The sequence below is a fragment of the Dama dama genome, chromosome 11 (genome assembly GCF_033118175.1).
Source record: "Dama dama isolate Ldn47 chromosome 11, ASM3311817v1, whole genome shotgun sequence".
Lineage (NCBI taxonomy): Eukaryota > Metazoa > Chordata > Mammalia > Artiodactyla > Cervidae > Dama > Dama dama.
Window position 1 is genome coordinate 78,142,213 of NC_083691.1, and position 71,554 is coordinate 78,213,766.

Genomic DNA, 71,554 nt, shown 5'->3' on the forward strand with positions numbered 1-71,554 from the left:
ATCCCAAAGAATGCTCAAACAACCACACAATTGCACTCATCTCACATGCTAGCAAAGTAATGCTCAAAATTCTTCAAGCCAGGTTTCAGCAATATGTGAACCGTGAACTTCCAGATGATCAAGCTGGTTTTAGAAAAGGCAGAGGAGCCAGAGATCAAATTACCAACATCTGCTGGATCATTGAAGAAGCAAGAGAGTTCCAGAAAAACATCTACTTCTGCTTTATTGACTATGCCAAAGCCTTTGACTATGTGGATCACAATAAACTATGGAACATTCTGAAAGAGATGGGAATACCAGACCACCTGACCTGCCTCTTGAGAAATCTGCATGCAGGTCAGGAAGCAATAGTTAGAACTGGACATGGAACAACAGACTGGCTCCAAATAGGAAGAGGAGTACATCAAGGCTGTATATTGTCACCCTGCTTATTTAACTTATAAGCAGAGTACATCATGAGACATGCTGGGCTGTATGAAGCACAAGCTAGAATCAAGATTGCTGGGAGAAATATCAATAACCTCAGATATGCAGATGACACCAACCTTATGGCAGAAAGTGAAGAACTAAAGAGCCTCCTGATGAAAGTGAAAGAGGAGAGTGAAAAAGTTGACTTAAAACTCAACATTCAGAAAATTAAGTTCATGGCATCCGGTCCCATCACTTCATGGCAAATAGATGGGAACTTCATGGCAAACAGTGGAAACAGTGGCTGACTTTATTTTTGGGGGCTCCAAAATCACTGCAGATGGTAATTACAGCCATGAAATTAAAAGACACTTGCTCCTTGAAAGAAAAGTTATAACCAACCTAGACAGCATATTAAAAAGCAGAGACATTACTTTGTCAACAAAGGTCTGTCTAGTCCAAGCTTTGGTTTTCCAGTAGTCATGTATGGATGTGAGAGTTGGACTATAAAGAAAGCTGAGCACAGAAGAATTGATGCTTTTGAACTGTGGTGTTGAAGACTCTTGAGAGTCCCTTGGACGGCAAGGAGATCCAACCAGTCCATCCTAAAGGAGATCAGACCTAGGTGTTCATTGGAAGAACTGATGTGGAAGCTGAAACTCCAATACTTTGGCCACCTGATGTGAAAAGCTGATTCATTTGAAAAGACCCTGATGCTGGGAAAGATTGAGGGCAGGAGGAGAAGAGGATGACAGAGGATGAGATGGTTGGATGACAACACCAGCTCAGCAGACATGAGTTTGAGTAAACTCTGGGAGCTGCTGATGGACAGGGAGGCCTAGCGTGCTGCAGTCCATGGGGTCGCAAAGAGTCGGATATGACTGAGTGACTGAACTGAACTGAACTGAAACTATGGTGGAGGTAATGAAGATAATGGTGACCTCCCTCAAAAGATCTCATGCATGTACTGCTACACTCAGTGTCCCCAGTCCTGCAGCAGGCCACCACCGCCCCATGCCTCTGCTGGAGACTCCTGGACACCCACAGAGAAGTCCAGGACAGTCTCCTGTGGGTTCACTGCTCTTTTCACAAGGTTCTGTCATGCCCTCCAAGAGTCTATTTCCCAGTACTGTGTAAGTTTTCATTCCAATCCTAAAGAAAGGCAATGCCAAAGAATGCTCAAACTACCACACAATTGCACTAATCTCACATGCTAGCAAAGTAATGCTCAAAATTCTTTAAGCCAGGCTTCAGCAATATGTGAACTGTGAACTTCCAGATGTTCAAGCTGGTTTTAGAAAAGGCAGAGGAGCAGAGGAGATCAAATACCAACATCCACTGGATCATTGAAAAAGCAAGAGAGTTCCAGAGAAGCATCTACTTCTGTTTTATTGACTATGCCAAAGCCTTTGACTGTGTGGATCACAATAAACTGGGGAAAATTCTGAAAGAGATGGGAATACCAGACCACCTGATCTGCCTCTTGAGAAATCTGCATGCAGGTCAGGAAGCAATAGTTAGAACTGGACATGGAACAACAGACTGGCTCCAAATAGGAAGAGGAGTACATCAAGGCTGTATATTGTCACCCTGCTTATTTAACTTATAAGCAGAGTACATCATGAGACATGCTGGGCTGGATGAAGCACAAGCTAGAATCAAGATTGCCGGGAGAAATATCAGTAAACTCAGATATGCAGATGACACCAACCTTATGGCAGAAAGTGAAGAACTAAAGAGCCTCCTGATGAAAGTGAAAGAGGAGAGTGAAAAAGTTGGCTGAAAACTCAACATTCAGAAAACTAAGATCATGGCATCCGGTCCCATCACTTCATGGCAAATAGACGGGTAAACAGTGGAAACAGTGACAGACTTTATTTTTTGGGGCTCCAAAATCACTGCAGATGGTAATTGCAGCCATGAAATTAAAAGACACTTACTCCTTGGAAGGAAAGTTATGACCAACCTAGACAGCATATTAAAAAGCAGAGACATTACTTTGCCAACAAAGGTCCGTCTAGTCAAGGCTATGGTTTTTCCAGTGGTCATGTATGGATGTGAGAATTGGGCTACAAGAAAGCTGAGCGCCGAAGAATTGATGCTTTTGAACTGTGGTGTTGGAGAAGACTCTTGAGAGTCCCTTGGACTGCAAGAAGATCCAGCCAGTCCATCCTAAAGGATATAGTCCTGAATATTCATTGGAAGGACTGATGTTGAAGCTGAAACTCTGAAACTTTGGCCACCTGAGCAAAGAACTGACTCATTTGAAAAGACGCTGATGCTGGGAAACACTGAAGGCAGGAGGAGACGGGGTCAACAGAGGATGAGATGGTTGGATGGCATCACCGACTCAATGGACATGAGTTTGAGTAAACTCCGGGAGTTTGTGATGGGCAGGGAGGCCTGGCGTGCTGCAGTCCATGGGGTTGCAGTGAGTCGGACATGACTGAGTGACTGAACTGAACTGAACTGAATGGGCCTAATATCAGTTCCTCCCTTACATGCTGTCGCCAGGGTTGAGTGAAATGTATGCAGAGCACAGAACACAGTTCCTGGGGTAGAGCTAGCACCCAGGAAATGCTGGTGATTGTGGTTGCTGTTATCACCGCCATCATCACTATCTGGGGTAACATCTTTCCAGGTTCCAGTTTCAACGTAATCTATTACTTCAGCCTGATTAAAAAAAAATAAAACACTTTCAAGGTTGAGTTGTTTGTGTTTTAGCTTCTTCAGGAGGTGTGGTTGGGAAAGCCTTGGACTCCAGCACCATCTTGGATATCTCTGGTTCAGGATGATGACCCAGATGGGGATGAAACTGTGGGGCATGTGTGTTCTGGGTGTTTGCTAAGTGGGAACTTTTCCCAGCCTCTATGCCTGTGAGGCTTTCTCACTGTGACTGATCCTCTGGGTTTATCAGCCTCACTCTTTCCATCTTTCTTTCTCCCACCTTCTGTTCTTCCTTCCTTTTCTCCTTTCTCTTTCTCTCTCACTTTTCTCTCTCTCTTTATTCCTTTCATTTTTTTTTTTTTTTTGGCTGCACCTCAAGGCATGTGGGATCTTAATTAACCCTACCAGGGATCATACCCACACCCCCTGCATTGGAAACATGGAGTCTTAACCACTCGACTGCCAGGAAAGTCCCCTTTCTTTTGTTTTTACATTTCAGATTTTTTTTAATTCAAATAACATTGGTTTATAAGGTTATGTAAATTTTACTGTATACAACATTGTTTTCCTACTTCTATATACCATACAGTGTGCTTACAACCAAAAATATAATTTCCATCTGTCACTGTTCATCTGAACTGAGCCCCTTTACCTATTTTGCTCTCCCCACCCCTCACACCTTCCCCTCTGATAATTGTTACTCTGTTCTCTGCATCTAAGTGTTATTTTGATTGTTTATTCATTTTTGTTTTGTTAATTTGTTTTTAGAGTCCACACAGGAGTGAAATCATATGATATCTGTCTTTCTCCATCTGACTCATTTAGCATAATTCCCTCATGCTCCATTCATGTTGGCACAAATGGCAAGTTTCATCTATTTTTATGTCAGAGTAGTATTCCATTGTGCATGGGTGTGTGTGTGTATAGATAAAACATCTATATCAGTTAATCTGTTGATGGTACCTCACTGTTTCTTTTATTTTTAAAAATATTTAATTTATTTGTTTATGGTTGGGCTCGGTCCTCATTGCACAATTCGGCTTCTTATTGTGGTGGCTTCTCCTGTTGTGGCTCAAGGGCTCTAGAGTGTGGGCTTCAGTAGTTGTAGTATGTGGGCCCAACGGTTGTGGTTCCTGGGCTCTAGAGCACAAGCTCAGTAGTTGTGGCACACAAGCTTAGTTGCTCCAAAGTATGTGGGATCTTCCTGGACCAGGGATTGAACCTGTGTCTCCCGCAGTGGCAGGCAGAGTCTTTAGAACCGAGCCACCAGGGAAGCCCCGCTGGTGCCTCACCGTTCCTTAAGTGAACGCATCTGTGTACCTGTCCATGCTTTGACTTTTGCTGCCATGTGTTTTTTTTGTGGGTACCTGGTCATTGGGTCCTTTCCCATGGTGTCCTGGTAGGTTTATTTGCGGGAGCTGTGGTTGAGTGAGGAGCTCCGAGGCTGAGGTAAATGGGGGGATAGGCTACTTCCTAAGGAGGACTGGGCTTGGAAATGTCCTTTTCATGCAGGCAGAGGTTAAAGATTCTCCAAAAGTATTACTAAGTCTAACCCTGAGCATGGCGGGAGCTTAGAATTCCTCCCTGGACCAATTCTCTCCTCTTACTGACCCGAGGGCGGGGGTGTCCTGAGACTAGCCGGTGAGTGGGAGTGGCTGAGGGGTGGGCTGCTAGGGCAGTGGGCCGCAGTTGGGCATCTCCCTGGCCCCACTCCTTTCGTCCTATGGTCTTGGAAAGGACCCTGGATGGAGGCAGGAGTCTCAGCTGAGAACCTGGGATCGGGCATAGCCTTTAGCCAGACCTGGGTAGGGACCTTTCTGGGAACAGGCTTCTAGAGGAACAGGTTCCTCAATAAACAAAGAATCTTTTAAAGTATTAGTATATCCCAAATATTACATGGGACATACTTACAGTAAAAATGATTCGCTATTGGTCTGAAGTTCAGATTTAACCAGGTATGTTGTATTTCCATTTGTTGGCTGTGACAACTCTATTTCAGGGCCAGGAGGCTGGGGGCTGGGGAGAAGTAGGGGTGGGGGTGGGAGGGGCATTAGTCATATTCCACCCAAAGACAGCTGCCTCAGGTCCACCTAAGCCAGCTTGTATCTGTTGAGTATTTCCTGGGGCCAGCCTCATGCTGGGAGGAGTGGGAGTGACATGCTCTGGGTCCCACGGTTCTGCTTAGATTCACATGCTCATCTCGGTGGGCCTGCATGCAGGAGTGGGTTACTGCAGGGGGTCTGGAAACCAGATTGATCAATGGGAGCTCTCCTGCAGATGTGGCCACTGTTTTCCAAAAGTCAAGAGATACCATTGTGATGGATAAAATGCACATTTGTTTAAAGACAAGGATTAAAAAATAAATAAATAAAGACAAGGATTACATAACAGCTTTTGGCTCTTAAAACTTTCTCTCAAGAAAATACCAAAAATGTAATTACTAGGGTAGAGGAACACTTTTGGGGTTTTCTTTTTTTGGGGGGGGGTTTCATACTGGGAAAAAAATCTAAGAACTATTAGGACTGAGAACTCTAAGACATGACTTTTCATGGACCATGGACACAGTGGACATTTGCTGAAGCCTACAGACTTTTTCTTGGTGTTTTCAAACATATACAATCAAATCCACAGGTCTACAAAAGAAACCAGTGGTGCAAAAATACAGAGATCAAACCATGAAGGAAATAGCTTTATGAAAGAGTAACAGGCTTCTTTACTGACACTTTGGTGGTGGTCATTTAAAAGTAGAGCTGGGTAGATATTTCAAAAGATGGGCAATAATTCCAATGTGATCTCAAAATGATTTCTACTGGTGACAATGTCACAAATACTATATCACAAACACGACGTCACAAATGTCTGCAAATACTACTGTAGATTGTTCCCTGCATTTACAGTAAAAGGAAATGGTAAATTTCAGTTTGAGGCTTGTGCAAATATATATATTTTTCTCACCCAAAGTCATGGATCCCTGAATTCTACTCACAAAACTTTTGGGGTAGGGTTCAATGGGCATTGGGATCTGGACATTCTGGAGACAAGGCCTGAGGGGAGGGCTTTAGGCAATGCTGATAACCCATTGAGAAGGAGGCCCTGGTTTATATATATATATATATATATATTAATTTAAGTGGTAGAAAAATTCACACAATACAAACACAAATGCAGGACTTCCCTGGTGGTCCAGTGGTTAAGCATCCAACTTTGAATGCAGGGGACATCCATCCCTGGTCAAAGAACTAAGATCCCACATGTTGCAGAGCAACTAAAAGAGAAACCCATCTTGCAACTACAGAAAAAAAAAATTCCATTAAAAAAATAATAAACATAAATGCAGACATGAAAGTACCTGGGCAACTTGATAAGTATATTGTCAGAGGAATTAAGACTTAAGATGAGGATGTTCAGAGTTCATAAATAATGCCCTCTTGCAGGATGTCAACTCTCACCCCAGTTTGACTGCTTGTTAAAGCCTCAGGCTGAGCTAATCAAGAATATCTGCATTCCAAATATTCGACATTGGAATTAATCTTGAGCTCGCTGTGGATCGGGGCCTTTTATTTTTGAATTTAATTTTTTTCCAGGCTTATTGAGATATAACTGACTCATAACATTGTGTGTAAGTTTAAGGTGAGCAACAGTGATTTGACAGATGCATACACTGTGAAATCATAATCATAATCATAATAAGATTACCCAACATCTATCAATCACCTCACATAACTATAATTTTTTTCTTGTGATAAAAACTTTTGAGATCTACTCTCTTAGCAACTTTCAAATATACAACACAGTCATGTTAACTGTAGTCACCCTGCTGTATAATGCATCCCAAGAATTTATTAATCTTATAACTGGAAGTTATAAAACTTATAACTGGAAGTTTTACTTTTTGACCACCTTCACTCATTTTCCCCATCCTCTACCTCTGCCTCTGGTGGCAAAAAAAAAAAAACACACCAATTTGTTCTTTTGTTTCTATGAGATCTGTTTTTTCAGATTCCACAACAAGTGAGATTATACTCCTTCTGACTTCTTTCACTAGGTCCTGGTTCTGAAAGGATTATGGGTACATTTGGAATGAGGGGGAGTGAGGCAGAGAGGGTGGGTAGGTCCAGTCTGGGTTTTCCCCTGGTGGGGTGGGAATACACAGTAGATAAGATACAGGGGGTAGGAAACCATAAGGAGGTTTCTGGAATTCTGTGTCTTTTGCCTCCTTTCTTAATTTCCCTTCCCCTCTTCTGAGCCCTCCTCCCACCCAGAACCAGGATCTAATTTTCTCTTCTTTTTTCGAAAAACAATTTAATCTCTGGGGATTTTTCTGTGGAGGGAAACTAGAGGCTAGTTGTTTCTGCCATTGTAAGAGAAATACATACATACATATATATATTTATCAAGAGTCTGAAAATAAAAAGTTCATTTGAGATTTCCCTGGTGGTCTAATGGTTAAGATTCTGCCTACCGATACAGGGGCCATGGGTTCCATCCCTGGTTTGGGAAGGTTCCTCTTGCCTTGGGGAAATTAAGCCTGTGTGCCACAACAACTAAGCCTTTGCCCTAGAGCTCACAAGCTGCACCTACTGAGCCCACATGCTGCGCCTGTTGAAGCCTGTGTGCCCTTGAGCCCATGCTCTGCAACAAGAGAAGCCACTGCAGTGAGAAGCCCATGTACCACAACTAGAGAGTAGCCCCCACTCGTTGCAACTAGAGGAAGCCCACACGTAGCAATGAAGACCCAGCACAGCCAAAATAATAGTAATAATAAAAACGAATCTTAAAAAAATTCCCTTTGGCATGTGAAGCTTCTTGCATCTCTGGCTACTGGTCACCTGTGCCCTACCTACAGTGAATTTAACCTGGGGCCACACCTGAGGGTTGGTGTCCCTCTGATACCCCCACCCCATTGGGACCTTTCCAAAACAACCACATGGAGACCCTGGGAAGGGACTAGCACCCTGGGACCCATGGTGGAGGCCAGGAATGCAGATTCCTGGGCCCTCTTCCAGGCTAATGCATTGGATCTCCTGGTTGCCCCTGGAGATTCTGCTGTAGGCCATCCTGTAGACAATACTACTCTGAGTAACCTTGGCTGGCTGGCCAACAGCCCTGCTTACTCTGCTCAGAGCTGAGGCCTCTCTTTCTGCAGCGCTTTGGAGTCTGGGCTTTGGGAGGGAAACTTCAAGCCCTTGAAAAGCGCCTCCTGTTCTTCTCAGTCATTCTGAAGTGGGGTCAGATGTGGTGGGATGGGTGGTGTTCAGTGTGTGACCATGTGCCAGGTGCAGAGGGGGTGCAGAGTGACACAAATGATGTGTCAAGGTCCCCTGCCGTGTGTTGTCTCAGCCCCTCCTCTAGTGGTGTAGGAATGATGCTCCCTGACCTCCCATCACTCCTGGAGACAAACAGAGAGTCCCACAGACACCCTGGGCCTTCCAACCTGGTGGGACAAGATGTCTCTGATACACCATGGGCCACCTGTGTCTGTGACCCTAGGAGTCAAAAAGCCTTTTCCACCAAACTTTCTATTCCTACTATGGTTCACTAGGCTGGAATTTCCCAAACTGTCTTCCCAGCATGTTGTGGAATATAATAAAATACAGTTGACCCTTGAACAACATGCAGGATTAATAGTACCAACACTCACACTGTTAAAAATATGTGTATAGCTTATAGCTGACCCTCTGTTTTGGTGGTTGTGCATCTTCAATTCAGTCAACTGCTGATTGTGTAGTACTGTAGCATTTACTCAGAAAAAAATCAGAGTGTAAGTGGACCCACACAGTTAAAACTCATGTTGTTCATGGGTCAACTATATACTCCCACAAATATGCAAAACTAGCAATATTTTCCTTTAAAATTATTTTGAAAAAATATATGTATGGAAAGTGACAAATATGTGCATACACTTATTATTCTATGATAATCTGCTTTTACAAAATGAGATGCTTTATCCAAAGATGGCAAGAATTCACATTGGGGCTTGTGTTTGCATGAATGGTGTTAAGATGCTGTGGCGCAGTACTACTCAGAAATGCTGTGCTGGACTGTCAGATCCTTGAGGACAAGAGTCAGGACTGGTGTCCCTCATATGTTGGCTGCCTGTTACATTGGAGACTGTGTGACCTAAGGAATCATGCACATTCTGGTATTCATGCCCCTGTATAGTCCTCTCCCACAGGTGGGTTTGAGCATGTGACTGGCTCTGGACAATGTGCCATCAGAAGCATGATTCAAGCATCGACCTGACAAGTGCTTGCTTCTCCTCTTGAAATGCTCTTGGGGAAGAAAGCCATAAGCTGTAAAAAAAAAAACATGACAGACTATAGACTGATGAGACAGCACTTGAAGATGAGAGATCATGAGGTACCAAATAGTTCAGTCGAGTCTTCTTGGACTTTCTAACCTAGCCCAAATGAATGAGTGGCACAGCTGATGTTGTCTGGAGCAGAAGAACCACCCAGCTGAGCTCTGCCCCAAATCCTGATCCACAAACTCATGAGAAAGAATAAACTGTTGCTGTTGCGAGCTAATAAGTTCTGGGATAGCTGGTTATATAGCAATAGATAACTGAGACATTTATAGTAGGTGTGTGAGAAATGAGTGGATGGCAAATCACAGTGCCAGCTTTAGGGTTGATCCTTTGCTTACAGTGGCCCTGATACTCATTAAGCTTTGATCACATATACTTTCTCATGTGATTCCATGTGATGGTTAAGTTTATGTATCAACTTGACTAAGCCATGGGGTGCCCAGATAATTGGTCAAATACTATTCTGGGTGTTTCTGCAAAGATATTTTTGAATGAGATTAGTATTTAAATTGGTAGACTAATAAAAGTAAATTGTCCTCCTTTGTGTGGGCCTCATCCAATCAGCCAAAGGCCTGACTAGAACAAAATGTTGACCCTCTCTTGAGTAAGAGAGAATTCTCCTGCCTGATAGCTTTCAAAGTGAGACGTTGATTGTTCCTGTTTCTATAGCCACCTGCCAGCCTTTGGACTTGAACTCGGACATTGGCTCTGCAGATGTTGGACTTCCAGCCACCATAACTGCATAAGTCAATTCCTTATAATAAATTTCCCTTTTAATTTTTGTTTATCCTATTCATTTTCTTTCTTTAGAGATCCTTAAATAATACAGATTTGGGTACCAAGCATAGGGTTGCTGCTGTTAACACATACTTAAAAACATGGAAGTGGCTTTTCTCTAAAAAAAAAGTGTTTATTTATTTAATTTTGGGCTGCATCAGGTCTTAGTTTTAGCACGAAGGATCTTTCATTGCAGTGCCTGTACTTCTCTCCAGTTGCGGCTTAGTTGCCCCATGGCATGCAGGATCTTAGCTCCCCAACCTGCGTCCCCTCCATTGGAAGGCAGATTCTTAACCACTGGACCACTAGGGGAGTTCCGGAAGTGGCTTTTGAACCGGGTAATGGGTAGAGGCTTGAAGAGTTTTGAGCTGGAAAAATCCTAGATTGCCCTGAAGGGACTATTGGTGGAAATATGAACATTAATGGTGATTCTGGTGAAGACTTAGAAAGAAAAGTCAAGAGCCACAGAGAAAGCTGTAGAGAATAGATACATCATCTGAAAGAGAATGCTGCTGGACTATGAATAATAAGGCTGCTTCTGATGGGATCTCAGGAGGAACGTGGAACTGGAAGCTGACAGCAAGGTGATCCTCATTACCAATGAGAAAGGAACTTGTCTCAGTTGTGTTGCAGTGTCTTGTGGAAGGTAGACATTGTGTGTGACAACCTTGGATATTTAGCAGAGAAAATTTCCAAGCAAAGTATCAAGAAGGTGGCCTGGCTTCTCCTTACTGCTAATAGTAAAATGTGAGAGGAGAGAGATGGTTAAGCAAAAGGAACCAGAATTCAAAGATTTAGAAAATTCTCAGCTTATCATATTTCAAAAAATAAGAAAGCAGCATTTTGGAGGGAAACACCAAGGGTGTGGATGGATGATCATTCTGTAATGAGATTATCCACGAATTGAATCAGCCATCTCAGCTGAGGCCAGGAATAGAGGTGGGATTATACCTGCAGAATCACTGCCAGCAGGGACTAAAGGGACAGAGAAAAGAGTGGAGGAAGGCTGTCAGATTTTTGGAATCTACAGAGCAGGACAATAGAATAGCCAACTTCAATACTGCTATCTTTCAAGAAAAGGGGAAAATGACCATGAAGATGATTCGTAGATTATCAGGGCTGCTGTTCCCACTGCAAGGCCCTTCAAAGGGTGGGGCCACTTCCTTGGTTTCAGAGGGCTAGAATGCCCTCAGCTAGTGCCTCGGGGGCAAGCCTGCCTAGCACAGCGGAGGGGGCAGGACCACTGCCTAGGGTCATGGGGTTATGCTCCAGTGGGCACAGAGGGTAAGACATTGAGCTAAAGAGGATCAGTCTGGAGACTTAAGATCAACTGGAATTTGCCTTGCTAATTTTGGACTGGCTTGGGACCTGTTACCCCTTTCTTTTTTAAAAATTTCTCCCTTTTGGGATAAGAATGTCTATTCTATACCTGTTTCACTATTGTGTGTGTGGTTTTTTTAAACCCAACTTATTTTAATTTTTTAAATGCAATTAAAAATTAAAAAAAAATTTTTTTTTTTGGTTGCCCTGGATAGTCTGTGGGATCTTAGTTCCCCGACCAGGGGTCAAACTCCTTCCCCCTGCATTGGAAGCTCAGAGTCTTAACCACTGGACCACTAGGGAATTCCCCCACCATTGTGTTTTGGAATTCATAACTTGTCTGGTTTCACAGATTCACAGCTGGAGAGAAATTTTACCTGAGGATGAATCATACCTCCAGCCTCACTCATATCTGATTTAGATGACATTTAGTGAGACTTTGGACTTGGAATTGATGCTGGAATGAGTTAAGGCTTTTGGGGCTGTTGGGATGGGAGTGAATGCATTTTGTATGTGAGAAGGATGTGAATTTGGGGGGCCAGAGGGCAGAATGTTATGGAACTGAATTTTTCCCCCAAAATTTACATGTTGAAACCCTAACCAGTGTGACTGTATTTGGAGATGGGGCCTTTAAAAAGGTAATTAATAATTAAGGTTCAATGAGGTGATAAGGGTTGGGCCTTAATCTAACAGTACTGATGTCTTTTAGGAAGAGACACCAGAGATCTCTACCCTCGTGTGCACAGAGAAAAGGCCAAGAAGTTGCATCTGCAAGCTGAGGAGAGAGGTCTCACCAGAAGCCAAACTGGCAGCACCCTGATCCTGGACTTCCAGCCTCCAGAACTATGAGAAGATAAACTTCTACTGTTTAAGCTACTAGTCTGTGATACCTCTGCTTAGGTAGCCTAAGCAGACAAATCAATTCCCCAGAACGATTGATGACTGAGGGGTTCATACGGACTTGGAGTTTAATTCTAGCATTTACTGATTCAATTACTCTGCCAATATTTAAGTCCTGCTATGAGTTAGACACTGTCAGACACTGGGTTTCAATAGTAAGCAACATGGTCACAGTTCCTGTCCTTGCAGAGCCCAAAGTCATGGGAGGGAGATGACCTTCATCAAGTAATTACTCAAATAGGCATAAGATAATAACAGAGATGACTGCTATAAAGGGACGTCCCCTAGACAAGAAGGTCAGGGAAACTTCTTGAAGAAGTGACACCAGAACTGAGATAGGAAAGTTGATTAAGAGTAAGCCAGGCCAAAAAGGGAAGGACGGGTATTCCTCACAGAAGGAGCAGCATGTGCTCCCACCAAGGAGGGAATTGGAGGGTATTCATGGTACCGATGTTCTAGAGGAGAGAGGAGGGGCAGGGAAGAGGTGGGTCTCTCACACTGGGCAAGTCCATGGCAAGACTTTCTCATACGAGCAGCAGGAAGCCACTGAACTTCCTAACCTCGGTGTTGACATGGTCAGATTGGCATTGACCAGCCCCAGGGCTGCTGTGTGGAGGTGGAGCTACGTGGAGGCCAACAGGGAGGCCATTGCAGGGTCCAGGAGAGAAGAGCAGGGGATTGGGCCAGGGTGGCGGCAGCAGAGGTGCAGGGAAAGGCTAGACTGGAGAGCTACTCAGTATAATAAGATAAAGTAACTGGGCTTTGGTGCTGAAGTGTGTGTAGGAGGTGAGGGTGAAGAAGGAGTTAGGCATAACCAGAGGTCCCCGAGTTGAGCTCTTGGGTGTGGGTTGGTGCCATTCAGTGGGAGAGAGATGGGGAAGACCAAATCAAGAGTGGGGCGGCCACTTACTGAGCGGGTGAACTTGCAGGCACTTCTAAAACTCTGTGTACCTCAATTCCCTATCTAAGCGCTTTGAGATGATGTTTGGAGAGTCCGGCTCAGAGAAGCTGCTCCTGCATGTCAACGCCCCCCACCCCCACCCCCCATCTTTCCCTCTGGGTGGTGGTGTGGGCAGATTCTATTGTTCCCATTTTAAAGATGAGGAAGCTGAGTCTCGGGAAGTCCCATACTGCTGTACTGCCAGAGCCAAGCTTAGACAGCGGTAGTCAGAAGCACCTCCCCTCTCTGCCACGCTGCCTTTTGTATCAGCTTGCAGATCCAGAGAGAAGCAATGATTCATTCATCAGCTGCTCAGTCATCCCCACAGGCTGAGTGTGGGGTGGGGAAGAGAGGACAAAGTTCAGGTGGGAAATGCAGTTGGGGGAGGGGACAGAGGCGTGTTGACCTGAGGGCAGGGCCCAAGTCCTTAAAAAGGCAGGAAGTTAAATACCGAGTAGCCAGCCAACTTCCCAAATGAAGGATCCTCACCAAGTTTATTTTTTATTCACATAAAGTCCAAGATGAGTGCCCTGATTGGAAGGCAGCCTTCCTCCCAGCAGAGGTTCTTTCCATCTTGCAGCTCTGCCATCTCCTAGATCATGAGGCCATGGCTATAGAGAAAAGAGAGGTGGAAGGGACACCTGTCTGCTTCTTAACATCCTCAGCCCAGAAGAGAGAGAGACTGCCTCTGCTCATGCTCCACCAGCTTGACGGCAGGGGAGCTGGAGCTGGAGTCGAGCTGGGTATCTGGGAAGAGGAGATGAGTTTGGTGACCAGATACCCAATCCTACTACAACAGGTCAGAATGACCACTTGCTTGATAGGGTGGGGGATGGGGAAGGGGAAGGATGCCCAAGACCTGCAAGAAATTTCCCCAGAATGGGAGAGGACCGGTCCTGGGGTCAGTGGGTTGGAGAAGCCGGGCTCGATTCCAGTACATTGGCTGATGTTTAGCAGGGAGGGTCCTTCTGGTACACTCTCATGGGCCAAGGCCAACGGGAAATCTACCCCAAGTTCCACAAGAGAAGAGGCTGTGAGGAATCAGTGAGCGATGCCTTCATGTATTGTACCTACTGAAGCATCTGTGGCCTGGCAGAAGAGGGGACATTGTTGTGACCTTTAATTGGGTGGTATCAGTGTAGGGAAAGCCTCCTGAGAAGGCACCTTTGAGGTAACACGTGAAGACACTTGACTCATGGGGACGCTTGTGGAAGGGCAAAGGGAACGGCAAGTGCAAAGGCCACGTGGTAGGAGCAAGCTCACTGCGTGCAGGACCCAAGTGTAATAATCCAGGCCAGAGAGCAGGGTGGTGGCAGTGTGCATGGAGGTTGGGGGCAGGGGAGAGGGGGAAAGTGGTTAGCTTCTGGATCCCTCCTTTTCTCACTTCCCTCCTTTCTCAGTGTTCCTAACGAGGACACGCTGACTTGGGTCCACTTCTGTGCCCTTCTCTGGACAGGAAGCCCCACGATGGCAAGGGCTGGGTGGAAGTCCTCTCTTCAGCCTCACACCTGGCACCACAGGGGAGGGCCCTGGCCGTCCTGATGAACACGTCTGTGGAGGGAAGGCACGTCCTCCTGAGTCATCAGTTTCCTGGGGCTGAGCCCGGGCCCTGCTTGTCAGCATATTGCTCACTGATCTGGAAAGCTTTCCTGTCGTCTAGACACTCCCATCCCCGTTCTAAAGAGACCTTCTAAAGGAGGTCAGTGTACACAAAGAGGTGGGCGCGGAGGAGCCAGGAGGGCGTCGCTGGGCCACCTAGTCGGAGGACAACTGCACAGGTTCTATTTCGTCCCGGAGGTGCCCACCTGCTGGGGTCAGCAAGCGACAGGAATCGCCTGTCCCCCGGGCGGGACGCCAGCCCAAACCAGCCTGGTCCTGCGCTGCAGAGCGGAGTGTTGGGCTTGCACTGCTCCTTCATTGCGGGCGGAGGGATCCCCAGCAGCCGCTGAGGCGCCTCTTGAGCTTGGTCTCAGGGTCCTTTGCCCACTTTCCCGTAGCACCCCTCGCACAACACCCCCCCGCTCCTGCTATTTACAGACACTTGGATGCGACTGCCGTTTGTAGCCCAGCCGGGCTCTGGACCCCCGAGAGGGCTTCTCAGAGCCCGTGGGCCTTCAGTTCCAAACAGGGCTGCCGGCTTCCGGCTTTCTCCGGAATCACATTCTGAGAGTCACGCGTTTCCTGTGCTCTGATGCCACAACTTAACTGCCTTTTCACTTTCCCCACAGTTTTTATCTCTCCTTCTACGTGAGGGGTGTGATGGCGCAGCGGTCACACGCGTGTGAACTCTGGAATCGGCCGGATTTGAGTGGGCACCATACCTTCTCCTCTCGGCTCACTGTGAGAGCAGCAAAGCCCTCTGAGCCTCAGTTTACTTCTCTGTAAACTGAGGACGATCAGAGCTTGGTTGTGAAGATTAAACTGACGTAGTGACAAAATGCTTAGACCCACAATGGATGCAGGTTATTATTACTTTTAGTAACAACCCAAAAGAGAGGCCAGGCTACGGGGCAGGCCAGCAATCCTGTCCCAAGTCCTGCTCTGAGCCCTGCTTTCTACTTCCTCCAGCCTCTCAGGCAAGTTCCACTTTAGGTCAGAGCGAAATGAGAAAGCTCTGAGTGTTCTGGGCCCTTGGGGGAGACTGAGAACAGCTGAATCCATGAATGATGCCTCTGAAGGTGCCAGGGACGCCTGGCCCCACCCTCACCCAGCGCCAGAGCACTGCCTGCCAGACCCTTGTCAGCGGTTACAACCTCCAACTGCCTCCCGCTGCCCCAGTTTTATCAAAAGCTCAGTTGAGAGAAATAAAGTTCATGGGGGTTATTTAAAGGCCACACATTCCATCCATTCTTCCAGATGAGACTTATCCCTGAAACGACTTGGGCTCTCATGGAGCCAAGCGCCTCTTGGACCATGTTATTTAACCACCACAAAATCTTTCTTATGTTCCTCCTTTATGGTGGGGCTTTCTGGAAAAAAGGCCAGAGGAGTCTGCTACTGCATTTATTTTGGGATGCTGTTGTCTCTAGTAGTCACTGCCTCAGCCAGTGCTGGCTATAAGACCTGGGAGCTGAATATATTTCAGGATCCAGTTTCTGGTGAAGCTCTGTATCCTCAGAGGAACTGGTGGGCTTCTGATTATGGGCAATCCACTCATGAAACTGGCCCCCATTCTCATTTCATTTGGACTACCAGGAATCTCAGAGCCAAATTTGGGGCTCAGCTTGAAGAATCTTAGAAGGTCTCTGGGCCTGCTGTGTAAGGAAGGTGATTTCTTTCCAGATGCTGATTGCTAAGAGATGAGATGATGGTAGCGATGATGATGATGATAATATTGTATGTATCTTGTCAATTGCTTTAGGGCTCTAGGGGGACCAGAGTGGGAATTTCCACCCTGGAAAACAGGGATGGATAATTGGCCAGGGTCGGTGGAGAAGGAGGAAGTGACAAGGAGGAGATAGTGCCAGCCGCGGTGTCCACGGGATGCATCTCTTTCTAGGCCACAGTGGAGGTGGTTAAGGGTCTAATTTAACTGAACCAGAGGGTGTGAAAAGAGGATTTTCCATGAATTTGTGAAGAGAACCACAGCCATTGCTCAACTTCAACTTCTCCCTGTGGCCCACCCCGCCCCCTGCCTTTCTGGGTATTTTTGTCATATTGTGAAACCCCGAAGCTTGCAGTGTCGCCTTTCTCTTCCTCTTCACTCCGCGGCCCAGGCACTCCCACCCACCTTTCCCTTTTTCCTTCTTGGCCCTTCTGCATTTTCCCCCATTCCACCACCCCCTGGGCTCAGGGGCGAGAGCTGGGCTGCCCACTGTGGCTGTGTGCCCATCTCTGGGTGACAGCAGAGGCCCTCTGGTCTAAAGCCCACAGCTTTGCCGGCTGGAGCAAACATAAGGGCGATGAGGAGTTCAGACCCCTCCAGGGAGCAGCAACAGAGTAGTGACCATTCATTGAACTTGTTACTGTCTGCCAAACACTGAGGAACCATTACCACCACCCTTTTATTGGATTCATTTTAATGAGTCGTATGCCTCAGCAGCTCATTGTCCCAGCCAGGCCCGTTCATCCATCGGTTTACCCATCTATCTAGTCCCAGGATTCTCAGTTTCAACACTGCTGACCATTTGTGGCCAGATTTGTCTTTGTTGTAGGGGCTGTTCTGGGCATTATAGGATGTGTAGCAGCATCCTTGGTCTCTACCTACTAAATGCCAAATAGCAACCCCCCTCCACCCCATGACTACCAAAAAAGTCTCCAGACATTGCCAATTAACCCCTGGTGAGAGGGGGCAAAATCATCCCTATTGCCCCAGTCCTCTCTGATAGAACCTCTCTGACATGTTAACAGGTATTTCTTTTGTGTATGATCTTGCAGCTCTGTTAACTGCCTGCTCATATCATTTGCCCAGTTTTCTATTCTGGTTCCCATTTTCTTCTTTTGATTTGCAAAGGGCGGTCCTTGTATATTTTAGATATTGGTCCCATGTTGATTTGGATCTGTGTTTTCTTCTCTTTTTCTGCTATCCATGTATTAATTCTCACCTTACAGGTGAGGACACAGGGGCACAGAGCTCATGACTCTAGTAAATGGCAGAGCCTGGGACACAAGTCCAGGTCTCTGTCCTCAGAGCCTAGGCACTGGACCTCTGGGGCACAGTGACATCCCTTCCTTCCAAATATGTCTTCACAGGAAAGCAGGTAAGACCAGGCACTGAGACCCAGGGAGGGAAGGGAGGTGGCTGGCTCAAGGTCACACAGCTAGCCAACAGCATCACTTGGGTCTCCCTGATATGGTGCCAAGCATATTGAGAGTTGGATTTAGCCTATGCTTTGCTCTAGGAATGGTCAAGTTTGATGGCCAGTGTGTGATGAGAGACCCCGCTGCTGAAGGGCAGAGGCAGTGGAAATCTAAGAGTGCTGGGCGGGGAGGGCTCTTTGCTAGCTCGGCCTAGAGGGCAGATGGACCAGGCTGCAGACTCAGAATTGGCAGGTTTCTGGACCTGGGCTTTCTGTATGGGCAGCAGTGCTGTCTGTGCCCAGGGCCCCAGCAGAAGAGTGTTTCTTACCAGGCCCAGGGGGAGACTGATGAAGGGGGAGCAGGGGAACAGCACTGGGGGCTTTGTTCCCTAAATGCCATTCACATGACTCTCTGACCTCAGAGTCCTTCCCCTTTCTCTTGTCTTTTTCTCCTTCACTGCCTTCAGCCCCGTTTCAGTTTCCCTTCTCTATTTTCCTTTTTTTAATCCGTACAAAGCCCTAGGAGGGCTGGAGTTGCCCTGGGGCCTCCTGTCTCTTGTGAAGTTGGTTGCCAGTTCTTGGACTGCAGCCTCGGGGCCATCTGCCCCTGGGGGTGCTCGGGAGGCCTTGGGGCCTGTTAGGGAGCAGGCAAGGCCAAGGAGCCAGCATCCAGAGGCTGGTCATGTACCAGATGTCCTGCGGGGGTGTGGGGGTAGCAAGCCTCAGTGTCTGATGGCACCCGTGTTGCATACCCTCACCTCACGACAGACAGGCCTCTCTCATCACAGGGCTCACCCCAATGGCCTCAAGTCCTTCTCAGCAAAGAAGGGGCAGATGGGGCACCTTGGGCTTAGAGCTTCATCTTTAGTTTCTAGAATCTTCTCCCACAATGCTTCTGAACCCTATCTGCTCATTCAGAATTACCTAGGTAACTTCCCGAACAGACTGATGAGCAGGCCCCAAGCCGAGACTCTAGTTTCTTTGGTCTGGAGTTTAACCTGGGATGGGCTTCCCAGGTGGTGCTAGTGGTAAAGGACGCATGTGCCAAAGCAGCAGACGAGGCGTGGGTTTGATCCCTGGGTAGGAAAGATCCCCTGGAGGAGGGCATGGCAACCCACTCCAGTATTCTTTCCTAGAGAATCCCATGGACAGAGGAGCCTGGCAGGCTATACCGTCCATAGGGTCGTGAAGAGTCTGACATGACTGAAGCAACTTAGCATGCATGTACGCGTGTAGACCGGGATGCATACTGTGCGGTGTCCCCAGGTGAGTCCAATCAGGAATCTAGAGTGAGAGCTTCTTTTTTACTGAGGGCTGCGTGTCACAGAGAGAACAGGGGATGCAGTTTAGGAAGCCTGTGCTTGAGTCAGACCACCCTCAATGAGACGCTTGTCCCTGGGCACAGTCCCTACTGTCTGCTGTCCCTGGGGACCCTAAGGAGAAATTTACCAATTTGTGGAATTTCAGACTTGGAAGGGACCCTGAAGGTCAACCAATCCATCCATCCCTTGTCCTCCAGACGAGAGGACTGTGGCTGGAGGGACTTTGTGGAACACCCAGGGTCCCAGAGGACTTGAGCAGGGTCAGGAAACCAGCCCAGTATGCAGGCGGTCTCTTTCCCCTGGCTACACTCAGTCAGGCCCCTTTCGGGGAGTTCTCTCTAGATTAGATTGCTGAGGAGATTGTGTCTCGGTGAGCAGATCTGGAGGGGCATCTGGTCTCCCCACTGTTTCCTGAAGGAGGAGATGGGCCTTCTGAGCCTGGGGGGAGGAGGGGGGAGCAATGACTAGAACCAGCGGGGACGTTGCTCTCAGCCAAACTTTGCAAGAGAACTTGCAGAGCTGCTGACTTTTTGCAGCTGTTTTATGAAGCCTGTGAACTGAAAGGGGAAGTTTGGCTGCATTTAGCAAGCTGTCCACAAAGAGGAATGGCGGGGGCAGGGGTGAGGAGGGTGGCCGAGTTGCGGAGCTGGAGGAGGAAGGTGGGCGAGCCGGGAGACATGCCAGCAAGGGCCTGAGGACAAGGGTTTGATTTGGGCCCACATGTTGTCACTTTGGAAGCTCTTGGGGTTGGGGGATGGGGGTGGGGGAGGGGAAAAGCAAAGGAAGGGGGGATGGTAGGAGTTCCCAGCCTGGGAGACTGGCTTTTTCTTGGATTGAAAGCAAACGTGGAGAGTGCTGGGAGCACGCCCAGTTCTGCCTCCAAGGCCCAGCCGGTGGTTTCCTTCAGAGGGGCGCAGGGACACGGCGAGAAGTGCCGAGAGAGGGAGAGCTTTGTCAAGATGGCGCAGCCCACGGTCGGGTGATGTTAAAGGGGGAACTTCCCCTCTTCCCAAGATGCACAGAGATTTATCTGGGCAGCCTGAAATGTCCCTTCTTTTACGGCCAGGAAGGTGTCCGGCTCCTCCTGGACTGACGTGGGGCCCAGGATCCAAGGTGGCAGCAGGAGGAATACGGCACAAATCTCCAGAGGCCTGGACGGTTCCCGAGGGGCCTGATTGAAGATTCTCATGCCCCAGTTTCCTGTTCTTGCTGGCACCCAGGAGGAGCCGTCCCACTGCCCTGTACCAAGTGCCCTGGCACAGGGGGGACAGTGGTGTTCCTGGTGACCATGTGGTCACACTCCCCCTGCCCCCGCCAAGCCCGCTGCCCTGCCAAAGACGGCACCTGTTGGGTGCCGCACTGTGCTGCCTCCAGACCCAGCTTTGCCCATGCCTGTGTTTGTGGGGGTGGAGTGAGGGGTGGAGGTGGGGGGGGCACTGTAACCTTCACCCCAAGCTCTCTCACAGAAGATCCTGCCCCCACCAGAAATGCGCTGAGCAAAGCTTCTCTTCCCAAGGCGGCCTCACCCCAGAGGACCACGAGAAGAGACACTAAGAGGCAAGAGGGCCCCTCTGTCCCAACACTGACCATGCCACCCTGGCCGCAGAGATGGTGCTGCCATATTTCTTAGGAATGTCACAGAACTGGCATCCAGAGGGACTGCTCTGGGGATGGGCAGAGAAGGGGGGCCTGCATGGGTGGCACCTCTGTGGCCGAGCATCTGAGGCCAGAAGTGCACCTCTCAAGAGCCTGATTAGTGTGTCCTGGCAAAGAAGGCCACTGGACTCAACTCAACTCAAGACTTCCACTCACTTTGTCATTCAATGAGTCTTTACTGAGTGCCAACTGTTGTGCTAAGTGCCGGGGATGCAGACGAGAGCAGACCAGACATAGTGTCCCTGGTGGGGGAACTTGAGGGCTTATTGTGCATCTGTGTCTCCACCATACCCATGAGGATGGCCATGGTGCCGGGGCAGAAAGAGGCAAGACCCTTCCTCCCATGGTCTCACTGGGGAGAAAAGATGCACACACATGAAACACTCAGAATGAGACAAAGATGAAATAAACACCTGATTGACTCTGGTAACCACAGGTTGAAGTGAACATGACCAGGTTTCGGGTTCAGGCTATGAAGGTCTGTAAGTGCTGTCAGTGGACCTGATGGGGCAGCCCCACTGGGCCTGAGTTACTTTTTTCAGGCTTCTTGGAAGAATCTGATTAGGTGGGCCTGATTATTAACCTTGAAAAAAGGCATCAGTTCTGCCATGAGTGTATTGCACTGGAAAATCTCTATAGATTCTGCCATCTTTCTTGATTCCTTTTTCCCATTTCCTCCTTCTCCTCCTCCTTCCTGCATTCTCACTTAGAACAGAAAACCTTCCACGGTCAATGACTGGATGCCAGGTTTGGTTAAATGTCTTTTGTTTACAAAGCATGGTGCTAGCTGCAACAGGATTATAGAGATAAACCACACAGACCTTATCCCTAAGTGAGTGAAGTCCCTTAGTTGTGTCCAACTCTTTGCGAGCCCATGGACTGTAGTCTACCAGCCTCCTCCATCCATGGGATTTTCCAGGCAAGAGTACTGGAGTGGGTTGCTGTCCTCTAAAGATCTGCAAACCAACTTGGGTTCACAGATTGATATAATAGGAGAGAGTGAAAGATGTGTGCAAGCATGCAGACAACAAGAAAGTCGAGTCCTATCCCTGGTATAGGATTTGGAATATTGATTCTGTGTTATTTGTGTGTGTGGTATGCTGCCTTCTCTTCGTTGTTCGTTTTTATCTCAAACTTCAGAAAAATTATAAGAATATTACAGGTAATTTCTGTTAGCCCTTTTCCAAGATTCACCAATTTTTTACATTTTATGGAATCATTTGAGAACAAGTTAGAGACATTTTGCTCTTTTACCCCTAAACACTTCAGCGTGTATTTCAAGGACATTGTTTTACATAGCCTGGTTTCCTTTTAGTTGAACCTTTTTCCTCTCACTTTCAGAAAGTGTTGGATCACTCTATACTCTAAATAAAGTTTATTTAATAGGAGACAGCTAGCTTGATTTTCTGCTTGAGGCTATGCTGGTGGCCTGGCCACTGGGGACTGCTGGGTCACAGGGTCCCCTGAGAACCTCTGCTGGTTTCAGTGGCTGTGCCTGAATTGGCTTGCTGCTGGACAGCCGAACTGCCCCCTCTGAGGCCTGGCCAGGCCTTGGCTGAACTCTTGCTCTCTTTCTTTCCACTTTGTTCTTAAGTTTTCTGCACATTCTCCCGCCCACAGATATGAATGTCGCATGATGTTGACTTTCCAGTGTCTGGCATGGCCTGGTGGAAGCAGAGTGAGCTTGACTAGACTTTCTCTCTGGGCCTTAGAGGCCAGCCTGGGCTCTCTGAAAACACAGAAGGCTTCCTTTCCCTGACTTGCAGGAGCGAGGCGCTATGGCATGCTCTGGCTCCCAGGCCTGTGGTCCTGCTCAGGACTGGCCGTCTTAGGCTGAGGGAACATTTTCCAGAGTACAACTGAGGGACAGAACGTCTCCATGAAATGCGTTGGGATGGGCAGGGTTTTGGAAAGGCCCCTGCTTGTTCTGGGAGGTGTTCAGGAGGCTGAGGTTTTGGAGATCCATGGTGGTTTTTCATGACTGCTCCCGGTGTGGGGAGGAGGAATGGATGGGTGCGCATTTCCTTGGGTTCAGTGGCAGAGGTGAAGCCCAGGACTGTTGGCCCTGGACAAGGCCCTCTGCTGGGCCCAGGGAGGGTGCTGGGCTTTGAAGGGGAACACTGCCTGGAGGACTGGCACGTGGAATCATGAGATGCTGTTCACATACGCTGAGCCTTGGCCAGAGCTCTCCCAGCACTGGGCAGGACACAAACCCCAAATGATCTTCAGTTTCCACTCAAGGGTGCCTCTGATGGAGCAGGTAGGAGAAAACCCCAGTGAACCTACAAGACAGAACATACTGGAATAACTAGACAGATCGATCTCCTGCAAATAAAGGCCATAGAAGAGGGAGCCCAGAGCAGGCCTGAGCAGTCAGGAAGTGTTCTGGGGAGGAGGGGAAGACTCCTTTTCGGCAGCTTCTCCCTCTGTTCTTGCACACAGCCACCCAGGGTCCCGTTCCAGCTCTGTTCTATCCCCTTGGGCAGGTGGATTTACATCCCTGAACCTGTTTTCTCCTCTTTGAAATAAGAAATGGGGCACCTGAGCCATCTCTCGGGGGCAGTGAGTACTAAGAGATAATCCAGCCAGGTCAGGGGGCTGCAGCAGAGCTTGGAGAGCTTATGAAAATGCAGAAACCTGCGCCCTAGCCCAGACCTTGGGAGCTGATTCTCTGGGGGTGAGGCCCAGGCTTGTATAGGTTTCCTTTTGAACAGGCTCCCCAGGTGGTCCTTGGAGCAGAGGTCAGGTAACCGTGGGGTCTTTGCATTCTCGACCCCTGACTCAACCACACGCGGCCGGGATCTAGACTCAGGCCTCTATTCTTTGCAGTATTTTCCCTGGTGTCGACAGCGGTGGGTACAGGTGGGGGCACCCTGGCCTTCCCACCTGGCGATCCAGCACCTCCACCCCCTCCCCGCCCCTCACGCGGGAGCTGAGCCGAGGTCCTGAATGTATCCGCTCTCTCCTTCCCTAAGAACCAGTCTCAATGCCTCCCATTACCATCTCCATGGCAGTCGCCTCCAGGGCCCCATGGAAATCACAAGGCTTTCTGAGGAGTCGTGCAGACTTGAGAAAAGACCCCGGGCCCCCTGCCCACCCCGGGCTCCCCGGCCCTCTAATCCTGCTCGGAGCGCGGACACAGAGCTCCCTCTCTCCTTCGCGGCCAGGCCTCTCATTCTCCCACAGAGCTGACGTTTCTCTGCGGCCCAGCTGGCTGCAGTTTTTAGAAATAACAATATCCCCGGGGGGAGGAGCGGCGGGGTGAATGGGCGCCTTTGTCCTGGGCCCTGTGAAGCCCGATTAATTATGCGCTGCGGAGCGCGGGCAGCGCGGCGGCCCGGGCCCCCGGCGACTGAAAGGCCCCGGCTTGGGAGCGCGGCCGCCGGCTCCGCGCCGCCGCACAAAGGGCCGCGAATTAGAAAACCGCCAATTACCCCGCATTTTGTATTTGCCCTTGTCTCGCTGACACTGTGGACGGCCCCTTCCCGGGCGGCTGCACTTTGAGGGTTTTCCTGCTCTTTCTCGGTTACCAGGGGCGACTGGACAGAGGACTGGGGGGCATGTGCAGTGCGGTCGTGGGCGGGGGGCCGGCGTGTGGGGATCCCCCCGCCCCGCCCTTCTCCGGGACGCGGGTCTCATATCTCACGCTCTTGCCAAAGCAGGGACCCGCTCAGAATGCCGACCCCTGGACCCTGTTCCAGAGGGCCAGTTGACTCAGTAGGTCTGGGATGCCCAGGAAGCTGTATTTGAACAGGTAGTCTGGATGATTATATTAAAAAAAAAAAAATTAAAGTAGAATAGTGACATGCAGATTATTTTTTTTACAATATAGTTTATTAAAAAAAAAATGTAGTATGATAGTGTTGTACATGCATAGATGTTAAGTGTACCGTTCCATGCACTTTGAGAAATGTATATACATACGTATGTGTTACCTTCATTCCATCCAGATTTTGAGGGGCTTCCCAAGTGGCAGTACTGGTAAAGAACCTGCCTGCCAATGCAGGAGACATAAGAACCACTGGTTAGATTCCTGGGTGGGGAAGATCCCTTGGAGAAGGAAATGGCAAACCACTCCAGTATTCTTGCCTGGAGAATCCCATAGACAGAGGGGCCTGGAGGGCTACAGTCTATAGGATCTAAAACAGTCAGGACTGATGGGACTTAGCATGCTGAACCACAGATTTAGAACAATTCTATCTCTCCAGAAATTTCCCTGGATCTTCTTTCCAGCTCCCCCCTCCCCCTTCCAGCCCCCAGCCAAACACAGTTCTGACTTATGTCATCATCTGTTCAGTCCACTGTTTTTGGACTTCATAATAAATGGAGTCATACCGTATCCACTCTTGTTTCTGATTTCTGTCATTCAGTGGAATGTGTCTGAGATCCACCCACGCATCACCCATGTTTATTCCTTTTTATTAATGGTTTTATCTGTTTACCTGTTGATGGGCACCTGGACTATTTCCAGTTTTTGGCTGTTATAAATAAAGTCGCCATGATCATTTTGTGCAAGCCTTTTTTCCAGACATATGTTTTAATATCTTTTAGGAGTAGAACTGCTAAGGAAAGTATTTAGCTTTAGTGGATACTGCCAAACTTTTCCAAAGTGGATTTACAATATTGCATCCCTACTGGCAATGTAGGAGAGTTCCAGTTGCTCTTCTTCGTTAGCATTTAGTATTGTCAGTCTTTTTTATTTTAGCCATTCTCATGGGTGGTATCTCACTGTAGTTTTCCAGCTAGGTGATTTTCATAGTTGAGCTCCACAGACTGTACTTGGAGAAAACGACCATCTAGTGTAATTCTTGCCTTTGTCTGCAAGGTCCAGCAGGGTGAATGGTGTCCCCAGAGCTGACAGCTGGTTGGACAGAGATGGGATTAGAACATAGGACTCCTGACTATGAAATAAGTGCTGTCTCCTTGATATCCTTAATGTGAAATGCTACAGGTCGTGTGTGTGTGAAGTGTGGGTCTTCCTCTGCACAAGACCATTCAGAGTAGACCTGGAAGGCCACTTCTGAAGAGTCCCTGTCTGCTACCCAAGCAGCAGCATCCATGTCTCTCTGGGGTCGAGAGACTGTTCTTGACCAGGTAGATGTGAACACATGCACCCATGGAGACAAGGGTAGGGGCTGGTGTCTGGTTACCTTTGACCCTTACTCAGAGGGCACAGGCCAATTCTGAGAGTCCCTTTGCTCAGCCACTCATAGAGGGAGAGTCTTAGATATTCTCTCATCAAACACAGAGGAGGTGCTGGGTGATGGGAATGAGGGGACAGGGATCCTGGGGCTTCCAAAGCCCTCCTTTGCCTATAAGCATTCTCCTAAATGGGTTTTTAAGACTCTCCAGAACCTGGCCTGATCTGTCCTTGCAGCCTTGTATCTGGTTGCTTCCACCTTGCATATTGTACTCCAACAATAATGGACACATATCCATTCATTGTTGTCTCTTTCTCCTACCTATCAATGTAGGTAGGATTGGGAATTGTATTATCCAAGGATGGCCCGCCAAAATAGATACCCCACCTGCCACACTGTTCTTGCAGTAAAACTTACAGTCTTCCTGCTGAGAGGTGGGAGTCTATCTTTCCTCTCATTGAATCTAGGCAGGGGCTTGCTACTGCTCTGGCTGATAGAGTTTAGCAGAAGTGATGATTTTGGATGCTAAGTAGTCTAAAGGATATAACTTCCACCTGGCTTTTTCACTTTTTTGGGATGCTCCCCCTAGGAACCTAGCCTAAGAGAGACTAGGGTGGCGAACAAAGATCAGAGGAACAAATAAAACAAGAGAGGGCCTTGCATGAAAGGAACAGTGATAGGGCTGCCATGTAAAATAATTGACTCAACACCTGCACCTGAGGTCCAAATGAAAATCAAAATCTCTTTTGGAAACGATACTACTGACTTTATTTTTTCCCTATTAATAATTATTTTAATTTTTGAATATTTTTTCCAGAAGTATATAATACTTGTTTTGTATAATTACAAAATAGCACATTCATATTCAATGAATATGATAGGAAGAGTTCAAAGGAAATGTTTTATTGAAGGGAACCCATGTCTGTGACAGACCATTCTCTGAGGACAGATGTCCTGAGTTTCAATATTTTCCTCTATTCCTCCTTTTTCATTTTCTTCCAATTTTATTGAGCTGTAATTGACATATAACACTGTATAAGTCTGAATAAACTGTATGTGTAAGCACAGCACAATGATCTGACTTATACACATTATGAAATGATGAGCACAGTAAGTTTAGTGAACGTACATCTTCTCATATAGATAGAAAATTGAAGATACTGCAGACTTTAGGATGGCACTTATCTGTAGGCAAAGGGGAAGAAGGATATGGGGCAGAGATGTAGCTATAGCTCTGTAAAGGTTTCTTTCTCTAAAAATTAAAGAACTTTTTGGACTTTTCTGGTGTCACAGTGGATAAGAATCCATCTTGCAATGCAAGGGATTTGGGATCAATCCCTGGTCCAGGAAGATTCCACATTCTGCAGAGCATCTAAGCCCCTGTGCCATAATTACTGAGCCCACAATTTAGATCCCGTGCATGCATGCTGAGTTGCTTCAGTCGTGTCTGACTCTGTGACCCCATGGACTGTAGCCCACCAGGCTCCTCTGTTCATGGGGATTCTCCAGGCAAGAATACTGGAGTGGGTTGCCATACCCTCCTCCAGGGATTCCTGACCTAGGGATTGAACCTGTGTTTCCTGCGTCTTCTGCATTGCAAACGGATTCTTTACCCACTGAGCCCCTTGGGAAGCCCTTCAAGAGCCCACAAGCTGCAGCAAATGAGCCCACACTCTACAACTACTGAAGCCCACCCATGGTTCTAGAGCCTTGCTCCCTGACAAGAGAAGCCAGTGCAATGAGAAGCCCATGCACTGAAAGGAAGGATAACTCCCACTCTCTGAAACTAGAGAAAGCCTACACACAGCAATGAAGACCCAGCACAACCAACAACAAAAAAAACGATAAGGAAATCTGAAGCAAGATGGCAAACTGTTGACATCTGTTATATCTGGGGAGCAGATACATAGGGTTCTGTTAGGTTATTTTAACTGTGTCATCATGTAAAAGGTAGAGGTTGCTCTTCAAGACACTGAAACCTAGTTTTGTGATTTTGCCAGAATTCATTTCTGGTCGTAGAATTGGCCTCTGAGTAGTTTATGGAACTGAATGACTGCAGGTCTGTCAGAGTCACAAGTCCCAGTAAGAAGCAGAATATAAAGAGTTGACTTTCTATTGATGATAATAGCATTCATAAATAAGATCTTTGGCAAATGGAAAATGTCATTGCCAGCTGCATATAGAGTGAAACCAAACGGCTGAACAGTCACAAAAATCTTTTTTTTTTTTTTTTTGGACTGATTGGATCAGATCAGCCTCTCAGGACTTTGTGGGAAGGACTTCAATTAGCTATTGGCCTTCCTAGGGATGACCAATACTAGACAGTTTTACAGAACTGCTGTAGACAACTCTTGGAGGTCTGTACAGTTCGCACTTAGGGCCTCATGGTGAGGGGCTCAGCAGTTTAATCTACTGTCTAGATTTTTTTTTAAAATTAAAAAAATTTCTTTTGACTGCACTGTGCTGCATGTGGGACCTTAGTTCCTGGGGCAAGGATCGAACTCGTGTCCCCTGCTTTGGAACTACAGGGCTTCCCTGGTGGCTCAGATGATAAAGAATCTGCCTGCAATGCAGGAGATCTGGGTTCGATCCCTGTGTTGGGAAGATCCCTTGGAGAAGGGAACGGCTACTCACTCCACTATTCTTGTCTGGAGACTTCCATGGACAGAGAAGGCTGGCAGGCTACAGTCCATGGGGTCACAAAGACTCAGACACAACTGAGCAACTTACACTTTCCTTTTTCACTTTCAACCACTGGACTGCCAGGGAACAAGTTCCCTACAGTGTGGATTCTGTACTAGGTGACTCCCCCACCATAGTTAGTGGGTATGGAGGGAGTAACTGAACTAAGTTGGGCTGATCAGATTCTTTATCTCAAGATTCTGGATTTGGAGGAAACCATTGGAATGAGGCTGCTTTAATGCAAGTGCTCTAGGGAGGAGGTTCATTGACTCTAGGTGCTTAAGCCCTTTGCATTGCCCTGGGTCTGGCCTTTCTCGAGATTCATTTGTTCATCCTTTTCTTGAAATTTAATAAATTTATTTTTTTAAAATTTTTATTATTTATTTATTTTAAAAAAATTTTAAATTTTTATTAGTATAAATTTATTATTATCCCGTGACAGTGTTGATTTCTGTTACTTGTCCTATGGAGTAGGTAAATGCAATGTTTCATTTTATCTTCCATACTTTCCCTGGTGCTGCCGCTAGTGCATGTGGTGTTTTTGTTGGGTTAGAAGAAGGTGCCTCTCTGGGCGGACAAATTAGAAAAAGCTGTTTTTTACCTCCAGGCAGACACAGTTCATCACCCGAGTGGAAGGTCTGGCCAGTGGAATGTGGGGTTGGGTTTCAGGCCTCGTTCCACTCACTTCCTTGGCCAGGCCCCTTTGTGCAGTGCACAGACCGCATAACCATCCACGGTGACCTTGCCTGACCACCATTTGTATTCTGGCTGATTCATCCTTTGTATCAAGGTGCCATCCAGAATATGAAATTTTATTCCAGTTAAGAGTTGCTAGAAGTGTTGGTCTCTTATGAAAACTCTATTCAGGACTTGATGACAAAGATGTCATTTTTCATCTGAAATCAGTTGAAAGTCAAGATTTAAAGGAAATTTAGGAAAACTCCAGGGCCTGGTAAAATAAAAAGCTTCATTTTCTGATACATAATCTGCAGGCTTTCATGGAACCTCTCCATCAAATGGTCTGGCAGACAGTCTTGAAATGTCAAGGGACATGACTCTTTCCCCTATGTGAACACATTATTGAGAAGGTGAGAGCGGGTGCATAGGAGTGAGGCAACAAGGTGTCTCAGGCCGTGATGAGAGTAACATGGAAACCACAATAAAGGCACGGATGGCCACAGGGAAGAAAATGATCTCAGGGAGGAGAAGATGCCTTGGGAGGTGGCTACACCAATTCCCATTCACTCATTCAGTTTCTTGCAGCTAATATGAGTCTGGCTACCTTTCTGAAAACTGAGTGTGGAAAATCAAGTCAGGAGCTTTCCCAAGACAGAGGACCCACCTGCCCTTACATCATGTACCATCTGCCCGTGTCCCTAAATATAGGAGGCAGTGTAGACTAGTAAACAGTTAAGGATGTGAGTCTGGCGCTGCCTCTGGAGAGACCTGTCTGCAGGTCAGGAAGCAACAGTTAGAACTGGACATGGACCAACAGACTGGTTCCAAATAGGAAAAGGAGTACGTCAAGGCTGTATACTGTCACCCTGCTTATTTAACTTACATGCAGAGTACATCATGAGAAACACTGGGCTGGGAGAAGCACAAGCTGGAATCAAGATTGCCGGGAGAAATATCAATAACCTCAGATATGCAGATGACACCACCCTTATGGCAGAACGTGAAGAGGAACTAAAGAGCCTCTTGATGAAAGTGAAAGAGGAGAGTGAAAAAGTTGGCTTAAAACTTAACATTCAGAAAACTAAGGTCATGGCATCTGGTCCCATAACTTCATGGGAAATAGATGGGGAGACAGTGGAAACAGTGTCAGACTTTATTTTTTTGGGCTCCAAAATCACTGCAGATGGTGACTGCAGCCATGAAATTAAAAGATGCTTCCTCCTTGGAAGGAAAGTTAGGACCACCTAGATAGCATATTAAAAAGCAGAGACATTACTTTGCCAACAAAGGTCCGTCTGGTCAAGGCTATGGTTTTTCCAGTGGTCATGTATGGATGTGAGAGTTGGACTGTGAAGAAAGCTGAGCGCCGAAGAATTGATGCTTTTGAACTATGGTGTTGGAGAAGACTCTTGAGAGTCCCTTGGACTGCAAGGAGATCCAACCAGTCCATCCTAAAGGAGATCAGTCCTGGGTGTTCATTGGAAGGACTGATGTTGAAGCTGAAACTCCAATACTTTGGCCACCTCGTGCAAAGAGTTGACTCTTTGGAAAAGACCCTGATGCTGGGAGGGATTGGGGGCAGGAGGAGAAGGGGACGACAGAGGATGAGATGGCTGGATGGCATCACCGACTCGATGGGCATGAGTTTGAGCAAACTCCGGGAGTTTGTGATGAACAGGGAGGCCTGGCGTGCTGTGATTCATGGGGTCACAAAGAGTTGGACACGACTGAGAGACTGAACTGAACTGAAGGATGTGAGTCTAGAGCCAGAATGAAAAGTGAAAGTGAAAGTGTTTCACTTAGTTGTGTTTGACTCTTTGTGATCCCACGGACTGTAGCCTGCCAGGCTTCTCTGTCCATGGAATTCTCCAGGCAAGAATACTGGAGTGGGTAGCCATTCCCTTTTGCAGAGGACCTTCTTGACCCAGGGTTTGGACTTGGCTTTCCTGCATTGCAGGCAGGCTCCTCACGCTCTGAGCCGCCAGGGAAGCCCAAGAACCAGACTGTGCTGTGCTGTGCTGTTTCTTCAGTCAAATCTGACTCTTTGGGACCCCCTGGACTGTCTGTAGCCTGCCAGGCTCCTCTGTCCATGGGGTTCTCTAGGCAAGAGTATTGGAGTGGGTTTTGCCATTTCCTTGGCCAGGGGATCTTCCCAACCCGGGGACTGAACCTGTGTCTCTTGAGCCTCCTGCATTGGCAGGCGGGTTCTTTACCACTAGGGCCACCTGGGGAGCCAAGAGCCAGAATGGCTGGGTTCAAATCTCAACTCTGTCACTTTCCGGCTGTGTGACCTCGGACGTGTTATTTAACTGCTTGTGATGGTTTGATAATGTGCCCACAACCCTTTACCTCTCCTCTCATCAGAATTCAAGTTGGGACCTCCCTGGTGATTCAGTGGTGAAGGCTCTGAGCTTTCAATGCAGGGAACCCAGATTCGATCCTTGGTCAGGGATCTAGATCCCACAGCCCTCAGCTGAAGATCCCACAACCAAGATGTGGTACGGCCAAATGAATAACTATTAAAAAAAGAAAGAAAGAAAGAATTGGAGTCTTTGGGGAATTCCCTGGTAGTGTACCCGTTAGGACTCTGGGCTTCCACTGAGGAGGGACCAGGTTCAATCCCTGATTAGGAACGAAGATCCTGTTAGCCACTGGAGTGGGGAAAAAAAAATTGCGGTCTCTGACCCTTCCCCTTGAACCCGGGTATGGATTTAAGAGTGTGCAAACAGAAAGCAGCAGAAGTAACCATATAATTTCCAAGGTTAGAAAAGACCATGCAGTTTCTGGTGGTTTCTTTGGGGTCACTCATGTTGGGAGCCTTCAGCCAGCCACCCTAGGTTACCTTGTGGAGAGAGATCACATTCAAAGACAGAGATACCCGAGGAACCCCAGCCATCTAGTCCCAAGCCATTTAAGTCTTCCTAGCTTATGTCCCAGGCATGCAAATAAAGAAGCATTTGAGTTGACCTCAGCCCCATGCACTGACTGATTAGAAACTCCTGAGAGAGATCCTGAGAGAACTGTCTGACTTAGTCCCAGACAACCCCCAAATCTGTGAGCTAAATAAATAAGTGGTATTGTTTTCAGACCATCATTCTGGGATGGTTTGTCCTAATGCAGTATAGCTGATACAGACTTTTTGATATCTAGACCTGGAGAGCTGCCTAGTATATGGCGTGGGACTAGGAGGTGGGCAGAAATCATATGAGTTTGAAGCTATTGTTAGTGGAAGCCTGATGGCCCTCCAGGATTCTGCTGGTGAAGACTTACAGGAAAGTGAGGTCAATGTTATTAGAAGCATCAGGAGAGGGATATTTATTATGCAGTAGAGGAAAATTTACAACATTTTCACTCGAGGTGATGTGGACAATAGAAAAGGGACCTGATTAGCCAATGATTCGCACTGAGGGGATTTTTGAACAGAATGTTAAAAAATGCCAGATATGCAGATGACGCTACCCTAATGGTAGAAAGTAAAGAGAAACTTAAGAGCCTCTTGATGAAGGTGAAAAAGTAGAGTAAAACAGTTGCCTTAAAACTCAACATTCAAAAAATGAAGATCATGGCATCCGGTCCCATCACTTCGTGGCAAATAGATGGGGAAACAATGGAAACAGTGACAGACTTTATTTTCTTGGGCTCCAAAATCACTGCAGATGGTCACTGCAGCCATGAAATTAAAAGATGCTGTCTCCTTGGAAGAAAAGCTATGACAAACGTAGACAGCATATTAAAAAGGAGAGACATCATTTTGCTGACAAAGGTCCTTATAGTCAAAGCTATTTTTCCAGTAGTCATGTATGGATGTGAGAGTTGGATCATAAAGAAGGCTGAGTGCCAAAGAATTGATGCTTTTGAACTGTGGTGCTGGAGAAGACTCTTGAGAGTCCCTTCGACTGCAAGATCAAACCAGTCAATCCTAAAGGAAATCAGTCCTGAATATTCATTGGAAGGACTGATGCTGAAGCTGAAGCTCCAATACTTTAGCCACATGATGCGAAGAGCCAACTTGTTGGAAAAGACCCTGATGCTGGAAAAGATCGAGGGCAGGAGAAGAAAGAGGGGACAGAGGATGAGATGGTTGGATGGCATCATCAACTCAATGGACATGAACTTGAGCAAACTCTGGGAGATAATGAAGGACAGGGAAGCCTGGTGTACTGCAGTCTACGGGGTCGCAAAGAGTCGGACATGACTTAGAGACTGAACAACAATTACAAATGATAAAGACAGAGAAAGATGAGTTTAAAGGGAAGCTTTAATTTTTAAACAAAATTTATAGAAAATATAAAAAAGCCAAGGATTTGTTGGGTTTGCAAGTAAATCATGTTTCTCATTCTCAGACTCCCCAGGTAAGAATTCTCAAAGTATGAAAAGTCTTCAGGACAAAGATAAGATTCAGAATAGGACTATAAGAACCTTTGATAAAACTTCAGAAAGAGCCAACACTTCCTAAAATCTTTCAGATAGACAAAAGCCCTCTAACTATTTCAAGAGTGTGCCTCACAGATTCTCTTCATTAAATGATGGGGCTTCTAAAACTGTAAGGGGATTATCCTTGAAAGTTAAAGTCTCTCAGTCATGTTCGATTCTCTACAACCCCATGCACTATACAGAATTTTCAAAACCAGGACACTGGAGTGGGTAGCCATTCCCTTCTCCAAATCTTCCCAACCCAGAGCTCGAACCCAGGTCTCCCACATTGCAGGCGGATTCTTTACTGTCTGAGCCACTAGGGAAGCCGCAACAGCATCCATAGGAAACTCACAAAGTTTTAAACTGAATTACATTGGCAAAAACACCATCAGCTTATACTAAAAGGGATAGAGTAGAACAAAATGATCCCCCTGAAATTTTTTTTTTTTTTTTTAACTTTAGACCCCCAAATTCTGTGGGAAGGAAGAAAACTGAGAAAACAGCTTTCTGGCTGTTTCAGCTTTTTTTGGCTCAGTTGTCAAAAAACAGCCACACTTTTTTTTTTTTTTTAATAGAAAAGAAAAATTAAGAAACTGGAAGCAACAACCCAGAGGATAGAGCTAAGAACCACTGAGAAATTTTCCCAGGCAGCTGAACAGAGCTCTAATCATGAAATTGACCATATGCGCCTGGCTGGATTTCAAAATTGCTATGGACTAGTGACTCCTGTGTGCCTCCTTCTCCACCCATTTTGAAGTGGTCCACCTATGCCTGTTCCATTACTGTGTATTAGATGTGCATGGAAGAAATAACTTGTTTCTTTAGCTCACAAGTCTTTAGATAAAGAGGAATAGTACTTAACTAACTGTGCCTGAGGAATTGCCTCTGAGGACCCTCTTCCATAGCTGGGTGATTTAGATGACAGGAATCTAGACCTCTAGTCTAAACCTGATGCCATAGTAGATGAGACCTTGGGGAGATCACTGGAAGCAAGTGAGTGTATTTTGCATGTGAGAAGAATGGAATGAATGGATGTGCAGAGAGTAGTCTATGATAGTTCTAAACATGGCTCAAATTTATTGACACATTTTCTACCAAGAAACAGAATTGACGTCCCCTCCCCCATGTCGGGGTAAGCCTTTGTAACAGCCTTAACAAATAAAATATGGCAGAAATGACACTGTATTACTTCCAAGACTAGGTAGGAGAGGTACACAGCTGCTGTTTTGCTCTCTCTCCCAGGACACATGCATTTGGATTTCTGAGTTGCCATGGAAGAAGTCCAGTTATTCTGAAGCTGCCATATTGGACAGCTCAGGTGGAGAGGTCATATAGAGTTAGAGATGCCCCAGGACCCTAACTGTTTCAGCCTGCCCTTGTTTGCATCCTCACAGCCCAAGTGCCAGGTATGTGGAGGAGCCTTTAAGACTAACCCAGCCTCAGTCACAGTCTGACTACAACCTCATAAGACCCAGAATTTCCCAACTGAGTTACTTGTTACCTGAGCCCAGAATTTCCCAACTGAGTTACTTGTTACCTGAGCCACAGGATCTGGGAAAGGTAATAAACCATTGTTTCATTGAAACCCACTAAGGAGTTCTAGAGTTGTTTGTAACTCAACAATAGATAACCCCTCCTTTTTTTTGGCCACACTGTGAGGCATGTGGGATTTTAGTTCCCCAACCAGAGATCAAGCCCGTGCCCACCTGTAGTGGAAGCACAGAGTTTTAACCACTGGACCACCAGGGAAGTCCTGGTGGTAACATTTTTTTTTTTCTAAAAGAGAATTTTAATTTATTTATTTATTGTTAGCTGCGCTGGGTCTTCGATGCTTTGCGTGGGCTTTCTCTAGTCGTGCAAGCGAGGGCTACTCTTGGTTGTGGTGCACCGGCTTCTCATTGCAGTGGCTTCTCTTGTTGCTGAGCACGGTTCTAAATGTACAGGCTTCAGAGCTGAGGCATGTGGGCTCAGTAGTTGTGGCTCACAGGCTCTAGAGCTTGGGTTCAAAAGTAGTGGCACAGTGGCTTAGTTGTTCCACAGCTTATGGTATCTTCCCAGACCAGGGATTGAACCCATGTTCCCTGCATTGGCAGGATAATTTTTATCCACTGTGCCACCAGGGAAGTTCGTTTCCCCAAAAACTTTTTAAGTAACCTTTTCATTATTGATAAATAGGGCTAATGATAATACCTATTTCAAAGAAGCATAAATGAGTTACATTTGTGAAGCCTTGAGCATGGTGTGAACCTAACATTCAATAAACGTTACTTATCTTTTGCAGAGTTTCTGAGGGTTGTTATCCTGAATGATAACTTCGGATCAAACAAAAGTGATTTTTAAAGTTTACTCCATCCAAGAAGAAACTGTTTACCTGACAGTGTTTATTTGTTGAGTAAGTGAAAAAAGAAGAAGAAAAAGAACACTTTTGGGCATTAGTTGGTCTCCAAAGATGACGCTTCCTTATATTCATTGCCTTGTAGAGTCTCTGCCCTCTGATCAAGAAGGATAAGAGGCTTATGGAAGCTTCCTGATGGGAGAGACTGAGAGGGGGAAACTGGGTCTTGTTCTGATGGGCAGGGCCTTGCTCAGTAAATCTTTAATCCAGTTTTCTGTTGATGGGTGGTGCTGTGTTCCCTCCCTGTTATTTGACCTGGGGCCAAACTATGGTGGAGGTAATGAAGATAATGGTGACTTCCTTCAAAAGTTCCCATGCATGCACTGCTACGCTCAGTGCCCCCAACCCTGCAGCAGGCCACCGCCGACACACACCTCCACTGGAGACTCCTGGACACTCACAGGCAAGTCTGGGTCAGTCTCTTGTGGGGTCACTGCTCCTGGGTCCTGGTGCACACAAGGTTTTGTTTGTGCCCTCCAAGAGTCTGTTTCCACAGTCCTGTGTAAGTTCTGGCAGATCTATGGTGGAGTTAATGGCGACCTCCTCCAAGAGGGCTTATGCCATACCCAAGTCTGCTGCACCCAGAACCCCTGCCCCTACGGCAGTCCACTGCTGACTTGTACCTCTGCAGGAGACACTCAAACACCTGACCTGCCTCTTGAGAAATCTGTGTGCAGGTCAAGAAGCAACAGTTAGAACTGGACAGGGAACAGCAGACTGGCTCCCAATTGGGAAAGGAATATGTCAAGGATGTATATTGTCACCCTGCTTATTTAACTTATACGCAGAGTACATCATGAGATATGCTGGGCTGGATGAAGCACAAGCTGGAATCAAGATTGCCAGGAGAAATATCAATAACCTCAGATATGCAGATGACACCAACCTTATGGCAGAAAGTGAAGAGGAACTAAAGGGCCTCTTGATGAAAGTGAAAGAGGAGAGTGAAAAAGTAGACTTAAAACTCAACATTCAGAAAACGAAGATCATGGCATCTGGTCCCATCACTTCATGGCAAATAGGTGGGGAAACAGTGGAAACAGTGACAGACTTTATTTTTTGGGGCTCCAAAATCACTGCAGATGGTGACTGCAGCCATGAAATTAAAAGATGCTTACTCCTTGGAAAAGTTATGACCAACCTAGACAGCATATTAAAAAGCAGAGACATTACTTTGCCAACAAAGGTCTGTCTAGTCAAGGCAATGGTTTTTCCAGTAGTCATGTATGGATGTGAGAGTTGGACTATAAAGAAAGCTGAGCACAGAAGAACTGATGCTTTGAACTGTGGTGTTGGAGAAGACTCTTGAGAGTCCCTTGGACTGCAAGGAGATCCAACCAGTCCATCCTAAAGGAAATCAGTCCTGAATATTCATTGGAAGGACTGGTGTTGAAGCTGAAACTGCAATACTTTGGCCACTTGATGCAAAGAACTGACTCATTTGAAAAGACCCTGATGCTGGGAAAGATTGAGGGCAGGAGGAGAAGGGGACGACAGCAGATGGAATGGTTGGATGGCACCACTGACTGATGGACATGAGTTTGAGTAAACTCCAGGAGTTGGTGATGGACAGGGAGACCTGGCGTGCTGCAGTCCATGGAGTCGCAAAGAGTCGGACATGACTGAGCACCTGAACTGAGAGTCTCTGCCCACACTGAATCTAGTCTGGGACTGCAACTCTCCTTAACCATAGAATATAGCCAAAGGGGGCTGCCTCAGTGTTGGCCTAAGCTTTGGGGAGGTGGGGGGGGGGCTCCCATTTTTGCACTTTTGAGAGCCCTGCGCTATTAATGTAAGAAGTCTTGTGCCCTGCTGGAGAATTCCACATGAAGACGGAGAAACCCTGAGACTAGTTGGAGACAGAGGGAACCCCAGCAATCCTAGAGTCCCAGCTGAGCCAGCCATTCAGGGTCCTGGCCAGGGTGACAGACACAAGAGTTTGGCATCTTTTTTTTTTTTTTTTAAGATATTTATTTTTATTTATTTATTGCGCCACACGAGATCTTAATTGCAGCATGCAAACTCTTGATTGCAGCATGTGGATCTAGTTCCCTGACAAAGAATCGAACCTGGGTCCCCCTGTATCGAGAGCACAGAGTCTCAGCCACTGGACAGCAGGGAAGTCCTTTGATTTACTTTTGCTAGGTTTTGTGTTCTCGGAATTTGTCTCTTTCATCTAGGTGTCTGGTTTTTTTCTTTTCTTTTTTTTTTTTTTTTTTGGTGTACAGTTGTGCATAGAATAGCACTGTCTTATAATATCCTTTTTATTTCTTTAGCATTGTTAGAAATGTCCCTACTTCCATTTCTGATTTAGTAATTTGAGTCTTCCTTCTGTTTGTCTTAGTCCATCTAGCTGAAGGTTTGTCAATTTTGTCAATCTTTCTGAAGAACAGTTTTGGTTTCACTGACTTTGTTTTTTCTTCTCTATTCTGTTTATCTATGCTCTTGTTTTCATTATTTCCTTCCTTCTGCTGCCTTTAGGTTTAGTTGTTCTTCTCTTTTTCTAGGTTAATTAAATTGCAAAATTAGATTGTTGATTGGAAACATTCCTGGGTTTTTTTTTTTTAACATGTTTATAGCTAAAAATTTCCCTGTTAGCACCATTTTTGCCATGTACCCTAAGTTTTGGTATGTTGTATTTTTTGTTTTCATTCATCTCTGCTGCTGCTGCTGCTAAGTCACTTCAGTCGTGTCCAACTCTGTGCGACCCCATAGACAGCAGCCCACTAGGCTCCCCCGTCGCTGGGATTCTCCAGGCAAGAACACTGGAGTGGGTTGCCATTTCCTTCTCCAATGCATGAAAGTGAAAAGTGAAAGTGAAGTCTCTCAGTCGTGTCTGACTCCTAGCGACCCCATGGACTGCAGCCTACCAGGCTCCTCCATCCATAGGATTTTCCAGGCAAGAGTACTGGAGCGGGTTGCCATTGCCTTCTCCAAGAGTCTGGCATCTTGACTCAGACAGTCAAGTGCCCAGATGACTGCCATCCCAGGTGCCATCTGACTTGTAGCAGCATGAGAGACCCTAGCCAGATTGATAGAAGAACTGTCCAGATAACTTATAAAATCTTGAAAGATGATAAATATTTGTTGTCCATTTTAAGCCACTATGTCTTACAGTGGTTTGCTATATTGCAGTAGATAACCAAAAAGGAAGTACCCAGGACAGCACCTGGCATACGGTAGGTACTCAATGAATATTGCTGACTAAATGAATGAATCTCTTCATTCTTTTCCTAGGACCTGGTGCTCTGAGATGCCTCCCAGCCCCCTGCTTACCCCTCTGCACCTGCCTTACCTTATTGCCCAGGGACTACTGGAGCTAAAATGAAAAGGGGGTTTCTGTTGGGCTCTTGAGTGCTCAAAAGCCTGAAATGAAAATTTCCTTTATGAGAAAAATCCCAGCCTCTGGATCTCTAAGGCAATGTCTTCCCAGTTTTTGGTAAAACAGGGGCAGATTTTCTATATTTCTTTTTTAAAAAAGTATTTATTTATTGTTTGTTTAGCTGCATCAGGTCTTAGTATGTCCTGCAGGATCTTCTGTTATGCCACATGGACTCTCTAGTTGCAGCACAAGGACTTAGTTGCTCCCGCAGCATGTGGATCTTAGTACCCAGACCAGGGATTGAACTCGTGTCCCCTGCATTGACAGACAGATCCTTTACAACTCTTCCGCCTGGGAAGCCCAGGAGGTGGATTGTTAACCACTGGACCACCAGGGAAGTCCCTCGTCTATATTTCTGAAGAGGAAAGAATTGAGAATCAGCTCTGGAGTCCATCTACCCTGGGTTTGAGGCCATGCTCCTCCAAGTCCTGACTGCGTGACAGTGAACTGCTGATTTAACCAACTTCCTTATCTGCCAAATGGGCTCCAGATAAAGCTTCAGTGCAAAAACTCAACATGCTATCCTCTGTATAGCACCTGCAGCACAACAGGTACCACAGAGCTATGAGTGTGTCTAAACAAGGGTAAATCTCAGAGACAATGCAGAGCAAAATATGCCCATGGCCAGAGCACATACCATTTGTGATTCCACTGAAACAAAGTCCCCAAAAGGGGAAAATTAATTGACGGTAAGAGAAAGAAATTTCTGAGAGTGGTTACCACTTAAGGGGGGGTTATTGACTACGAAGGGCTCCAGGGAAACTTCTAGGGTATTTGAAATGTTCTATATTTTGATCCATTGAGCCATACCATTTAAGACACAGTTTGATGCCTATATGTTACATCTTAATAAAGGAGTTGAGAAAGTGTTAGCATATCATCCCTTCACTCAGGCATGATCTTTAGGAATTTCCTAACTTCCAGGCCTTTTGCCCCCATGGGACTGTCTATCCTTTCCTGCTCACCCCCAAGTCCACCCTGAGAGCAGCCTTGGGTGACGCTATCCTAGAGCTTGGCGTGAGTTGGCTGTCACTGCCAGGCTTGACCTGGGGCTGATTCCAAGATGGGAACTAAGTTGGGACATGTGCTGACTTTTTGCTCTTGGGATGGACTCTGGCTGGGGCTTTTCAAGACCTGAGTGGGGAGTCCTGCTTCAGGATTGCTGGGGAGGCAGCTGTGGGATCCTCGATGCCCTTGGGAGTTCGTGAGTGGGAAGGGGGTCTTACTGCCCCCCAACGAAGAACTGGGGGCTTTAAGGAGGTGCTGCAGAGTGTTTGGAATAAATGAGCAGCAGGAGCACGTCCTTGGCGTGGCGGGCCCAGTTCCTGGAAGGAGTGCCGGGAGGGGTGGTTGCTGAGGGCGTCCGGGCTAGGCAGAAATAAAGAGCTTGTTCTGCTCACAAGCCTGCTATTTGAGGACCTGGAGCCATGACGTCCCTCAAAGTTTCCATTCTCTGCGCTGCAGCTGTTGGTTACGTGTTTCATTCAAAATGCTTTGCAGGAAGCAGCAGGCTCCACATTCCAGGGCTTTTAGTCATTTTTTCTCTCAGAGCTTTGGGGCCAGGATTAGAACGTTCTTCAAACCACACTGTCCTCGGCTGGACTCCCAAGAGGAAGTGGGTGGGCCCCTGGAGGATGAGAACATGGGCCCCAATTCAGAGATGGAATGAAAAAAAGATTAAGGCCAGCACAAGTAAACTCCTAGAGAGATGGCTGAGCCGGTGGCCCACGTCGGGTGAGGGCGGAAGCCTAAGCGTGGCGACTCTTGCCTTCCCAGCAATGGGCCACACGTGTATGTGTGTGTGGTGTGGTGTGAGACAGAACTGAATTCGTGGAGTGTTTCATCCTGAGGGACCCACACACTCTGCCCCTTGCTTTGGTTCTTGCCCTGAGGCCAAGCAGAGTGTGACATGCTGCAGGGGTGGGTGTGGTGACATATGTCTGGATTTGTGAGGGAAGGAGAAGCACTTTAGCAAACGGACCCCACAGATACATGAACCGAGAGAAACCACAACAAACGTTTGCTGAGTGTCTGCTATGTTCCTGGAGCTGGTCCTAGTGTTGGCAATACAACAGGGTACAAGATGGAATCCATCCCTGCCCTCACAGCAAGGCCTGGGAAATAAGGCCTGGAAAGAGTCCACTGGGATAAGGGGGAGACAGCAGATGAAAGGAATAGGGATGGGTAGGGGCCAGATTCTGGTGGGCAGAGAGGAGGCGAGTGTGGACGGCCTCCAGAGATCATGTAGGTGGTGCAGTGCAGAGAGTGTGAAGGGCAGGGCAGAGCCCGGTAGAGGTTTGGGTGGGATGCAGTGGTTGAAGCTTTGGAAGGAGAAGGTGATTAATCCAAGCAGAGCTCCAGCGATTCTGAAGCAGGATCCACCGCACCCCCCAACCCAACCCCCTGCCCAGGTCTGAAAAAGCCTCAGAGTCTGTTTCAAGGAGAAGAAAAGGGCCAGGGGTTCCTGGGCAGCCATGCAGCTGGGTGCCACCTTGTCCCCTAAGCACCTGGGGCAGAGGGAAGGAAGTCCTGCAAGGAGTCTAGTCCAACATGTAGGCAAAAATGTCAAAAAAGCTCCTGCGTGTAGGCAGAATTTAAAATATGGCCCCTGAGATTTCTCATCTTAATGCCTGATTATGAGAAGATATCAAGCCCCTGATTCTGTGACATTATATGCAAGATGATTTTTAAAACCTAATTAGGGTTTTTAGTCAACTTTAATCAGTCAACTTTAATCAAAAGGGAGATTATCTGGTCGGTGTGCCTAATCACACAGGCCCGTTAAAATGAGTAGGGGGTTTGGACTTCCCTGGTGGCCTAGTGGCTGAGAATCTGCCTGCCAATGCAGAAGACACAGGTTTGATCCCTGGTCTGGGAAGATCCCATATGCGGTGGAGCAACTAACCTCCTGTACCACGACTACTGAATTCTGCATGCCCCAGAGCCTGTGCTTCACAACAAGAGAAGCCACCACAATGAGAAGCCCATCTACTGCCATGAATAGTAGCCCCTGCTTATTTCAACTAGAGAAAGCCTGCACATAGCTATGAAGACCCAGCAGAGCTATGTATAAAGTAAATAATAAAAGCAGACAGTTTTCTCTGGGCTGCAGGCAGGAGAGGATATGACAGATTTGAAGCACGGGGGTAAGCGTTGTTCCCTGTACTTTTGATGACCTGAAGATGGAGGAGACCTCCTGGAAGAGGTGTAAGAGAGCAGCCTCTAGGAGCTGAGAGGGACCTCTGGCTGACAACTGGCAAGAAAAGAGCACCTCAGTCCAACAACCACAGGAGCAGAGATCTGCTACAATCAAAATGAAATTGGGAACAGAGTCTTGCCCCAGAATGTCTAGACACCCACCCAGCAAGCTCACACCTTGATTCTGGCTTTGCAAGCTCTGAGCAGAGAGCCCAGCTGAGTCCACCCGAACTTCTAACCTATAGAACAGAGATAATTAATTTGTGTTGTATTAAGCTGCTAAATTTATGGTAGTTTGTTATGCTGCAACAGAGACCGAATACACTTCCACTTTTTTGTTTTATCTTGAGAAGTGTCTGAGGACGCCTCCTTTGCATCGGGGCAGCCTGGATGCACGTGTCCAGGCTGAGGCTCAGGCCTGGACACGGCTGAACGGCAGGCACTAGGCCTTGGCCAAGAGGATCTTGTTTTGTACTCAGGAGGGAGGGGGAGGACAGCATCCTACAGTCTTCTTTATAAGAACCACCCAGCAGCTCCTTCCACAGCGCTGACTTCAGGCTGCAAAGCCTCCCAGTACTGCATTCCCTGCAGAACAGCAGAGCTCTGGGCGGAAACCAGAGAAGGGCAGTGACCTCGGCCTCCCCCTACTTCTCAGATGACAAGTCTGGGCTCTGTCAAGGCAAGAGAGGGGGAGCTGGGATGCAGGGAGCAACAGAGTTCGGCTGCATCCTTCCCCACCCCCCATAAAAAAGCCTCCTCTGACAGCTTGGGACAGGGATTTTTAAGTTTTATACTTGCTTCCTTAATAACTTGGACACAAAGTCAGGCACCCCTGGGAGTCCAGAAACGTTTGCAAGGAGGAAGATTAGGTTTCTGCTTTTTTGATTAAAAGCCCTAATGAAGGATTTCTCATTCCCACATGAGGTCTTTTCTCCAAATCTTCTCTGATTCTTCCCAGATGGTGTCCAGCTCTCCTCACCTCAGCCTCTGGCAGGGTGGGGCTTCAGAAAGTAGGAGGGGTTTGTGTCTGAGGGACTTGGGCTCTCAGCCCTGTCACTTAACCCTCTGAGGGGAGGGGAGTGGGTGGGCAATGTCCTGAGCCTCAGTTTCTCCCCATCGGATGTGAGCCAAGAAATACACAGAAGGTGCCTGGTGGGCAAGAAGGAAGGAATAAATATTTTCCTTATGGCCTGCTTCACCTCAACACAAAGCTACCTTGGATTTTTTTTTTTTAATAACTAGAAGTTTTATTCTGGTGATAGGAGGGCCTGGTTAGCCAGCAGCAAAAGTCTTCAGTCAGCAAAGTTTGCCTCTGTGCTCCACCTTCTCAAAGCCACTTCCTCTCTCTGTATCCCCATTCTTTCTTTCACCCCTGCCTATCCAGATCCCAGGGCCATGGGGGTGGACACCCTCTGAAAGTTTCTCAGGGTTGTGTTAGTGAGAATCCCAGACTTGGGGCAAGCAGGCTGGTTGGGGGTGTTTGGGGGCAGGGGAGGGGGGTGAGAGGTTATGCCGGGGTCTTCTGGTAGGGACTATGAGACATGCTTGTGCGAGCCTCCCTCCTGCTTGCTTTCTTGGAAGCTTGATCTAAATCCTCTTAGATGGAGGTTTTGCTGTCAAGGAATCTCTGAGGGGAAGTCAGCTTGATTTCACCTTTTCAAAGTTTCCATGGCAAGGACTGAGCTTAGTGGGTCCTGAGGACAGAAGATGGGGTTGTCATGTGTTTTGGGGGGAGATGAGAGGAGCTTCAGGGTCTGGGCTGCAGGACATCAGCCCCATGGCAAGAAGGAAGTGAAGGCTAGGGGAGGCAAGGTGGTGACTGGTCTTTCCTCCTGAGGAGATGGAGACCGTGGGGTGTTCTGAGAGGGAGAATATTTCAGGGTCCCTGGGTGCTGGGAGCAAAGCTGGTTCCTCACAGGATTACCTTCCGGGGCAGAGGCTGAAGGAAGTGCCATGTGGGCATCGTTGCCATCGGTGCAGCGTGGTGGGGATGTCCAGGCTGGGGCCAGAGCATGGCCCTCAGCTGCCTCAGCCCTCCTCCCTGGGCTGAGGGCTCCAGGCTGAGCCAAGCATGAAACAGACAGCCTCTCTCCGCCTCTCTGTTCCCACCCCCATCCTGTAGGAGTCTGGTTTTCATCACCCATTAATCACTGAAGCTTCCCACAGCCTGCGTCTGTCTGTCCACACTCACCAGCCCCCTGGACCCTGGGGGGAGCGGGTGGATAGACAGACAGGCAGATGGTCTCTGACTTGGGGAAATTTAGGGTCAGGCCAGGGGCTGTTCTATCCTCCAAGGCAGGCTTCCTGAGCTTGCTGGTTACCCCCACCACTCTCAGCCTGGCTTGAAGCTGCCAGCCTGGCCACCTCACCCCAGCAGCAGGCGGTGGGGGCCGTTAGCTGTCCTGTTCACCAGGAAGGAAATGGGTTGGAGGGCTGAGGAATTCTAATGAAGCTTCCCCAGCTGGCAGGCCGGCTGGCGGGTGAGAGCTGGCACCTCCAACCCCACTAGAGTTGGTGCCAGCCCTGTTCGGCCGGGCCCACTGGATGCCCACCTGCTGCTGTGGGAACCCTGGTTTCGGGCTGCCTCGCAACCCCCCTGAAAATTCCCAGACACCCGATTCTCTCCACACCACTGCTCTGGCCCCACCCTGATGCTCTTCTTCCATCCCCTTGTCTTGCCTGAAGGAGACAGTCTCTGGGCTGGGCTGTGGGGCCCTACCTGTTCAGGCTGTCATTGTTTCCCCTCCCCGCCTGGGCTTCCCCGGTGGCTCAGGGTTAAAGAATCCGCCTACAATGCAGGAGCTGCAGGTTCAATCCCTGGGGAAGATCCCCTGGAGCGGGGCAAGACAATCTACTCCAGTATTCTTGCCTGGAGAATCCTATGGACAGACAAGCCTGGAGGGCTACAAAAAGTAACAAATGGGGACATGGCAGAGCAACTGAGCATGCACACTCAGCCCTGGAGACCTGGGTTCTCATCAGGCTCTGCCCTGACCCACTGTGTTGCCTTAGGGCCACTCAGCTCTCTGAGCCTCAGTTTCCTGGACTGTGACAGTCCCAGTCCCAGTCCCAGTCGCTGACCAAAGAGGGTGCTCATCAGTGCTGGGAAGCCTCTCGCTCCTCCAGTGACCATGGTCTACCCACCCCGTGCAGGTCCAGGCTGGTGGGCACCCCAGTGAGGCCTGGGAGTGGTCATGGCGAGTGGCAGGCAGCCAGCAGCTTCCATTGGTAGTCACCGCAGCGAGCTGAGAGAGTCTGAAGACCTGACCGTGACCGTGATGCCAGGGGTGGTCTGCTCCTTCCTGGTCTGGTATTCTGGGCTTGCCCCCCTCCACTCCTGCCATGCTGTGTCCCCAGAAACCAGGCGTCTCCAGCTCTGGCTACATCTCCAACCTTTCTCCAGGGCAGGTCTCAGCCAGGCTGCCTGGGCAGGTTTCCACCAGTGCTGAGAGCTGTGCAAGGGCCACTTCCAGCATCCCAGCTTCACCACTCAAGATCCCCAGCAGACACAGAGCCTCGAACTCAGAGGGCGGAGCCCACGGGGCCAGGATTCTCAAACCAGATGCACATCTGCTTATCACAACACAGTGATTTACATTCATTTGCATCAAGATCCATATCCACCCCACCCTACACCCATTTCCACTTCTAGGAAGACTACATATTTAACCAGCAACTCCAAAGGTGTAGTATCTAAGCCTCCCACCCCATCCCATCCATTTCAAGTGGGTTTTGAGGACCTGGGTGTGCACGGGCCTGTACCTGGGCTGCTGGGCAGATGAAAGATACAAAAAATAGAGCCCTGGCTCTTGGGGTGTTAACAGCCTAGAGGGGGAAACCAAAGTCAGAGGTGGGATCCTGGGAAAAGTATTAGATGGACTACACTCAAGTGTGTAGTGATGCAGATGGTGGGGTGTTAGGGTTGGGCTGGAAGTTCAGAGTGGGCTGGAGGAGCCCAGGCGGCAAGCTCCAGGGTCCCTGACACAGGGCTTTGTGCACGTAAGCCACTGTGTTGAAGAGGGTCCTGTGACATCTGGAGGGCCAGGTTTTCTTACTCAGTCCTAGGTCCAGTTGCCTTGGGTGGTATCATTGATCTGCTCGCAGCCTGGACAGCATGGCTCAAGGGTGAGGCCAACCAAAGCTTGCATCCAGGCTGAACCTGAGAGCTCTGAGCGTGCAGGAGTGATTGCCCTTCCCAATCCAATCCCCGGCCAATGAGAGGAGTGAGGGGTGATATACTAGAGACTAGGTCACATGTGCCAGCAGCCCCCCAGGAACAGGAGGAGCCAGGACAGGAACCAGGCAGCCTGGCTCTTCGGCCTGCTCCCCCAGCCTCATGTGAAGGGATGAGCTGGACGGGGCTCCAGGGAGGGATTAGCAGAGATGGGCTCTAGAGTCCAACTCAGTTCAGTTCAGTTCAGTCACTCAGTCATGTCCAACTCTTTGCAACCCCATGAACTGCAGCATGCCGGGCCTCCCTGTCCATTACCAACTCCCAGAGCCTACCCAAACTCATGTCCATCGAGTGGGTGATGCCATCCAACCATCTCATCCTCTGTCATCCCCTTCTCCTCCTACCCCCAATCCCTCCCAGCATCAGGGTCTTTTCAAATGAGTCAGCCCTTCGCATCAGGTGGCCAAAGTATTGGAGTTTCAGCTTCAACATCAGTCCTTCCAATGAACACCCAGGACTGATCTCCTTTAGGATGGACTGGTTGGATCTCCTTACAGTCCAATGGACTCTCTCAAGAGTCTTCTCCAACACCACAGTCCAAAAGCATCAATTCTTCTGTGCTCAGCTTTCTTTATAGTCCAACTCTCACATCCATACATGACCACTGGAAAAACCATAGCCTTGACTAGACGGACCTTTGTTGGCAAAGTAATGTCTCTGCTTTTTAATATGCTGTCTAGGTTTACCTGGGTTCAAACCCTGACTTCATTGATTACCAGCTGTGTGACTTCAGGGAAACCGCTTGATGTCTCGGCTGAGGCTTCCTCACCTGTAGAGTGTAATAACAGTACCTGCCTGGTGGGTCGCTGACTCAGTCTGCATAGCAGTAAATGATCACCACATGTGTCTGCCATTGGGTGGGGACTGAGGGAGGAGGAAGGAGGGTGGCCGGCTGTGGGCTGTGTGAAGAGATCAGGCTGATGTGGCGGGAACTAAACAGGGAAAGGGAAGGGGACAAGGCCGCGTGCGGGGGAGGGAAGCCCCAGTATTTGGGGCTGTCGCCCCCGGTTACCTCCATCATTCCAGAGGCAGATGTGGCAGCCATGTTCAGAGCTACCCAAGGCTAGGCAGCTTCTCTTCACTGAAATTACTTGGTCATTTGTGTGATGATGCTGCTCCAGGGATACAGGAGGGCCATGCCTTTGAGTCCCAGGTCCTATAATGTCACCATCTGCCCATGCTGAGCCTTCAAGGCCTAAGTGTGGTGAGACTCTGAGTTATTTGTCACAGCCCTGAAAAGCAGTTCCTTAAGGTTAAGTTTTGGGTTCCTTCTCTGGGTTCCTTAAACAATATCTAAGAAGAATGAGGACTTGATCTCTCCATGTTGTTGTGAAAATCTAATCCCACTATCAGGGCAGGAAAACTGGGGGTATCTGTGGAGAAGGGCAGGGATGCTGAGCAGAGGGGGTGGGGGGCTGAGTATATGAAGATAAAACCAGAAGAGCCCATTATAAGGAAATGCAATGCACAGGAGCAGACATACTCTTGAGCATACATTTCTGCCCACTCACACCCATAGACCATCATCAAGATGCAGGTTTTTGGAATACTCTTTCTTTCTTTTTTGGCTGTGCTGGGTCTTCATTGTTGTACCTGGGCTTTCTCTGGTTGCGATGAGCAGGGGCTACTCTTTAGTTACAGGGCACCGGCTTCTCATTGTGGTGGCTTCTCTTGTTGCTAAGCACGGGCTCTAGGGTTTATGAGCTTCAGTAGGTGTGGTGCGAGGGCTCAGTAGTTGTAGCTTGTGGGTTCAGTTGCTCTGTGGCATGTGGAATCTTCCCAGACCAGGGATCAAACCCATGTCCCCTGCATTGGCAGGTGGATTCTAAACTACTGGACAACCAGGGGAGCCCCGGAGTTCTCTTTCTTATGAATGATTCCATCCAGGAGTTTAGATAAAGCACGCAGAATGAATAAGCTCTCTCCTTGACACGTATTATTTAAGCACATTAGGGCAGATTGAGTTTATGTATTAATAGTGGATGAAAGAGAGGTTTGGAGTTCAGACTATTCTTTGCCCCACAAGTACAGGCAGGGTAGGAAGCGGGGAGACAGATGGTCTGAGACCGGCTTCCACGTTGGGTCCCAACCACAATGTCCAGCCCTGTGCAGGACACACACCGAAGGGTATCCTGACCTGACACATATGGGGTCAGTGGGAGGGTCATGTCCTTCATGTCCTACCCACTCCTTCATGGCGGCCCCTCCTTGGCCAAGTCACTCAGTTTGGGAAGAATACTCCGGGCCCTCTCTTTGCCACTCTTGGCTTCACTCTTTTCCTGTTTCCTGGCCTTCGGCCCTGTTCCCTGAAGAACTCCTCCTGTCTGCCTGGGTTAGACCCTTTGTGACTTGGGTTGCTCACCAAGTAAAATGTATGTACATTAGTGTAAACTGTGCACAGCTGGATGGATTCCACAAGTGTGTCTGTGCCCATGTGACCAACAGAAAAAGAGATAGAACGTTTCAGCACTAGGGAGGGTCTCCTGTGCCCCTCACCAGTAAACACCACCCCTAGAGGTAACCAATGTCTACCTTCTCCCACCATTGATTCATGTTGACTGCTATTACCTTCTACGAATGCTGTCTGGCTTATTTTACTCAACATCATGCCTGGGAGATTCATCCATTTTTGTGTGTTTTGTGTGTGGCAGAAGCTCTTGTTGAACCTATGGATATATGAGTCCATTGTATGGATACATCGCAGTATGTTTCACTATTCTCCTGTCAATGAATATTTGGATTGTTTCAGTTTGAGGTACTGTGAAAGAAGCATTCTTGTGCATACCTATTTATGAACACATGCATTTGATCCCCCAAGTATGCAACTAGGAGTGGAATTGCTGGGGGATTTGGAGTTTTAGGAGACCTTCCTTCTCACTGTCCTGGCCTTGGGACAAGGCAACGTTAGCAAAGCAAATGGTCCCTTCCTCTCCATGTCCTCCCATCTCCTGGGTGCCTCTTCTTGGAAAGTTCAGGCAGCTCTTACACAATGCTGGGTGTGAGGAACTGCGCAACCTACCCTGGAGGGCTCTGCACTTTGAAAGAGTCACTTGAATAGGCCTGAACAGCTGCAGAGGGAGTTGTGGGTTCTCCTTCAGGAACTGGACAGAGGTCAGGAGAGGGTGAGGGCCAGGGCAGCGAGGCAGCAAGAATGTGATTGCCCAAGATGCTGGTGGACAGTAAGCTCCAGGGTTAACGACCTGCCCAAAGTCACATGGCCAGGATGGGGCCAGCGAGGTGGTCAGCTCAGACGGGCCTCACTCCAGTCCAGAACTCTTTCCATGACAGCAGGCTACCCGCTCCATGCGGGAGCCCTTCAAGGACAGTTAGGTGTAAGGGTCATGGTCCTGTGGATTGTTCCACCCTGAGATCAGACTTCAGGCCACCCTTTCTGGGCCTCTTCACTCTTGCCTGCCCAGCAGCCTTGCCTCTGGCTGGGTCACCTCTCCAGGAGGCATTCACAGGCCTTGGATAGCCTGAGTCCTGGCCATGGACTGGAGGAGAGATAGAAACAAAGACAGAGTCTGGGGGCTCCAGTGCTCTGGACCCTGTGTCGGGGCCCGCCACTGAGCCAGCGTGGGAGAGTGGGGGTGGCCCCCAGAGGACACCCCTGGAGAACAGCCTGCCCTGCACAATCACTTCAGGCTTTCTTGGCCAGACCATCATCACATTAGGTTCCAGATTGGCAAGGGTGATGGGATAGCTTTATTAACATCTGGTGAGGCTGTGGCAGGTCAAGGGAGGAGCTACCTTGGCCTTCTGAGAGCTGGTGATGGACATCTCCACTGGAAGGCTCTGGATGCTGTGTTCCCAAATAATAATACTAGGTGTGGTTCATGGTGTGAAGACTTCAGGCTGTGGAATCAGAGATTCTCTGACTTGGCTGTTCTCTGGGAAGGGAGAGAGGCTAGCTGGGCATGCACACGTGTGTGTGTGTGTGTGTGTGTGTGTGTCTGGGTAGTGGGTGTGTGTGCATCCACTCAGTAGCCGTTCGGTCTGCAATTATTTACTGATTGCTCATAATGTAGGGATCCTGCTGTGAATAAGAGAGACAAAGTCCCTGCCCTCAGAGGAGCTTATTAAACCCAGAACATGTCTCCACGCAATTGTGTGTATATCTGAAAGTATGTGTTATATGGCTTCCTCTGTGTGTCTATGTGTGATGTGTGTGCATATGTGTGTGTGTGTCTGAAGGGGGTGGGGTGTGGAATATTTGGGTATGTACGTGTGTGCGCCTGAACATATGTGTCTGAGTGCATGTATATGTATATTAAGGGGAGAGAATTACTCATCCACTCTGAAGACTATTCAAGAAAGGCCTCTCCCAGGGCAGTTACATTTTCACAAATAAAAATAATCAGATAATGAGTTCATTTCCGATCTCAAGTTTGATGCCAACATTCCAGTGAAACAAGACCCGCTGGTGGGCGGGCTGCTCTTTGTGTGACTTGGATTAGCTGGGGAAAGTGCAGGGGTGAGACCTGCCACTTGCAGGCTGCAGGGGGGTGACGGGGGAAGAGGGAGTGACCTGCAACCAAGGGAGCAGCTGCACATGTCTGGGGCTGAGACGCCCCTGCCTCTTCCATGGGCATCAGGGGGCCCCCCACAGCCTGCACAAGGCCTGGACTTCCTCCATTCATTCCTTCGGGGGCAGGAGTGGGCAGAGTCCGTATAGCTTTGTAAATGCAGCTGGCTGCAGAAGGGGTGGCCTACCAGGCTTCCCAGGGTCAAAGAGGCAAGCAGATCAGTGCTCACAGATGCCTGCCAGGGGAGTGGGCCGCGGGATACAGACAAAGCCTTGAGGGGAGAGAGAGACATGGGGGCCACAGCTCCTGCGTCTGCCTGGATTCACAGCAGGGGAATCAAGAGGGCACCTTGGCTTGTCACGCAGAGCGCGTGCCCCAGCCAGTCCTACAGCCTGTTCTCGTCCACCTCCCCCTCACCCCTGCTCCTGTCAGGCTGGGCCATCGCCTCTCTGTTCCTTCTCTTCACAATGCTCTTTCTCCCACTCTGAATGTTCCAACCCATCCAACCTTTAAGATCCACATGTTACCCCCTTCACATCTGCTCTGATTCTGCCAACTGGGAACGCTTTCTCACCCTCAGCAGTTAACACCTCCTGACTGTCTCCTGTTTTCTTCCTTGAGTCCAAGTTGCAGAAGAGCAGGCTTTGGGCCTCACACAGCTGATTTTCCTCGGCAAGTCCCAGCCAGCCTGAAGATGGGCTGTTCCTAAAGGGCTCTCCAGAAAGGTGACCTGAACTGGAGTTGGAAACCTGCTCCTGACCTGAATCAGGGGAGTCTGTGAGAGCTTGTGCCCTAAGATTTGCCCCTGTGCTGAATCTGAGAACCAGAGCCAGATGAGAATTCCTTGGCAGTTGGATAGAAGCTGGGAGCAGGGCATTTGGGGAAGAGAGGGGTGAGGAAAGAAAGGGGTTTTTCCCAGAAGCCACAACTTGGAGCCTAAATCAAGACATCTGTGAGACGTCAGGGAACGGCGCCGGGGTGGGGCAGCGACGGCTAATCAGTTCAGAGGCAGAGGCGATTGTCTGCGAAAAGGAGAGTTCACAGAGGCCAGCTGTCCATCTGTCCGTCTGTCCATCCACCCATCCATCCACTGTTTACCCATTCATGCATCCAACAAGCGATACTGAGCACTTACTGTGTGCCAGGATCTCAGGGGGCTCTACCTACATGCAACCACATACATTATTCAGCAAGTCCTTAGAACAGCTGGGTGAGGAATGCGTCAAGATCTCAGAGAGGAAATCTGAGCCTCAGAGAAGCTGAAGTCAATGTTCAGGGTCACACAGCTGCTGAGGGCCTGAGTGGGATTTACACTCAGGTCAGGCTGCTTCTCCGAAGACTGAGCGCTTCCCACGCCAGGCAGGAACAAATGGCTTATTTCTCCGTCTCTCCACAGCTTCAGGCCGAGCTGGATGGAGGCCCTCTGGCAGTATGATTAAGCCTTACTCTTTGTCTGGGAAGTTCAGCCTGGGTCCCTACCCACTGCCCCCACCACAATGTTGCTATAAGCCAGCTGTCTTTATCTTTTAAAATCTTTGCTGACAAGGCCATTTGTAGGGGCAGGATTCTAACTCAAAAGGACCAAGTTCCACTAGTGGAATTTCTAGCCTAGAGGGAAGCTTGGCTGGGCAGGGGGTCCTCTTATTTTGCTTAGCAGTAAAACAGTCCTGGCAAGAGGGCGTAGCATTAGGTAAAGAGGTAGGCAGAGTTGAAAATGTTCTCAAAAAATCACTGGGGAAGTGGTTGAAAATACATCTTCTGGGGCTTCCTCCTCATAGAGCCTGAATGAACAATCTAGGTGGGCCCCCAAATCTGAATTTTTAACAAGCCCCAGAAGTTTTTGAGTGGTCAGTGGACCCATAAGAAATCCCTTAATGGGATTCACAGGACAAAGAAATCTTGGAAAACAAGAACTTCCTCAATGTAGCTGAAGATCACATCACTGTTTTGTTCAGATTAATCACACAGTTGACTGGCAATATGCTGAATACCCCAGATCCTTCCATGTTTTTTTTACCCCCCACACGTGCTGAGGCAGGTGACTTCTTGGACCCCATAAGCAGAGTGTGACATTGAGCCGTCTTCAGACTCATCTCTGAAATGGGCCCTATTTACCCAGCATGACCAAATCTGTTAGCTTATATCATACAGTGTATTTCCTACTCTTCTCAGATTTGATGGTCTGCAAACTTGAGAAGTCTACCACTTACAGCTTCATCCAAGTGCCTGCAAACATGCTGAAGGCTTCAAGGCTGCATAGGAAGTGCTCTCCTTGCTGCCATGGGCCTTGAGGCTCATCCCTGGAGGACTCACCAGCCCTTGGACATAACTAGCTCCACCCTCAAGGTCTCCATTATGAAGGATGCTATGAAACACTGTCTGGACTCCAGCTACAGAGGCTGTGCATCTGGGTATCTTCCCTCATTCCCATCAGCAGAATTCGAGGGCTCCCTGGGTCAGACCTTGAGGTCATGCTTTGTTCCTATTGTTGTTCAGTCACTCAGTCCTTTCCACCTCTATGCAACCCCATGGACCGCAGCATGCCAGGCTTCCCTGTCCTTTACTATTCCCCAGAGCTTCACCTTCTCCCGGAGCTCACTGCTTACTGCATTGTGAATGTTCAAGCCCATCTTTCCACAGTGCGTGTCCAAAACCATGATGTCAAGTTCACCAATGGGTAGAGCAGGTTTCTCTCTGTACCCTCCTCCTGAGCTCCAGGCCTGCCTTGACATCCACGCTGCAGCTGGTCATCTCAAGGGCTCTAGGTTGGAGGTGGGGGGTGCAGGGGAATGAGCAGAGCTGGGAAGAAAAAAGAGAGACACTTGGGGGAATTTGACTTTCCTCCAGGGTGGAGGCTTGAATACGCAGGCAATGTAATTAGCCTGAAGCCTTGGAATGAAATTCCTCCTCTCCCCTGGTGGAAGGGTGGGCTGTGCCTGAGCTTCCTGAGCTGGAACTTGAGCCCTTGTGCTGGTTACGTGCAAAATGGGGAGAGAGGCGAAGAGAGGGACTCTGAGATTTCAGTGTTCTGGCCCAGGCTGGGAACGCAGGACTCAGAAATTTGATCGGGGACTGTAAGAGCTCCAGAGTTTTCCCACATTTCTCGGAAGTCTTTCTCACCAGAACTTGGGTTTCTTTGGATTAATCCTGCCGCTTAAACATGTCTCCCATTCTAACAGGGTGGGGTGAGGACAGGAAGCAAGCACTTACTGCGCTTTAAGGATTCTGGCCTCGCTGTTTCTGAAACCACCATCCGCTGCCAGAAGGGCAGAGTGGGCAAGTGCTAGAGGAGAGAGGGGAGAGCCCCCCAGGACCTCCAGAGCGCTCCAGTGGGGCGACGAGGTCCAGTGATGGGTATTCCTGGGAGAGGAGAAAGTTTTTCCTGGTTCTCAGGTTCTGAGCTGTCCTTTCCCCCGTGGAACTGTCCCATGCTCCTTGAGGGCAGTGACGCCTTTCTCTGTCCATCCCTGTGGTCTCGGGCACCCTGATCTGTGCTCTTTTAGGGGCCGGGAGAGAGAGTGGCCTGACCCCCTGCTTGCCACCACTGCCCCTTAGCCATCCCTCCCACAAGAAACACCCCCCCAACCCTCACCCCAGGGCATAAGACTCTCCCTGCACCTTGGCCTGGGTCAGAGGTTGGGAGCGCTTTGCTACACAGCCCTACGCCTCTCAGGAGCTAGAGGCAGCAGCTGCTGTGGTGTAGTTTTGTCTGTAAAAAAAGAGAAGACGTGGAGGTAGCCGAGAGGAGGAAAGGAGAGACTGTGTCCTGGCTTTGTGGGGGCTGGGGGCTGACTCAGTTCTGAGCCAGGCAGGGCCCTTCCCCCCAGCTTTCCATGAGGCAGACCCCAGGAAAGACCTCGGGGATCATGGGGACCAGAGGAAAGACCTGAACAAAAACAAAACTCCTTTATTCCTATCATGCTCCCTGAGGAAGTCAGGGTCTTGGGTTCAGGGCTACTTTGTCACGAACTGACTTTGGGGGCTGGTTCCCCAGCCCCGGCCTCTCTCTCTTGTGGCTGTGGACTGCTGTGGCTTCACAATGAAGTGCCAGGGTTTGAAATGCCACAGGATAAACATGGCTCATCCTCCCAAGGTCAAGCTTACCAGATGATCGGAGGAAAAACTCCCATTATTTTTATATTGAAACACCATGTCTATGTTATGAAGTGGGAAGCAAAATTCACATCAATTGTTAACATTTCAAAAAATTTTAAACTTGCTATGGCCCCTAGATGCTCACTCTCTACTCCTTTCAAACACATACTCCAGCTCTCCAGGTCTCAGTTTCTCCATCTGAGAAATGGGATTACAGCAATCTTACCCTCGCTGAGAAGTTCATGAGGGTGATGGAGCGAGAACTGGGTGGAAGCTGGCATTTCCTCCTCCTGTAGCCATTTTCACACTCCAGCACCGCAGAGAAACTCTCTTTTACTGGTTCACTGGGCTTTCCCTGGCCGAGCTGGAAGTGACAACCTCCAGCTTTTGGCTGGGCACCAGGTCAGTCAGATCTCAGTGGCCTGGAGGTTGCCTGCCTGACCCCTCTGCATCATGGGACAGCCTGATGCAGGGCCTGGGTATCTGGCAGGGGCTGGGCATCCTCCAGCACCCATCCCTCACCCCTTCCTCACTCACCGACACTGGAGAAGGTGGAAGGAGAGGGTGTTGGGGGAAGGGATGGGGCATTTCTTCTTCCTGAGGCTTTGAGTACCAGGAGCATCTCTAACACTACACCTAGGAAAGGGGTTTGTGAACTGCCAATCTGTGGGCTGAATCTATGTTAGTGTGCTGTGCTTAATCACTCTGTCATGTCCGACTCTGCGACCCCATGGACTGTGGCCCGCCAGGCTCCTCTGTCCATGGGGATTTTCCAGGCAAGAATACTGGAGTGGGTTGTCATGCCCTCCTCCAAGGGATCTTCCCGACCCAGGGATTGAACCCAGTTCTCCCGCATTGCAGACAGATTCTTTACCATCTGAGCCACTAGGGAAGCCCCCCACAGCATATTTTAAAATTGGGAGATCCCACCCAAAAGGCTGGATTACTTTCTCTCTCTTGAAAAGCTCAGGCCTGGCCATTTTGGCCCATGAGGCACTAGCGGGCCAGAAGGAGCAGTCATTGCCACCTTCACTAGAGTTTGCCACAGTCCCCCTACCCCCAAGGCCTCACACCACGCTCCCCTGCCCGCTTTGCCCACTTCTCCCACCCCCATCACCAGCTGCTACTGTGGGCAGGGTGTGTGTTCTCTGACTACACCACCTGTGAGGACGGTGACACCCATGGCTCAGAGGATGCTCTTCATTCAAAACTGGAGTATTTCGGGCCCTCTGGAGTTCAACTGAGAGCCAGGGGGCAGGAGAAAGTCCCCGGTCCTCTTCTTCCCGCCTGCATCAGTCATCACCAGCTCCTCACACTCCTCTGTGCATTGCAGAGGCCTGAGGGGCTGCAGGCATAGATCCCAAGGAAGGTACAGTTCTGCTGGGGCTGCTGGAAAGGAAACCTCATGGTCGCATTTCCTACCCCTCAAACCCCCGACCCTAGTGACCAAAATTCCCTGGGTGAGTGGAGGTGTTAGTACCAACACACACCCCTGCACAGATCTCCTAAAACAGCTTCCTAGAAGGGAGTGGACCCGAGTGGCAGGCTGGGAGCTGCCACTTCGTCAGCCTCCCAGGTCGTGCAGGAACCACAGAGTGAGGTCTGGGCCAACCTTGTCATTCATTTATTCATTCACCAATTCATTCATCTGGCATGTACTTGTTGAGTGTCTAGTCAGGGCCAGCGAATGTGTGAGACACCATTTCCTACTGCAAGACCTTGGGCAAGTCACAATCTCTGCCTCCACCTCCCTTATCTGTAAAATCGATCTTACACATCAGCCCTGAAGTTCCTCATGAGGATCAGACAAGGTGATGGCATCTCTTGGCATGCAGCTGGTACACAGTAAGCGCTCAATAAATGGTACCCATTTTGCCAAAGTGCTTTTACTAATAGTATTAATAGTCCAGATCCCCGATCAGATTCCGAGGCTGGGCGGGGCTGCCGTCTCGTGCCTCTGTTCTATGTTCCCTGCTCTCCTCCCGCACCCCCAAGTCAGGACCCCAAAGCCAGGCCCCATGAGGTGCACAGAGGCCCCATTCTCTGGCCCCGCGTCCCCTCGGCCGCTCCTGGGGGACCCTGCCTGGTGACCCCGCGAACCCGCCGTTTGCACGGGCAAAGAGGGGCCTTTTGTTCCCGACCGGCCCGCGAGGCTCCCGCCCTAATCCGGCTAATTACCGTCCACATGGCGGCGGGGCGCGCGCTCGCCCACCACTTTCCCACGGCCGCGAAGAAAGCCCCTCAGTGCGGCGCGGAGAACAGAGCGGCGATTCAGCTGCGCCCGCCTGCCCGCCCCGCGAGCCCCTCGGCCGCCCCTTCCCTGTCTTCTGCTCCTGTCCTCCGAGTCTGCTTGCCGGGTCTCCGGGGCTGCTTCCCCGGCTGCTGCTCTCTCTCATGCCTTTCCTCCCTGCCTGTGCGTGTGTCTTCCTGTCCCGTCTCCTCCCTCCTTCCCTTTCTGTCTGTCCACTCTGAGGCTCTCCCTGTCTCTCTGTTTCCTGCATCTCTCCCAAGGCCAGGGTTCAACTTGCCTGCTCACCTATGGGTCCATCTGGGGGCTCAGCAGTCCTCAGGCCCTTCCTTCTCTTCTTCCCGGGGACCCGAGCGACTCGGCTCCTTAAATGTAAGGAAACCAAGGATGCTTGGGGTTCAAGCCATGTCTCTTGCGGTTTGGAGGAAGCTCTGGGTTCTCTGGTGTGGGCAGCTCTGAGATAGTGCTGGCCCCGGAAGGTGTGGGGTGTCTCCTACAGCAGGGTGTGAGCACAGGCTGGAGTGGACCCAGGACACTTAGCACATGGCCTCCTGTGGCCAGACCAGAAAGGGGAGCAGCTCTGAAGCAGCCTCAGCCTTGTGGGCCGCCACGAGCCCCAGCAGTGTTGGCCAAGGAGAAGGTTGGGTCTGGGTCATCTTTGGTGTGGGTCTGGCTGGCTGCTCTTTTAGAATTCATTGACAGTATATATCTTGGGGCTTCTCAGGTGGCTCAGTGGTAGAGTCTGCCTACCAATGCAGGAGACGCAGGAGATGCCAGAGACGCGAGCTCAATCCCTGGGTCGGGAAGATGCTTTGGTGGGGGAAGTAGCAATCCACTGCAGTATTCTTCTTGCCTGGGAAATCCCCAGGACAGAGGAGCCTGGTGGACTACAGACATGACTGAGCACACACACATATATTTGAGGAATTCTGGACAGGCTATGGAACAGGTCTTTTGGGCCACATTTAGGCCTAAGAAATTCATTCACTCATTCACTCAACCAATACTTATTGGGTGTTTACTCTGTGCTGGAAACCATCGAAGGCCACAAGGGAGAAAGACATGAACAAAGCAAAGTTCCTGTGTTACATTCCAGTGGGAGAGTCCTCTGGAAAATAAGGAAACCAGCTGTCAGATGGTAGGAAGGGCTATAGAGAATGGCAAAATCAGGAAGGGGGGTCTGGGAACTGGCGGGGGGATTGGGTGGTCACAGGGGGCCAGTCTGAGTTGGTGACACCTGAGCAGAAACCTAAAGTGAGGTCAGGTGCTTTCTCTCCAGGGGGGTCCTGGACTTGCTGGAAAGTTCCCACCAGGAGCCTTTTCCTGGTGCCTCAAACCCCAGGCACTGGGAGATGCTGAGACCCTCTGTGGCCTGGTGGAGGCAGCCGGCTCACCAAGGGACTGTAGCCAGAAAGGGGCTGGCCAGGAGGCCTGTGCTGTGGGAAAACTTCCTGGCCCTCACTTTTCTTTCCTTTTCCTCACCACTGTCAAGGATTTCCCAATGGTGACCTTTGAATGAACAGATCACAATAAACCACAGAGCCCTGTTGGGCGGGGTCCTGGCCTGGGCCTGGTGGTCCATGCCTGAGGGAGAAGTAGGGCCCTCTTGTCTGCAGAGAAACCAAGGGCTTCTTTACATCGAGGTGTTTGAGGAAAAAGTGTTAGTGAGTTTTGTGAGCTTGTAAATCACAAGACAACAGTTTTGTTGTGGGTGTTCAGATTAGGAGGGACAAGAAAGAAGGAAAGGGACAAAATGCATTCCCCGTGGGCTCATATTGATCTCAGGCAAAGCAGGAGAACCTGGGGAACAGAGGCAGGACAGATGGACACATTATAGGATCCGTGGTCACTCCGGGCTGGGATTCAGGCCCTGAGGGAGACTGGAGTCCCAGCCAGAGCGTGTTTTTATGAGTGTGTTTGCTAAGTGTGTTGTGTGTGGCATCTGGGTGGAGGCAGGAGGCCCACGGGGTCTTTCCCAGCCTCTCCCAGCAGCCCACTCTCCCCACCCTAATTGCCCACCCTGGCAGAGCCTTGGTCCTGGCTGACCTCCCACTGAGTCTGCTTCTAGGAGGGGGTGATGGTGGGTGGATGGCAAACCCGCCTTTCTCCTGCCAAGCTGAAGTGGGGTGGGCTAGGCTGAGGGGTCCAGACACCCCCAACTTGGGCCTCCTTCCCATGGACTATGCTGCCCAGGACTTTGTGAAGCAGACAGTGCCACAGTTCTGTTTGGGGTCAAATGCAGGAAAGTCCAGCTGGATCTGGGAGCTGGGAGAGTTCTTCTTAACCTTCCCCTCACTACCTAGGAGACCTTGAGTGTAGCATCAGACATCTCTGAGCTTATTTCCTCACTGAAAAGTAAGGATGATAATAATAAACCCTCCCCACAGGGATAGGAAGAATAAAATGAGATAAAGTTGTAGAACGTGTTCTGTCAGCCAGCAATTTCAACCTTTTTTGACCAATACATTTTACATTTTGACCCATTACCTTCACATAGAAGGAAAACAAAAGTTTACACTTTTTCTTATTATGTTGAATGCACTGATCTAGCTAACTCTATTTCATTCTATTTTTAAAAATTGCAAGTCATGAGACTTGACTGGTGGCCCAGGGGTTAAGATTCAGTGCTAGCAATTCAGGGAACCCAGGCTCAGTCCCTGGTCAAGGAATTAGATCCCACATACAACTAAAGATCCCACTTCCTGCTACTAAGACCCAGTGCAACCCAACAAGTAAACAAAAATAAACATTTAAAAATAAAATAAAAATTGTAAGTCATGACCCATTGGGTCTTGAACTACAGTTTGAAAAACACTGCCATAAACCATGGAATGGGATACAGAAGCTAGTGTAGTTTCACTGCCTGGAGAGCTTGCTGGGGAAAGAGCAGGATGGGAGCTGCCACCCTGGGGACAATCCGCTGACCACAGTGAGGCCTGCCGCTGCTTCTCCATGGTTGACTGCAGCTTTGCTTCTCAGCTGCCTCTCCTGACTGCCCCCAAACCTCCCTGCTGACTGTGCTTGGCTCCGTGCTGAGGCCAGGCAGAGTTTGCTAAACTCGAGTAGGACCCTGGGATCACCACGCCCCTCACGACTTTAGAGAAGAGGAAACTTCTGTAAATGTCCCAGGCAGGGAAAGCGGTTTAGTCAACACCATCTGGTGTAGTCAGTCAGCAAAAACAAGACCAGGAGCTGACTGTGGCTCAGATCATGAACTATTGCCAAATTCAGACTTACATTGAAGAAAGTAGGGAAGACCACTAGATGATGTGACTCAAACCCTTACGATTATACAGTGGAAGTGACAAATAGATTCAGGTGGTTAGATCTGATAGAGTGCCTGAAGAACTATGGATGGAGGTTTGTAACACTGTACAGGAGGCGGGGATCAAAATCATCCCCAAGAAGAAGAAATGCAAAAAGGCAAAATGATTGTCTGAGGAGGCCTTACAAATAGCTGATAAAAGAAGAGAAGTGGAAAGCAAAGGAGAAAAGGAAAGATATACCCATCTGAATACAGAGTTCCAAAGAATAGCCAGGAGAGATACGAAAGCCTTCTTCAGGGATCATTGCAAAGAAACAGAGGAGAACAATAAAATGGGAAAGACTAGAGACCTCTTCAAGAAAATTAGAGATACCAAGGGAACATTTCATGCAAAGATGAGCACAATAAAGGACAGAAATGGTATGGACCTAACTGGATGCAGAAGATATTAAGAAGTGGTGGCAAGAATACATAGAGGAACCATACAAAAAAGGTCTTCATGACCCAGATAACCTCGATAGTGTGATCACTCACCTAGAGCCAGACATCCTGGAGTGCTAAGTCAAGTGGGCCTTAGGGGGCATCACTACGAACAAAGCTAGTGGAAGTAATGGAATTCCAGCTGAACTATTTCAAATCCTAAAAGATGATGCTGTGAAAGTTCTGCACTTAATATGCCAGCAAATTTGGAAAACTCAGCAGTGGCCACAGGACTGGAAAAGGTCAGTTTTCACTCCAATCGCAAAGAAAGGCAATGCCAAAGATTGTTCAACCTACCTCACAATTGCACTCATCTCACACGTTAGCAAAGTAATGCTCAAAATTCTCCAAGCTAGGTTTCAACAGTACGTGAACTGAGAACTTCCAGATGTTCAAGTTGGATTTAGAAAAGGCAGAGGAACCAGAGATCAAACTGCCAACACCCATTGGATCATCAAAAAGCAGGAGAATTCCAAAAAAACATCTACTTCTGCTTCACTGATTATGCTAAAGCCTTTTACTATGTGGATTACAACAAACTGTGGATGTTTCTGAAAGAGATGGGAATACCAGACCACCTTACCTGCCTCCTGAGAAATCTGTATGCATGTAAAAAAGTAACAGTTAGAGCTGGACAGGGAACAACAGACTGGTTCCAAATCAGGAAAGAAGTACATCAAGGCTGTATATTGTCACTTTGCTTATTTAACATATATGCAGAGTACATCATGCAAAATGCTGGACTGGATGGAAGCACAAACTGGAATCAAGATTGCCGGGAGAAATATCAATAACCTCAGATATGCAGATGACACCACTCTTATGGCAGAAAGCGAAGAGGAACTGAAGAGCTTCTTGATGAAGGTGAAAGAGGAGAGTGAAAAAGTTGGCTTAAAACTCAGCATTCAAAAAGCTAAGATCATGGCATCCGGTCCCATCACTTCGTGGCAAATAGATAGGGAAACAATGGAAACAGTGACAGACTTTATTTTCTTGGGCTCCAAAATCACTGCAGATGGTGACTGCAGCCGTGAAATTAAAAGACGTTTGCTCCTTGGAAGAAAAGTTACGACCAACCTAGACAGCGTATTAAAATGCAGAGACATCACTTTACTGACAAAGTGCTGTACTGTGCTGTGCTTAGGTTCGTTTGGTCATGTCCAACTCTTTGAGGCCCCATGGACTGTAGCCCACCAGGTTCTTCTATCCATGGGGATTCTCCAGGCAAGAATACTGGAGTGGATTGCCATGGCCTCCTCCAGGGACTGACAAAGGCCCGTCTAGTCAAGGCTATGGTTTTTTCGGTGGTCATGTATGGATGTGAGAGTTGGACTATGAAGAAAGCTGAGTGCCGAAGAATTGATGCTTTTGAACTGTGGTGTTGGAGAAGACTCTTGAGAGTCCCTTGGACTACAAGGAGATCCAACCAGTCTGTCCTAAAGGAAATCAGTCCTGAATATTCATTGGAAGGACTGACGTTGAAGCTGAAACTCCAATACTTTGGCCACCTGATTCGAAGAGCTGACTCATTGGAAAAGACCCTGATGCTGTTAAAGATTGAAGGGAGGAGAAGGGGATGACAGAGGATGAGATGGTTGGATGGCATCACTGGCATCACTGACCTGATTGACATGAGTTTGAGCAAGTCTGGGAGTTGGTGATGGACAGGGAAGCCTGGAGTGCTGCAGTCCATGGGGTCGCAAAGAGTTGGACACAACTGAGCGACTGAACTGAGCTGACCTGGTGAATGGGCTTCCCAGGTGGCACTAGTGGTAAAGAACCTGCCTGCCAGTGCAGGAGACGTATGAGACTGGGATTTAATCCCTGAGTTGAGAAGATCCCCTAGAGAAGGAAATGGCAACCCTCTCCAGTGTTCTTACCTGGGAAATCCCATGAACAGAGGAGCCTGGCAGGCTAGTCCATGGGATTGCAAAGAGTTGGACACGACTGAAGTGACTTAGCAAGCATACAGGCACATCCGGTGAATAGGTGGCAGAACCAAAATCATAGCTTGGGTGTCCCTGTTTGCCCACAGCTTGTTTTCTGTTGCGGCCTGGTCTCCTGCCTGCCTGAAATCCCTTCCTGCCTCCACCTCTAGGGTCTGGGAGCCACCCTTGACCTTAGTAGGAATAAAGCAGCAGGACCACTCAGGTGTGCACACACTAGCCATGTAGCCAAAGGCAAGCTCATTAATGCTTCTGAGCCTCCATCTCCTCTTCATGAAGTAGGAATGATGCTTCGGCTCTTTTCAACCACTTTTGCAGATTAAATAGGTAATGTGCATAAGAAGAACTTCGAAAAAGCATTTAAATATGCTCTAAAATTGAAGACTTCTTGAGGATGGGGGAAAGGTTGAATAAGTGAAGCCCAGGGTTGGTGGGTTACAGTCTATGAGGTCACAACGAGTCAGACACGACTGAGTGGGCATGCAGGCATGCATGCAGGTTTTTTTTAAGAGAGTGAAATTGTTCTACATGATCTTTTAATGATAGGTGCATGACATTGTGTTTGTTGAAACCCATAAAACTTTACAGCACAAAGAGTAAATCTTACTGTGTGTGTGTGGTCTGTCACTCAGTCATGTCTGACTCTTTGTGACCCCACAGACCCCACAGAACACCAGGCTCCTCTGTCTACGGGATTCTCTAGGCAAGAATGCTGGAGTGGGTTGCCATTTCCTCCTTCAGGGAATCTTCCCCACCCAGGGATCGAACCAAAGTACTGTATCTCCTACATTGGCAGGCAGATTCTTTACCACTGAGCCACTTGTGAAGCCTAAATCTTAATGTATGCACATTTAGAAAAGTCATTTAGGAGGTCTGGAGATCCCAGGATGGAATACAGACTATGACAAACTTATTAGTATGACAGATGTATGAAACAACCTCAATGAAGTGGGTGGGGGGGAAAGGTTTCAATTTAAATAAACTTTGGAATGCATAGTCTGTAAGACTAAAGGTAGAAGAAATTGTATGAGCACTGTATGCTAGCTGATGAAGCAGTTTCCTGTAGGGTATGGATTAACAATTCTGAAACCTCTATACATGTATATTGGAACTGAACCACTCAGTAAAGGGATGGTGGATGGTGAGATCCAGGTTTCTCTCTTTGGGAGTGAGAAGTGGAAGTTACAGATAAGCAAAGGGAGAAGGCTGGTGTGATCCTTGTGATAATGGATTAAAGCTGTAGATAGCAACATGAACTCAGGTTTACCTTAACATAGATACAGAAGGTTACATATAGAAACATTTATAGATTTCTCTATATTTGGTTAGTTTGATAGACACACAGGTTAGTATACATACATATTATATTGTTGTATCAGCTGAGAGGGCCTAGAAGCAATGACACTCCAGTAGCAATGAGCACACTTACACCTTCATTTCTAATACTACTTTCCAATAAAAAGAACTAGGGCTCCATGGAAAGATGACTGCTTCTAGGACAGGAGGCAGGAAATAACACAAGATGAAGCTGGAGCATCTTGTAGTGCCGGAAAGCAAAAAAGTGCTTAAAAAAATATAGATGGGAGTATGCCAAAGAGATACACGGGCCAACTGAAAGAGCTCCAGTGACCAAAGCTGGAACAATCTGAGCAAGAAAATAAATATAGTTGTATTGGATTATTACCCAAAGTATAAAATAAATATTCGTGAGCCTGTACTTAAATAAATAAATAATTCAACAATTAATGACATATTTAATTGAGTTATTAAATCAAATAAATGGGGGAGGAGAGACAAACTCCAGTGCAGAAAAATTCCCGGTGGTTTATGCAGACATGTCCCCCTCAAGGAGGAGCCTGGCTCCCCACTCCTTAAATGCGGGCTGTACATAATGACTTCCAAACAGAGCAGTGTGGAAAGGGGACAAAAGGGTAACTTGATACTAGAGAAACCGCGGCCAGGTGGTCAAGGTCAGCATCAACAGTGATGAGTCATGTTGGTATCGTGCACCCTTGCTGTGATGGGATGACAACAGCTTTACCTCTCTGGTCTTCCTTCCCGAACCCGTGATTCCAGTCTAACTATGAGAAAAAGCACCAGACAGTTCTCTCCTGAGCCATGGTCCATATAGTTCCTGACCAATACTCCTCAAAACTGTCAAGATGATCAAAAACAAGGTAAGTCTGAGAAACCGTCACAGCCAAAAGGGACCTACAGAGGCATGACAACTAAATATAATGTGATACCCAGAAAAGAAAGGGGACATTAAGTAAAAAACTAAGGAAATCTGAAGAAAATATGGACTTACACTATAATAATCATGCTTATCATAATATATTGATATTGGTTTATTCATTGTGACAAATGTATCAGACTCTCAGCTGTGAGGTGGTGGTTTAGTGCATAGATTCTGAAGCCAAGCTCTGGTGTGTGTGTGTGTGTGTGTGTGTGTATGTTAGTCACTCAGTCTTGTCTGACTCTTTGCGACCCCATGGACTGTAGCCTACCAGGATCCTCTGTCCATGGGGATTCTCCAGGCAAGAATACTGGAGTGGGTTGCTATGGCCTCCTTCAGGGGAATCTTCCCAATCTAGGGGTCAAACCTGGGTCTCCCGAGTTGCAGATGGACTTTTTACCATCTGAGTCACGAGGGTAGCCCAAAGCCAGATTGTTGGGATGCAAATCTGACCCTACAACATACTGATTGTATGACTCTAGGCAAGTTACCTACTCTCCCGGTGCCTCAGTTACTTCATCTCTAAAATGGGGATATTACCGAATTGTTGGGAAGATTAAAGAAACATAAAGTACACAGACAAGCACCTGCATGTGCATAGTTACTCTGTCACGTTACGATGCCAGCCCTGCTGGGTGTTGGGGTGCTAGCCAGCTGGGCCTACCTTGGAGGATCTGTCATTTTGTTTCGCCACTTGGGTCCCCAAGCTGACTTACCAGGTGCCACCAATCTGTCTCTCTGGAGGAGGAGTTATTGCTCTGACTGTGCCTTGCTCACTGTCATGGCACTTGGGCTTCTGATCTCTTCTACACGTCTCTCATTCTGACTGCCTATCTTACTTGCTTTGGGCAGGTCATTGAGAATAAAAAAAGAGTTGTTAGGTGCATGTAGAGTCCCCCACTGTGGAGAGTGGTGTATGATGGGGTGGATTTTTAATTCATAAACTTCTCCGGGAAACAGAAGTTTATCATCCACACATCTCATGGGGAGACATTGATCTGTTGCTGAAATAAGAGTCCAGAGAGAACGGGACACATTTTGAGTGAGTCTTGCCTCAGGGAAGCCAGAGTTTTCACAGCCCCTCTCAGGACCTGCCTGATGGATGCAGCAGACTCCCGAGGAAGCTAAGGTTTCATCTTAATTAGATGTAGCCAGAGAAAAATGAACACACTCTAAGAGATTTTCCCACATACATCTTCTAGAACTCAGACGTGCTTCTGGTCCAGCCTGCACCGCAGGACTCAGGTTTCACCATCTCAAGGAGCCTCCTTTTGATGAAGGAATGCAGTGACCTGGGGAGTAGGAAAATTTCTTTGAAATTCCTTTGGAAGGAGGAGCCCTTGCCCTAGCCTTAGGAGCAGAGAGCGGGGACCTGGCAGGCATGGGAGAACAGCCTGCATATTGGAGCTTGCAGAGCCTACAGCTCTCCTGAAAGGTGGTCATGTAACCTCCAGCAACTCTTCATTGAGTGTTCCCTGGTGCCTTGCACTCCACCATTGCACCTGGGAAAATGACCCACTTTTTAGTGTGGGAAAACCATTTTGATGATGTGAACTTGCAGAAACAGAACTTGGAAACTGTCCACCTTCCTTCCTACCCACAGGGGAGCCAGATTGCTGGAAGGATTGCGAGCCTGCACCAAGCCAGACCAAGAAGGTCTGGGTGCAGGGAAGGCACTAGCCCCCCGGCAGGGAGGACAGCATGGGCTCTGCCGTATGTGAGGGGCTGGACAGGAAGCAGACTGGGGCCAGACTGCAGGGAGAGACAGTAGTCCAGCTGGAGAGGGAGCTGAGTGAGTATCTTGCCCATCTGGGGCTACCTGACTCCCAGGGGGCGTTGCTGAGAGTGCCATTTCTAGGGGGGTTTAGGAGCATTGAGTGGGGACGATGTGCAAAGTGGAAAGAGGCCTGTGTCTGAATCGGCACTCTGCCCGACTGTGGGGACCACATCAGGCAAATGTCCTAACCTCTAAGAGTCACATTTATAAAACAAGGATAGCATTGCACTATGTGCACACATGTACACACACACACACACACACACACACTCTACCACCACCAAGAACAACAACAAGTTTCCAGAGGAAAGACTTTTTTGCTCAGGAAATTCTTTGAAATGTGCCCTGTGAATCATTGGGAAAGACTCTGTTGTTGGGAAAGATTGAGGGCAGGAGGAGAACGGGGCGACAAAGAATGAGATGGCTGGACGTCGTCATTAACTCAATGAGTTTGGGCAAACTCTGGGAGGCAGTGAAGAACAGGGAAGCCTGGCATGCTGCAGTCCATGGGGCCACAAAGAGCTGGACATGACTGAGTTACTGAAGAACAACCACCTGTGAATCACCAAGAGGAGCTAGAGTAGAAGCCATTTCCCAAACCTCATTGATCTCAGAGCCCTTTCTGGAAAGATGAGCCTCTCTTGGAGTGAACGATCAAGGCATTCACTAGCTGGCTGGTGGCACAGTAGAATAACCTTAAGCCTAAACATAAATGAATAAGTGAAACATGACCTTCCTCCAGAATTATGCAAACCTGGTGTGGCCCAGAGACTGCATTGCTTTAAAGCTCAGGTGATCCTTAGGAACACGTGGGATTGAAGGATTGAGGTTCATGGAATCAGACTTGGTGGAGGACCCCTCCATGGATACCTCTCCCAGTCCCCACAGGCAGGCTGCTGTTAGAGAGAGGGCTTGCTCCCTCAGTCACATGTCTAGATGCCACCAGCTCCAGGCAGGGCTTACTGGATGTTACCACCTTGAATGGAGGCTCAGCCTTGTTGCCTCCCAGGACCTCTCATGTCCCTCAGCCTCTGCTTCCTTCAGGGCACGTCCAAGGCCATGGTAGCTGGGCTGCCATCATATGCTCCCTGGCCCTGACTTCAGCGGCCCCACCAGCCTGGCAGAGCCGGGATCCCCCCTCACAGGTCTGTCATGCAGCTGGCTCGAGGCCCAGAATCTGTGGGCCTTCAGCTTCATTAAGATGCTGCCCCAACTCTGCCCTAGTTCAGATTTCAAAGCCCATGGCATGCACCCCAAGGTTTCCCTGCTCCCTCTTTCACTCTGGAAACAGGTCTCAGTTTCTGGGGGCCCAAGGAGCGTGGTGGGCTTGTCCCCTAGTGCTGACCGGTTGAGATGGGAAAGAGCCTGCCGAGTCATGCAGCCATGGGGAGGGCCCCGGCTGGCCCTGCAGAAGAGGCCCTTTCTGAAGTTCACTGACTTTCACTGGGGGTGATTTCAAAGTTTGTCTCTCTCCTTGAGGGTGCCTTTCTAATACGCACAGAGAGGTTGCCAGGGTACACGGTGGCCTGCTCTGGCTGCTGCTGCCTGCTGGTGGCTGGTAGGGTTCAGCCCTAGCATTCTGACCCAGCCCCACCCCAGGATGAAGGGAGGAAGTGCCTTCTCCTCCTGACTCCAGGCCAGCCCAGTGCCCCTGCCTGAGGCCAGGAGGAGAAGGCAGGGTGCAAGGCTCTACAGAACCTGTCTCGAGTTCTCCAGGCATTTCCTGAGCCCCGAATCCCTGTCAGACCCACCTGGCCAGTGACGTGTCTGTGGGAACAACCAGGTGATGACAACGGTTACACTGAGCTTCCTTGCCTTTGAGACTCCGTGACACTTGTGGGTCTTCTCTCCCCAAACACCCACTGTGCATGGGCCACAGCCAGCATGAGATTCCTGGGGCAGGCACAGGTCTCTGACCCTCAGCCAGGGGCTCCTGCCCCAGAAGTAAGGGCCTGGCTCTGCTGCTCTTTTGTCACCTGTTCCTGGGGCCCCCCGTGCTCCTCTGGAGACAGGGCCTTTGCACTCCCCAGGCAGTGCTGCAGAGAATTAGCTGAGGTGAGCCTACAGGCTGGCATGTTGCTGGTTGCCTGGGGGCTCCCCACCTGCAGTGATGAGTGTGGTCGCTGCTGTGGGTGCCTCACACAGGTCCCTTTACCAGCTGCTGTAAGACTTGGTGGCTAAGGTTCACTGCACCCACTTCTCTGGAGCATTTTCTTGGCTGCCATCTCCCAGGAACCCACCCACCGGTTCCCCACCCACAGCCAATGACTGACCCAGGGCATCATGGGCTGGACCAGCATAGCGTTATAAGTCATCTCTGGGGCTCCACAGGATCTAGCTGGAGCTGGAGGCTACATCCTTGCTTTAACTGATCCCTGCCGCACCCTTCTTCCCTCACTGCCCTGCCCCCAGGAGTGCTCTCCCAGTTAACTATTTTTACAGGGTTTGTCATTTCAGGCTTTGCTTCTAGGACCCTAACCTGAGGTTCAGGCGGGTCTATGCATCTCCAGGGACTCCTATCTCCAGACGCGTATGGCCTTGGGGCAAGGATGAAGCTGATCAAGGCACGGGCTGTCCTTGGCTGCAGGGCTAAGAGCAGACAGAGGATGGAGGAAAACTGGGAGCCTAAGCCGGGGGCTCTAGTCCAAGCAGAGGAGGAAGGTCGGTGGGGGTGGGGGTCTGCTCAGCCTGTCTCTTCCTTTCCCTCGGCCTCCACCCTGAGCCTGGCCTATTATTAGTCCCATCTTCTTGATGCGGCAACTGAGAACAGATAGTTCTCTAGGCCTCAGTGTCCCAGGGAACTGAGGGCCTCTGCCAGGCTAGCTCCCAGTCTCCTGCAGACACCCAGCCCCTTCTGCCCGATGGGGGTGGTGGCAAGGGGCGTTGGCAGAAGCCCGACACTCCGCAGGAAAGAACCAGGGGAAATTGAGTACCGGGTCTTCCTGTGGTGGGGAGAGAGGGCTTAACAGGGTTGGAATGGCTGGAACAGCTGGCCTGACCCACACAGATGGCAGCTGAATTTATGAGTTTGGGGAAGCAGTCTTCCTGTCACCTTCCTTCCGCTTTCCCCCAGGAGGAAGAGGTCTCCCAACTTCCTTCCGTCCTGCTGACTCAGAGGCTCCCTCGTGAATGGGCAGGTGGACAGTTTCAGACACAAAGGCAGAAGAAGGACAAGGCGGACCTTTCAGGCACTGTCTGTCCCTGGGGACTTCTCAAGGCTCTTCTCGTCATGTCAGAGACTGACCCTGATCCCAGAGGAGAGGACAGGCCTTTGACACTCAGGTCGTCGTGAGCTCCTCCCCTACGCCCCTGCACGCAGCTGCCCGCCTGAACATCAGGGCACCCTTTGGGGATTTGGGGAAGGGAAATCTGTAAGAGGTTCAGAGAGAGACCAGTGCCCAGAGGAAGGGCTGAGGAGGAGGAAGTGCTCGGGGTTTCGCTCAGCCGCCGATGTCCTCATGTCGGAGGGGCCTGCCTCAGCACGCCTAAGCCAGTGCAGCTGGCCCCACTGTGCCCGGCCTGGGGGAGGCCAGCGGACACTCTGGCCGTAGCAGGAGGAAAAAGGGTGGTGGCCCCGGGGCCCCAGCGCTTGGCCCTGAGGGCTGCGACCTGTGCTTTCAGCATGTTTATCCTAAACCTTCCTTCCTTTCACTGCCAGGAGCCAGGAAAGCCTTGGCTCTGTAGGCTTTGGGGACAGGGCTGGGCACGTTCAAACAGGGAGGGACTGTGGAGTTTGTGAAAGCCTCTCAGCCACGAGCACACACGATTAGTGCAAAGGGGAAAGGATGCACCCTCTCTGGGGACAGCTTAGCGTGTGGG

The 71,554-nt window shown here is 48.9% G+C and overlaps 1 long non-coding RNA gene across 2 annotated transcripts; it reads left to right on the forward strand.

Moving 5' to 3' along the window:
• The first annotated feature begins 13,767 nt into the window (after positions 1–13,767).
• LOC133064957 (uncharacterized) lies at positions 13,768–24,285 on the forward strand. 2 transcript variants are annotated; one of them, XR_009694784.1, is made up of 5 exons: positions 13,768–14,118; positions 14,776–15,018; positions 15,548–18,019; positions 19,195–19,324; positions 20,447–24,285. It is a non-coding gene; the product is annotated as an uncharacterized LOC133064957 (long non-coding RNA). The 2 variants fall into 2 exon arrangements; XR_009694785.1 differs by lacking the exon at positions 14,776–15,018.
• Positions 24,286–71,554: the final 47,269 nt, after the last annotated feature.